This window comes from Moschus berezovskii, chromosome 1 (genome assembly GCF_049115385.1).
Source record: "Moschus berezovskii isolate FMDL1 chromosome 1, NW_MosBer_1.0, whole genome shotgun sequence".
NCBI lineage: Eukaryota > Metazoa > Chordata > Mammalia > Artiodactyla > Moschidae > Moschus > Moschus berezovskii.
Window position 1 is genome coordinate 93,649,810 of NC_142460.1, and position 71,713 is coordinate 93,721,522.

The 71,713-nt window shown below is 46.9% G+C and overlaps 1 protein-coding gene across 4 annotated transcripts; it reads right to left on the reverse strand.

Moving 5' to 3' along the window:
- Positions 1 to 600: 600 nt before the first annotated feature.
- BDH1 (3-hydroxybutyrate dehydrogenase 1) lies at positions 601 to 45,193 on the reverse strand. 4 transcript variants are annotated; one of them, XR_016037860.1, is made up of 8 exons: positions 44,979 to 45,187; positions 38,059 to 38,184; positions 31,210 to 31,282; positions 30,423 to 30,533; positions 17,335 to 17,476; positions 9,184 to 9,336; positions 6,475 to 7,814; positions 601 to 641 (listed from the first exon to the last, which is right to left on the reverse strand). XR_016037860.1 is itself a non-coding variant. In XM_055407384.2 (7 exons), exons 2-7 carry the CDS (start codon positions 38,139 to 38,141, stop codon positions 7,342 to 7,344), a joined length of 1,035 nt encoding a protein of 344 aa, XP_055263359.2. In that variant the 5' UTR covers positions 38,142 to 38,184; positions 45,125 to 45,193; the 3' UTR covers positions 4,874 to 7,341. The 4 variants fall into 4 exon arrangements, 3 of the variants coding, with proteins under 3 accessions (XP_055263359.2, XP_088694130.1, XP_088694139.1); XM_055407384.2 differs by lacking the exon at positions 601 to 641 and having other exon boundaries at positions 4,874 to 7,814; positions 45,125 to 45,193; XM_088838004.1 differs by lacking the exon at positions 601 to 641 and having other exon boundaries at positions 4,874 to 7,814.
- Between the last annotated feature and the right edge of the window lie 26,520 nt (positions 45,194 to 71,713).

Sequence of the window (71,713 nt, forward strand, 5' to 3'; positions counted from 1 at the left end):
ACTGGATTACTTGACATCATTGCATTTTCAGAAGGATGCAGAACAAGATTCAAAGTCAGGTCTGTCTGACTCCAGAGCTTCTGTTCTTTCTACCTAACCTTGCCCAGATTATTTCCAGCAAAGACTTTCTTTCTGCTCTTCAGTCTGGCTGCAGGCTCTCTGAGGTCCTTGCATCTGTAACAGGGCATCACCGAGGGGCTCTCTTCCCCAAAGGCTGTCCACTCGGGGACCCTAGATTTGCCCCTTCTTTCTCTGCTGCATGAAAACAAGAGCTTCCTGAGAGTATCTTTTTAGCCTACGTTCTGCTCCATTTTGTTATTGTACACTTAACCTCACACAAAGTTGACCCCCAAAACTAAAAACTCCAATTCATCACGTTCCTCGAGGCAGCATCCACCCCTCCTTGTCGGCCCTCAGCCTGAGCATCTAGTCTGCTTCTACCTTCAGCCTCCAGATCAGTGGTCATCGCACTGTTGTCTTGGCCACTTCCTGTTGTTGACATCTGGACAAGGCCCAGCAGTGTTCTTCCAGGTACATTCACTTTTTATTTTTCCTCTGAGAAAGTCAGGTGACTCCACAAGCAGAAAAAGACCCGAGCCCATTCCTGCCCCCTCACATCTGCTGTCACCTGGGTGCTGAGGCTGTAAAGGGAAGAAGGCAATTTAGGTTGTGTGTAGACTGAAAATGACCAATACGGTAATTCGTTGCTGACAGATTAGAGCATTTAGTTCCTCCCCCAGATCATGGTATCTGTCAATGAAGTTTCCTAGGAGAGCAGTGAGCTGCCTGCTACTGGATGCCCTGTGTCCAGAACAGCACCTGACACAAGATGCAAATAATAAAGGTGGCAGAGAGGGAGCAGATGCTATTAAGCACACAAGTCCCAGGGGCACCTCTGAAGGTAGGAACTCGAAGGGCAAGTGTCTTATCCTCAGCTTGCTCTATTCCCATCAGTTCAGTTCCATTGCTCAGTTGTGTCCGACCCCACAGACTGCAGCACACCAGGCCTCCTTGTCCATCACCAATTCCCGGAGTTTACCCAAACTCATGTCCATTGAGTCAGTGATGCCATCCAACAGTCTCATCCTGTGTCATCCCCTTCTCCTCCCACCTTCAATCCATTCCCATCAAAGGCCCTGAAATCACATCATGCCTTCCACCGGTTTCTTCCACTGCAGCAAGTCAATCCTGCCAGCCCTCAGGGAAGTTTATGGTGCCTTCATAATGTCACAGACCTTTCACCAATCCCTAGGGGCCTGCTGCTATTTACTTGTTTCCTTGAAGGTGCCCTTGAGTCTCCATATCATGTGTGTTTTCTCAAACAGCACCTGAATAGAGGAGCAAGCTGAGGATAAGACACTTGCCCTTCGAGTTCCCACCTTCAGAGGTGCCCCTGGGACTTGTGTGCTTAATAGCATCTGCTCCCTCTCTGCCACCTTTATTATTTGCATCTTGTGGCAGGTCCTGTTCTGGGCACAGGGCATCCAGTAGCAGGCAACTCACTGCTCTCCTAGGAAACGTCATTGACAGATGTTCTTTCCTTGTCTCTTAAGGCTTGTCCTGGACTACTTTGCACACTTTGGGTCAGACATTAGGAGCCAACATATTTAGTCAGAAAACAATATAAGTAGGAGAGAGAGGGGCCCTGGCAGAATAAACCACTCGGCAATTGAACAGAGCTGGCCCAGCAGAGCACAAGCAGGCCCAGCCAGGTGGTGGTCAGGACAGAAGCATGCCTGACCTGTCCTTGCATACAGTTCCTTCTGAAATCTGAGAGCAGAGTTTAATAGCACTGAGATCTGGAAACAGTGGGCATTTCCTCCTGAAACCCAGGTGACCACAGCTGAAGCTGAGAAGGGCAATCAGCCCACTGCTATTTCTGAAGGCACCCAGTGTGATTACTCAGTGAACTGTAATTAAGCTCATCTATAATTTGATAAGTGGGAGCAGCCTCGCATTTTATAGAGTAATTAAGTCTCACTGAGAGAACATCACAAGGAGTTTCTGGACTCCAGCGTCCCCAGAGGCCAGTCCACATTCACATCCTCTCTCCCCTCATGCGTGTCATCGGTGCTGAGTCCGGGATGGTCCCCAGCCACAGCCCTGGGAACACCTCCTGGCCCTGGTCTCTCCACCTCAGGCCCTCTCTCAGAGTCCAGGCCAGGGGCAGATCCAGACGCAATGGACACACTTGCAGTGACACGTAAGGCTCGGCCTCCCTTCCCCCATTGCTATCTTCAAAACTGGGCTGGGAGAGAGTTGAGTTTAATGCTGCCTACCCATCGCTCCTTCACAGGTTATATGACCAGCCTTTGCCTGAGTGGTCCAGCCCAGCTCCAGGGCCTTGATAGAGAAGCTGAGGCAGCCTGGGCAGAAAGGAAGTGGTCCAAGGGATGGAGGCGAGGCCAGGCCTGGATTTCTGCCTTGGCTCTCCCACTTCCTGGCTTTGTGATTTTATGCAAAACATTCCACCTCCCTGAGGCTCAGTTTTCTTATCTGTAAAGTGGAAACAATAGCCTTGCCTAACTCCTAAGCCATTTATGAGGATCAGAGAAGAGATGAGTTGTGAGGGGGCACGTGTGTGTAAGAAATTGTCAGCATCTCAACAGATGTATTAAAACCTGCCTCAGATTTCTTGCTGCTTGAGGGGACTGAGGTGACCATTCAGCCTGCTGTGTGTCATCAAGAATGAGCGATAGATAACCATGGCTGGAACCTTCTGCTCAGACAGTGAAGAGTACGGAAACCTTGTCAAGTGAGGGACCTTGGCTCTTGAACCTGACTTGGCCCTTTTCAAACCAGTGTTTTGTGTAGTTCTGGGTCGTGGCCAAGTGTTAAAGGACTTATGTCACAGATAGTAGATTTCAGCTCAGTCTTCAGGTGAATTTTCCCTAACCAATGAAATGCTGTCTTAGGAAGTAAGGAGAAATTTGTCACTGAAGGGCTTCAAAGCTGGCCAGCTGCCTGGAGGCTGGGAGTCATGCTGGATGATGGCCGAGTCCCTTTTCCTTCTCTGAGGTTACCAGGGTCCTGGCAGCCTTCCCACTCCTAAGCCCAGGCTGTGGGCCCAGCCTAGCAGGTGCTCACCCTAGACTTCCGAAGCCACAAACTTCAGAAACCACCTTCCTTAGTGCCTATACACATCAAGATGGGCCTCGATGCTCTGGGTTCGCTTGGCCTACAACCGAGCACCAGAGACCCACAGCCCTCCCTGACGCAGATCCTTATCTGAGGGTTCTCAAGCCTTGTGCTCATACAATCTCATGCCCTCTGAGGGCAGCTCCTGAATGTGTTTCTGTTCAAGGTTATGTGCTGGTGTTCTTGGAGCACACCCTCAGAAACGCCCAGGACGGGGCACTGTGAGCCAGGCCAGGCAGATTCCCTCGGAGGGTCACTGAGGGCTCCTCCAGCACAACCCCTTCCAGGGAGCAGTGCCCGGAGCCTGGGAGAGGGAAGAAGATGGGTGAGGGAAGGAGATGGCTCATGGGGCAGCACTTGTGGTTGTACCGTGCATATGCCTACAGATCTTTCTGTTACGCAATTGAGGTATTTTTTCCCCTCCTTATTTTAGATCTGAGTGCCATCTGCCCTGCTTTCTATGCATCACTAACTCTGGGCTGGAGGTTAGATTTGACTTGGCCGTCTGGTTCTATCCCTCCCTTGGTGAGAGACTTGGGGTAGTCTGTTTCCTCATGTGTAAAATGAGATAATAACCCACCCTGCCAACCTCCCAGTGCTGCTGCGAGAATCGGAGGAGGCGAGGGGCTGAGCTGGCTGTGCACGGGGCCCAGCACCACACGGATCGGTCTGCTTGTGCTCTGACAGCCCGGCTCTACCCAAGCTGAGGGAGCCTCTGCTTGCTTGCGTCCACACCTGCACCAGCAGAGCTCGGTACAAGTTTGCAGAGCCAGGCCCCACTTGAAATACAGGAAGTGAGCCAAGTGAGCAGGCCCCCTACCCTGGGCAGCAGGGGCACTCCGAGCAGCTCACAGCAGGCAGGGCCAGGCCGGTCTGTCACCTGCTTGCACAGCCCTTGGCCCTGGGTGAAATGTTAAGCGCTGCCTGTGCTCCATAACAAGGCGCTGTCAGGAGCACCTTGCAGAAAGCCCTCACCCAGCCTCCAGCCATTAAGGGAGGGTCAGTTGAAGGCATGGGCCCCTGTCCCCACAGACAGAGGTACTATTGCACCAAACCCTGGGTGCAGGCCAAGCCCAGCCAGCACCCTGCTCCCCAGGGCCAGGCTTTGTCTGCAGCTTCCCCTCCTCTTGCCTCAGGCCCTCACTAAGGCCTGGGACCCAGAGCTACTACTGGCTCAAGGTTACACCATGGGATCGGGGTGCAGGACTCACCCCCTCCCTCCCACCTCGCACCCCTTGAGGAAGATCCAATGAGACAAGAATGCCTGGTTCCTGGCCCAGGGACCTGTGTGGGTCCCTGCACTGCTGACTGGTCCCTGCTGCTTGGAGGATGGGGCTATACTCCGAGAGGACCAGGCCCAGAGCTTTGGGCCTGAACAAACAACTGGAGACACGTCCTCAAGCCTCACCAACTGAGCAAACCCTTCCAAGAAGAGGGTGCCAGAGACAATGCTCCTATCCAAGGCAGCATCAGCAGATGTCATTAGTCCTAAGCAGCCCCGGACAGCGGGAGCAGGTGGCAGCCCCATACCCCCACCCCCACAAGAAGGGGCAGCTCTGCTGACAGGCAGTGGGGATCTAGGTACCAGGTGCCCCTGACCTGCCCACCTAGTTCCCAGGCCCCTGGGGTCACAGGGTGAGGTGATGATGAACAGCACCGCTCAGGAGACTTCTGTGCTGGGCCGGGATCTGCTCAGACCCACTGTGATGCTGGGCGAGTCACCTCCCCTCTCTGGGTCTCTAATGTCATTTGTAAAAGGGGAACAGACCTCTATTCTGCCCACCTCAGTTGTCTCTTGTAAAGGACCTGCCCCCAAGGAGGCACTCAGCCACCAGAAGGTGACGTAATTGTGAGGTTTTAATTCAGTTCAGACGCTCAGTCATGTCTGACTCTGTATGACCCCATGGACTGCAGCACGCCAGGCTTCCCTGTCCATCACCAACTCCCGTAGCTTACTCAAACTCATGACCATCGAGTCAGTGATGCCACCCAATCATCTCATCCTCTGTCGTCCCCTTCTCCTGCCTTCAATCTTTCCTAGCATCAGGATTTCTCCCAATGAGTCAGTTCTTTGCATCAGGTTTTTATTAGCCTTGAGGTCATCTGGAGGGAAGTTGTTCTGGGTTTTCCAATCACTGGGATAAAAATTAAAAATCAGAGTGGCCTTCAGGGCAGCCTAGCAGTTCTGACTTACTCCTGGAGGTCCCAGACGCAGACATGGCTTCTCCAGTGTCCGGTTTACTGCTGATCCTGACCCACAGAATGTGACCATCTCCCTTTTCTGCCAGTTCCCAGGCATCCATGCACACGAACAACTGCTGCATACATTTTTCCTTAATAAAATTAGGCATGGACACAAAATCTCCCAAGATATAAAAAATGAGATTCTGAAAAGCAAGTTCTGTAATTCAAAAGGCTCTTCCTGTTGTGGAAAGACAATGGCCATCAAGTGTCCCTCCCAGGGTTTCTGGAGGGTTTCAGCCTCCCTGTCCACCTGTCACCCACACAGGCCCACAGGCCCTCTGGGCCTCACTCTGCACACAGTGAGCTGGGCAGGGCATCCCTGATTGACAACAGAGGGGACAAATCCCTAACAGGTAAGCTGAGTTCAAAGGCTGTGAGACCCCCTCTTCTTTGGCTTTGCCTGAGCCCTGTGGCAGGTTCCAGCTGCCCAGGTTCTGCCTTCTTCTGGAAGCAGTCTCCATGTTTAATCCAGGAAACTACTAGAAGAGCAGGAACACTGTTTCTAAAGGGGCTTTGTGTCTTTGTGCCTGGAGTGCTTCCAAGGTGGGATGCACCAGCCCTTTGCGACCTCAGGCTTCAGTGGAAGCTCCCAAATCGGGAGCTGAGGCCACTCCGGCTGTGAAGGAGGCAGGGCGCCCTCTAGTGGCAGGCCTGGCCCTTTCCGGGTGAGGCAGAAGGGCGGGTTTGATTTGCAGGGCTGGAACTCAGGGCCCTGTCTCAAGGTCTGCAGCTACCTAGAGAAGGGTGTTGCCTGGTTCTGGTCCAAACATGCAGGTTCTGGACAATTTCAGGGATACTATGAGTTTAGCCTTCAAAGCCAAACCCAAGAACTGATAACACAAACTCTACTTTAAGGCTTAATTAAAAATAAGGCCATAGCTGGAAGGTGAGCTGTCAATGAAGGCCACGCTGGAGTGCCATAGAACAGGTGTGTGTGCAAGCGCCACATGAAACAGACAGGGAACCTGGACCCACCCAGGGGAGAGGATGCCACAGTGCCCGTCCTATATACCACAGCTCCTGCCAAGGGTGCCCCATCAACATGCATCCTGCCCTGGGCAGAACCAAGCGGATCTAAACTAGAAACACTACCTCTGAGCCATTGAGCACCTCCACACGTTTGTCCTAAAACAGGTTGGAGAAATCTCAAATGTAAATCTCCAGAATGTTGCCACCCCCTTCACTCAGCTCTGAATCACCGGCTGCAGGCTGCACACAGCAACACCAAGGACGTGCAGAGAGGTGCACGGTGGGCACGCGGTGTTCACAGCTCAGGCAAGGAGGGCACAAAGCTCATCATGGGTTCTCCAATGACCGGCCCCAGCGCCCGGAACAGAAAACGTGAAGAGCTGCCCCGGAACAGAAAACGTGAAACATTTCTACAGCAGTGGCAGGAACACACACCTTGGACCTTTATATTTTATAGAAATGAATATAAGCAAAATTGACTTATAAGCAATAAAAGGGCAATTCACATATCCTCTTTGGGCCAAAAATGCTTCATGTACAAAAGGAAAAAAACAAACCTGTCCTTTTAACTTATGAGGCTGGTTTAAGGCTCAAATGAGATATATTTTTTCAACTCGTGTTTGATTTTAAAATATAAAGGATTTGTATTCTATTTTATAATAAATCTGTTGTTAACATAAAGATATCTACCTAAAATCTTTGTATAAAATCAACTCCAGAAAGACAGATGCACCATATTTGCCCTGAGGTTTGAGGGCCCTTCCCACCACTCTGCACCCCAACTGAGAAGGGCTGAGTCATTCACTGGGTATGCAAATTGGGCTGGGCTACCTGCTCTAGTTAATGCTCAGACTGGTGGTGGGTCCTCCTGGGATGGGGCTAATCCACCGGTGAGACATTGAGAGGTGAAGGCACAAGCCCCTCCCCACCCTCCCTCCATCCTCTTCCCCCACACCCAGGGCTCCCCAGCAGAGGCCAGTGCGAAACTTGTCAGTGAATATAGATCCTGTCGGAGATGGCTCCGGGGAAGTGGGTCATGATCTGCATCCGCAGCCACCAGTAGTAGTCCATGGGGTGGTAGCGAGTGTAGGGAGTGGTGGCAGTCAGGGCGTGGGTCACAGCCTTGATGACAGGGGAGGTGTCTGTGGAGCCGCTGGTGCAGTAGCTCTCCATCCTGGCGACCTTCTCATCGAAGTACTTCCTGCCGTAGTCCTGGCGCACCACCTCAGGCAGCTCCTCCCACATCTTGTTGGCGATGGCCTGGATGCGTTCAGTGCCGCCGTAGAGGCTGGTGGCGGCGATGAAGTTGCCGGGTTCCACCACGCTGACCTTCACTCCCAGCGGATGCATCTCGTAGCGCAGGCAGTCAGAGAAAGCCTCCACCCCGAACTTGGTGATGCAGTACGGGGAGCGGGCCACGTTGCCCATGCGGCCCATCATGCTGCTGATGTTGACAACGCGGCCTGTAGAGGAAGACAGCAAACACCTGCTCACGGGGCCCTGCCTGAAGGGGGCCTGGGGCCTGGCATGTTTCCGGAGGCCTGGTTACAACCCGGCCTCTTGGCCTGAGACCTCTTTTGCAGCCTGCGTGGCTGGGGCTCAGCCTTCTGAACCACCCAGGGTCAGGGGGGTTTCTCGTTTATAGTGGAGGCCAGCTCAGGTCCACACATCAGCATCAGCATCCCTGGTATTCCCTGGGTAGCCAGGTGGGCCCAAGCAGGATAGGGAAGGAGAAAAGAGAAGTAGGCTTGCAGAACAGGAGGGCACAACATAAAGGGCAACAGCTCTGTCTTGCCTGCCATGTTCTCCTACTGCCACTAACTCCAAACTGTTATTACCTGGCCTGGCTCTGTTGCCAAGCAGGCAGGGGCAGGGTTCCGAACATGCCTTCAGATCTAAGACAATAACCTGAGCGGAGTCTCAGGCACTAGGGGAGAGGGGACCTGGAGAAGCTCTCCCACAGGCCCAGCCTGGGGGCGTGAGGAGTTGACACAGCCTCTCCCTGCCCTGAAGCAGTAAGTAGGTGGAGAAGGAACCCATCCAGCCTTCCCAAGAAGGCCAGGCAAACCACAGACCCCCTTGCCCTCGGTGTGCCCCCAGTAAGTCAAGGTACGGCCCCACCAGGGCACTATGGGGAGACACCTTCCAGAAACTTCCAACTTGGAAGTCGCTGAAAGGTTGGCGTTTTCTTCAAAACCCCACAGCTGCTCTCTGGTCCCTCCTGTCACTACTGGGCCACTGGGACAAGGGTACGAATCTCCCCTTTCTTGCCATATTGATTGCTACTCCAGGGAGAAAATGTGAGCCCGGGACTTCTTAGGGGGGTTGCTTACATTTGGCTACCTAACGTGGTTTGGGCATTTTGTCTGTTTTGTCAATTTCTAATCCTGATTATTATTATTTTCAACTACTACCACAATTGTCTCATTTTTAAACTATGGCATAGTAGCCCATAGGATGGATATACAAACATTTACTTAAGCACACCTCTGTCAGTACATGATGTAAACACAAAGCTCTATGCACAAGGGTGGTTATTTGTCTAGATTAAGTTCTCAGACTAGGATTACTGCTATAATCTTTTAGCCTTTGGTGTAGAATGCTGACCTCTTACCTGCTCTACCGTCTGAAAACCACACATCCCTTTCCACCCCCTGCCCAGGGCACCCCCAGTGGCCTCCATCCACAGGCCCTGTGTCACCTCTGGGGTTTATGGGCTCAGCCAGTGATGGTGGTGAGTGGTGGGTCTGCTGAGACCTATTACCATTCTGAGCGAAGATGAACAGGTAGAGCAGGTCCAGGGGGCAGGAAGAAGGTCCCCTTCCACCTTACCTTTTGCCCTCCGGATGAGGGGGAGAAAGGCTTTCGTCACCCGAACGGTGCCCCAGAGGTTCACTTCTGCCACCTCCTTGTAGGTCTCCATGCTGGTGAACTCCACATCTCCAAACGTCGAGATGCCCGCATTGTTAACCAGGCCCCACACGCCTGCGCCGGAGGAGACAGAACTGGGTCACCACAGGGCTCAGCCTCAGGGGTCGCCAACAGCCTGCAGCCCATCCTCCTGTGCACTTTCATTCCTTTTCCCCATAACTCGGCAGCTTCTTGTCCGAGGCTCTCAAGACATGTGCTGGAGTCACCCAGGAATAACCAGAGATGGAGAGGTCTACAGCGCCGGCTGTGAACTCCCTTCAGTCTACAGTGTCCAGTTCTCATCTCGCTTCTGCCTGCAGCCGCTCTCTGATCCATCACGGCCCAGCCCAGCTGGCGCACCCAGCCCAGAGCCCCCTCGCCTCACTCACGTCTACCCTCCAGTCGCACCCTGCGCCCTGCACCTGTTCATTCACTCCTGCCTCTGGGCCTTTGCTCGTCTTCTCCCTCTTGCCAGAAACCAGGGGAACCCCAGGAGTCTTCCAGGCCAAGTCCCCTCTGAAGAACCAGAGGGGGACACAGCATCCAAGGTCTCACAGCGAGTCAGAGGTTCAGCCAAGCCTTGCTGTCGGGTCAGGCCCCAGTCCGACTCCACTCTGAGATGCTAACCACTCCTCCACCCTCTGTTCTCCCCTCTGAACCACGCACTATGGGCTGGATGTCAGGTGGTCAGCTATCAATATGTCATCAGTCATCAACATGAACACTGAACACACCTGGCCTTTGCAGGTAGCAAAGACCCCTCAGCCTGTGTGATCCCACGGGCCTTAGTACACGGTCAGAGCAAACTCTCCGAGTGTACTTGGGTTGTGTTTCCTGCAAGACCAACTTGAAGGACCAACTGAGTTCACTTAATCTGATAATTACTCTCATGGGTAGGGAGAGAGAAGACCTGAGGGGGAAGCCTCGCTTCTGTGGGACCAGTGAGGCCGGGGCCGAACTGAACTGGGATGAGACAGTGAGGGTCGAGATGGTGGGGAGACAGTGAGGGGGAGACAGTGAGGATGAGACGGGATGGGAGACAGTGAGGGGCGGGAGACGGTGAGGGGGAGATGGTGAGGGACGGGAGATGGTGAGGGGGAGACGGTGAGGGACAGGAGATGGTGAGGGGGAGACGGTGAGGGGCGGGAGACGGTGAGGGGCGGGAGACGGTGAGGGGCGGGAGACGGTGAGGGGCAGCCTTGTGCAGCAGGGCCCCCTCTGAGTTCTGTTTTTTCAGGTTCAAGGACTGGACACGCTGGAACCTCAGGACAGCTGGGCCCTGCCTCTTCTTTGTGGAAACCCTCAGGGTTTAGTCTCCCGTGGCCATGAAAGTGCTCCTTCCCAAGATGTAGCCGCGGGCAGAGCTGCCTCCTGGGGGCTGTCCCCTCCTGTGGGAACTTTGGCCTGCTTCACCCCAGTTAATCACGGAAGTGAGTTTGTGTAAATGACAGAGTAATTGGTCTGTAACTGCTTTCCTTCCGTGTTACCCAAATTAAAGCTTTGCAACTGACCTCGTGTGCTTTCTCCTTCAATTATGGAGAATTAAGAGTATTTATTAGAGAAAGGAAATTGCCGGTTAACAAAATGCTCATGACGCTCTCACCCCCACTCCCCACGGCAACCAAGCCAGAGCCACCCCCTCAGCTCTCATGAGTGACCTCACGGTGACGCAGCCACTCCCCTCCACCCCCGACCCCCCGCAGACCTTCCCCTGGGAGTCACTGCCCACTCCTCTTCCCAGGAGGAGCAGGAGGCCTCTCAGCAACTGTCAAGGCCGACACTGCACCCTCCACTGGATTCCACATCATGAGCCATCCACCCTTCTTTTTATGCAACTTTCACTCCTCTGCTGTCCTTGCTTGCCTCTCTTCAACAGTGTACACAGTAGATGCTCAATAAATGTTTGTCAGGTGAATGAATGAATGGAAATATCAGGACCATGTTTCATATCCCAAAGAACTGTCTCTTATGCTGCCCCCTCACACCACTGTCTGCTCTCCTTCCCTCCATGGCCAGGCCTCTGAGAACATGAGCTACACTCTCCAGGTCCCCACTTTCCTGCCAGGCTGCGTCCCAGCCCCACACTGCTCCAGGGTGTCCAGGGCATCCCCGTGCCAGGGATCTCTCTCCCACCCGCATTCCCTGCCGTCCTCTCTGGCCTCAACCTGCCCCCGGTGTGAGCACTACTGATACCCACACACCTCCTTCCTCTCCCCTGACCCCCTTCTCCCACCTGCCCTCCAGGATCCTGTCCTGGAGCAGCTGTCATACAGTGGCACGCGATGCTTAGGCAGCCTCATCTACTTTATGCTCATGAAAGTTTCCAGCTGCTTTGTGTTTGGTTCATATGGTCAGTATACATGACATAAAATACATATTGCCCTTTTATCCACCTAAAAATTAATTACATCTGACTCCGATATGAAAAAAGGTTTAACTGCACTTGACCTGTGGAAGCAAAATCCTCCTGGATTACAGCTCTGATGATGCGATAAGTAACAAGTCTGTGCACCCAGGAGATCCCTGGAGTCCTCAGTCAACATTCTGAATAGACTCATGACCTTCCTGCTGGTCTGGGTGACAGCTGCTTTCCTGTAACCGCCCCTTCGCCACCTCTGAGTAACTGTTCCCATGCATCCCATCGAGAGTCATGGCTCTCCCAGCCCCACCTCCTCCTCCTGATGGTCATTTTCATCTGAAGGTCCCACAGGTCCCCAGCTCACCCTAACCAACCACCAAGTGCTCAAGCCTGCTTTGCTAATAATTTCCCTTCGCTAAAGAGTTTCCCTATCATCTTTGATTCCTCCAGCCCCTTCATTTCCCCCCCATATAATGAGTCATGAGCACTTTAATATTACCGAGAAGGATCAAAAGGATGGCTGCTGGGCCCTGAACTAAGCACTTTGTATCCATTCATTCACCTGATCCTTACAACCGATCAATAGATACTGCATTGTCCCATGTCCAGATGAAGCAACGGAGGCTCAGAGATGTTAAGCAGCCTGTTCAACATCACCCAGCGAACCAGTGGACAGGATGGCGTAGGACCCAGGTCTGCGTGAGGACATAGCTCTCGTCCTTAATCCCGTGCTGCTGCTGGCTTCCTCTGCTGGGTCACTAGAATCGCTGCCTTCTTTCCGTTGTCCACAGCGTTAGTTTGGGTCCCTGTTGTTGGAGAAGCTCTCCCAGGTCTCCCTGCCAGTCTCTCTCCTCCTCCATCCTGATCTGACCCGCTCCACCAGGCTCTCCTTCTCAGTCAGCCACTTCCTGCTCCTCTGCTTCCCTTTGGAGTGGGATGTGCGAGCCTCCTTTCCCACACTTGTCATCCACTCCCCGCCAAGGACTCTGCCCCCTCTGAGCCTGGACAGCCTGCCATTCCTCTGATATCATGGCCCCTCCTGCCTCCACTGGGTCCTAGCTCTGCTCAGCCGCCCTGACCCTCAGCCTGAGAGCAGTTTCTGTTGAAGTGCTCCTGTTGTGTCGGATCGAGGTGTGAGCCTCACAGATGGGCACCCTGAGGCCCACATGGTTGAGGGTACAAACCCAAGCTCACACCACTAGTAAGAGGCTAAGCCCAGAACAACTGCAGCCCTCTCACTCCCCGACTGAGTACGCCCCAGATGTAGGGGCCTCCCTGTTCATGGCATAATGTCCCAGTGTTATAACCGATCCTCATGGGTCTCGCCATGAAGCACTGACTTCCATTTTGCCCAAATACAAACTTCCTCTGCCATCTCATACCCTTTCAGGTGCTCAGCACACTACCAAACATACAGTAAGCACTCAACAAATGTTTACTGAATGCAAGGCAAGGGGTGGTTTCAAGATCAGGCCATGCCCACAGCCTGCGGGTTGGTCCACTTGCTTGGCCTTTCCCTATGGTGGTGGAGGAGGGGCTGGTCAAAGGCTCTGGATGGCCGGTTCCCTCAGGTCCCTGTGGGGGAGCAAAGGGGCTGGTGGCAGAAGGCTCACCAGCTCTAACCTGACAATCCCCTTCATCTTACCACCACCGCTGGCTCTCCTGGCTTTGGCAGCAACTGTTCCACAGAGCCAGGGTGAAGGGCATCGAACTTGCCATCAAAATGTGATGACTCACCATCACACATGCCTTCCACGCTGGGGGAATTGGGGGTGGGGGTGGGAAGAAAGGACTGTCTCCTGGAAGGTTCCTGCCGAGGTGGATGGGTGTGTGAGTGGGTGCTAAGTCACTTCAGTTGTGTCCGACTCTTTGCAACCCATGGACTATAGCCTGCCAGGCTCCTCTGTCCATGGGATTCTCTAGGCAAGAATACTGGAGTGGGTTACCATTTCCTTTTCCAGGGGATCTGCTCAAACCAGGGATCGAACCCGTGTCTTTTATGTCTCCTACATTGGCAGGCGGGTTCTTTACCATTAGCGCCTTCTGGAAAGTCAAGGTGGATGGATAGAGTGAGTCAAAAGTGGCCACAGGCTTAGGGAAGGCATCTGGTCTGCAAGCTCAGGGAGGGCGCCCCCTGGTGGTCAAAGACAGTATTGCCTGAGGAGGCGGGGAATTTGCACTGTTTCCAGAAACAGTCAGAACTGTACATGGAACAACAGACTGGTTTCAAATAGGAAAAGGAGTACGTCAAGGCTGTATATTGTCACCTTGCTTATTTAACTTTTATGCAGAGTATATCATGAGGAACTCTGGGCTGGAAGAAGCACAGCTGGAATCAAGATTGCTGGGAGAAATATCAATAACCTCAGATATGCAGATGACACTACCCTTATGGCAGAAAGTGAAGAGGAACTAAAAAGCCTCTTGATGAAAGTGAAATAGGAGAGCGAAAAGGTTGGCTTGAAGCTCAACATTCAGAAAACAAAGATCATGGCATCTGGCCCCATCACTTCATGGGAAATAGATGGAAAAACAGTGGAAACAGTGTCAGACTTTATTTTTTTGGGCTCCAAAATCACTGCGGATGCTGATTGCAGCCATGAAATTAAAAGACACTTACTCCTTGGAAGGAAAGTTATGACCAACCTAGATAGCATATTAAAAAGCAAAGACATTACTTTGCCAACAAAGGTCCGTCTAGTCAAGGCTATGGTTTTTCCCATGGTCACGTATGGATGTGAGAGTTGGACTGTGAAGAAAGCTGATCGCCGAAGAATTGATGCCTTTGAACTGTGGTGTTGGAAAAGACTCTTGAGAGTCCCTTGGACTGCAAGGAGATCCAACCAGTCCATTCTAAAGGAGATCAATCCTGGGTGTTCATTGGAAGGACTGATGCTAAAGCTGAAACTCCAATACTTTGGCCACCTCATGCGACAAGTTGACTCACTGGAAAAGACTCTGATGCTGGGAAAGGTTGGGGGCAGGAGAAGAAGGGGACGACAGAGAATGAGATGGCTGGATGGCATCACTGACTCTGGACATGAATTTGAGTGAACTCCAGGAGTTGGTGATGGACAGGGAGGCCTGGCATGCTGTGATTCATGGGGTTGTGGAGAGTCGGACATGACTGAGCGACTGAACTGAACTGAACTGAACCCAGAAAAACGGGGCTTCCCTGGTGGCTCTGTGGTAAAGAATCTGCCTGTCAATGCAGAAGACGAGGGCTTAAGCCCTGGGTCAGAAAGATCCCCTGGTGAAAGAAATAGCAACCCACTCCAGCATTCCTGCTTGGGAAATCCCACGGACAGAGGAACCTGGTGGGCTAGAGTTCAGGAGTGTAGCCCAGGGGGTTGCAAAAGAGTCTGACACAACTCAGTAACTTAATAATAAACAACAGCCCAATAAAAGACCTCCATGAAGGGTTGGCGGTGGGGGGAGAGGGGGCCGAAGGAAGGAAAAAGGGGAAAGGAGATAAAGGGAAAAGGAGAGACCTGGGCAGCCACATGTCAGATTTACTTTCTTTTTCAGATCTAAAAAATCTTCAAATCTTTTTTTCCAAAAAATGCAGTACTGGTTAATTAAGGTGATGGTGAGTGGTTTAACAACCCTTGCAGGAATGTGTCATGTGGAAAAAAGGAACAGGGAAAGCTTTCTGCACCAGGGTTGGTGCTGGGATTTGAGCCCAATCCAAGGGCAGTTGGGAGCCCGGGGTCCTCCCCGACTTGCCCAGTTAGGCTAACTGGGCAGACTAGTACAGGGATAGAGTTGATTCCATCTTGGTGGCTGAGGACAGCAAGGACCAGGGTCCTGAGCAGCCCCCAACCCCAGTGTGGCCCTGTTCTGTGCTCAGTTCTACCCTGACCCTTCCTTTCCATGGCTGTTTCATCACCACAAACCCACAGGCTGTGATGAAGTCGGTTTATGGTGCTGACTGCTGCTGTTTTCCAGCCTAATCATTTATGAAGGCGACCCAGAGAAGGCGGGCAGGAGGAGAATTTACCACCAGGGAGGAGGCGAGGCAGGCTGTGCCTTCCAAGCTGGTAATCACCCCAATGGGACCCATCCTGCCTTTGCTTAATGGGGCAGGAGTCCTGGCTCTGCCTGTTCATTACTAAACAGATGTGCAGTGAGTTCTGGAACTCACGGGCCTCTCCTCAGAAAGCAGAGGGGCCTGGGACTGGCCTGCTGTGGGGGTGGGGTGGTCCTGGGCTGACAAGGTGATGTATCAGTGACAGCTTCTCTGAGAGCCGCACAGCATGGGAGCCCCTGGGGTCACTGCTGGGGGATGACAGCATCTCCACCTGACTGATAAATGCGCAGCAGAGCGGCCAGCACTGGCCCGGGTCACCCACCCACTTGCCTGCTCCCTACCAACGGCTCAGGAGAGCTGCCCCACCCCACTCTGCAGGATGGCAGAGAGCTGAATAAGGCACCCCTTTTCACCTGGGCTGACAGGAAGCTCGAAGGTAAATGTCCTGGAAGAAGCGATGGAACCAGAACGCAGCCATCCCCTGCAGGAGCCGCGTCCTCTCCTCTCTGCTATATGACAGCCTCTCCCACCAAGGTCCTCCATGGTCTGGACCGAGGGCACTTGAGTTATTACGATAGAGAATTCTCTGCAGCATGTGACCCAGTGGGTGATGGGCTCCCAACTTTCTGTTCCCTTAGCTTCTGGGGCACTGTACCAAACCTCTCTGAAAGTTGTCTTTCTTTTCTCTGGCCCCAAACTGCTTCTGTTCCCCAGGAGTCCCTCCTTGCATCTCCTCCACTCCCAGTCTCACTTCCAGCCATGCACACCTGATTTCCAGCCCACAGACTTCTGGGGAGGGGGGTGTGTGCATAGGCATTTCAGCATCTCCCATCCCTCGGCTGCTCCTCCAATGCGGGGCAGCAGGCTTCCAGGATACAAACCTCTCGTCTCTCCCTCACCCCAACACACAAAGTCCAGCCAGCTCTGTCTCCGCAATACTCCTCGAATCTGGTGCCTCCTCTTTTCCAACACCCAGTGTCCTAATTCAGGAGGCTCACACTCACGTTCTCCCTTTAAGCCCCCCTCCATGCTGCCACCATCGTCCCCAGACTACAAGTCCTCACAGCAAAGCCCCTTCAGTGGCTCCCCTCACCCTCAAGAGAGCAGCCACGCTCCTTCACGTGGGCCCCAAGCCCTGCACGACCTTCCTGCCTGACCTCATGTGCTGCCAACACAACCACCAGCCTGACTCTGATTGGCTGCCGCTCAGCACAGCCTGTGTGCTCCCCACCACTGTTCACGCTCTCCCTCCCGCTTGGAATGCCTGTCCTGCGCTCTGCCAATCTGCCCTGGCTGACCCTCCCCCAGCCCACCCCAAGACCAGGCTATGTCCCTCTGTCCCGTGCTGCACTCCGAGAGGGGATATAGAGATTATCTGGGTCAACTCCCCAGTGAACTGTGAGGTCTCTGGGGTCAGGGGCTGTGTCTTGGCCAGCTTTGTGTCCCCAGCATCAGCTCAGCACCCAGAGCTTGCACTCAGTGAGGACTGGCTGGGTTGGTCTGTATGGCCTCAGTGCAGTGTGAAATTTAACCTATTTCCTCCACTGTGCAGCAGGAAGAAGGGCCCAAACGAGAGAAAGCTGTCTTTTGGCAGGATGTTAGCATATGGAAGGGGGTGTTTGGGGAGGGTCCCCTCAGAACAGCCAGCCCAGGTGCCAACCCCACTGCCCCAAGGCGCCCTTACCTTTCTCAGGGTCCTCCAGGCTTGAGCGGATGACCTCCGCCGCTTTATCCACCTCTTCGCTTTTGCAGACGTTGAGCTGGACAGTTCTTAAGCGATCACTCTTCATGCTGTCCAGTTCTTTGACCCCATCATTCCCTTTGTCCTGGGGAGAAGAGAGGAGCTGCTGCACCCGCCTCCTTCCCACCCAGCCTGCAGGAGGAGGACTAGGGCCAAGGCCGGGAACTGCCCCCAATCCCAGCCAAAGCCTGGGGCTTGCGCGCAGCTTATTGACAGCCACAGGCGGTGGTCTTTGGGGACCCACCCGGACCTACTCCACCAGTAAATGGTTCTAGCCAACCCCTGAGCATGGTGGCACATCAAATACCAAACCAAGTGCCTCAGACACAAGCCCCCAAAGCCCCCCAGTAGGATGCTGTCTCCCAGCAGAGGTCACAAACCCAGTACGGACTGGGGCCAGGCATGTGGGGATCAGACAGTGGGGGGGTGGGGCTCAGGAACAGAGCACATGCCCTCTCACCCTGCCAGCTGTTGTCCGTGTGGGTATGCAATCCCAGGGCTGCCAGACACTTAGATTTTTAAGCTAGTAACTAGGATCTCCTAATGTTTCAAGTGTTAGAAAAATCACCCTTAAAGAAAAAAAAGCCACTGCATGCCAAAGCACACCCACAGCTGCATGTGACCAGCAGGTTGCCAGTCGGTCACCTCTGTTCTAAGCCAAGAGTCAGTCACACCAGCTTGACCAGAGACCAGAGCCAGACTGTAACTGCAGTTGGGGCATGAACCAGGGTCTGTGCATTCAGGTGCATCCCTTAAGAGGGGCCCAGTTTTTCCAGACACCGCTATTTCCAAGGGCATCGCCACCTGCACTGACCTGCTCGGGTTAATGGCATAAGGAAATGGCTTAAAAAAAAACACAAACACCTTCCTAAATGATAACGCACTAGGCAAATTCAAGTATTATTAAACAAGAGAAAAGTATCACTTACTCAGCACTCATATCTTGGGCCTCTATCATGTTCAAGCACTGTGCTAATAACACAGAGGTGAAAATAAATAACAGCCTCTGTTCTCAAAGAGTTACGTTGTAAGGCAGATGTGTGAGCAGACAAGACTGGGCAACTATGCTGCATGAAAGCTCGTGGGAGGCAGGAGGCTGCACAGAAAGTGGGGCGGGCAGGGAAGGTCCTCCAAAAGCAGTGCCAGCCAAGGCCATAAGCCAGAGGGGGACCCGGGCACCAGGCGCTTTCTGAAGAGGATAACTCTGGTCCCACCATAAGCCACTGAAGGCACAGCAGAGGTGGAGGAAGTGGTGGGATGTGAGGCTGGAGAGTCAGGCAAGGGCCTGCTTGGGGGTAGCGGTGGGCAGATGCGGGAGCAGAACACAGCAGACCTCATCTGGTGTTTGCTGGGCTGCACACTGTGCTGTCTGAGATGCCTTATCTCATCCGTCCTCCCATCCAGGGCAGGGTGCATCACCATACCGCCTGTATTCTGTGACACACACTGTTTCACCATAGGGATGAGCTACACTAGATGTAAAAATGAGACACTGTGAGTCATAACCTGACTGGCGTGACTTTTCTCAGTGGCCCAGACACCTCTTAGCAGAGGACAGGAGTCGCTGCCAGAAGATGAAGGGACGGAGAGATGCCTCACTGTTCCATGGACCACTGAGAAAAGACTCAGCCGAGGGCTGGCCTGGGCTACAGCTGGTACTGAAACAAACATCCCCGGCAAGGCCAGAGCAGGGAGCATGAGGACGGCTGTGGTGGGAAGTTCTCTACAAGATGGACTGAGTGCCATCAGCGGTTTGAACCAGGAGGCCCCTAACCCCAGGCCTGATGAACCCACATCATGCAATGTCAGAGGGACCTAGGAGAGAATGGGGGAGGCTCTCTATCATGTTGGACCACCAGTGCTGGAGAGGACTGCAGAGGATAATCTCTCTGGAGAGGACTTGGGAGAACAGGATGGCAGGGGGGCCCACTTGTCCTGTGCAGCCTGGAAAATAGAATCAGGGCAGGTAGTCAAATTCAGCTCAAAATGAGGAGTGACTCTCACAGTCACTGGAGATGGCATGGACTACCTTGGAGGTGTTCAGACAATGAGGGTGAATGTGGGGTCTGTATGGATGGGATGGGAGAACACAGTACAGAGAAAACTCAGGCATCAGGCAGGACATCAGGCTAACCCCCCTCTAATATCTTAAAGCCTTTGACTGTGTGGATCACAATAAACTGTGGAACATTCTGAAAGAGATGGGAATACCGGACCACCTGACCTGCCTCTTGAGAAACCTGTATGCAGGTCAGGAAGCAACAGTTAGAACTGGACATGGAACAACAGACTGGTTCCATATAGGAAAAGGAGTACGTCAAGGTTGTATATTGTCACCCTGCTTATTTAATTTATATGCAGAGTACATCATGAGGAACGCTGGGCTGGAAGAAGCACAAGCTGGAATCAAGATTGCTGGGAGAAATATCAATAACCTCAGATATGCAGATGACAACACCCTTATGGCAGAAAGTGAAGAGGAACACAAAGGCCTCTTGATAAAAGTGAAAGAGGAGAGTGAAAAGTCTGGCTTGAAGCTCAACATTCAGAAAACGAAGATCATGGCATCTGGTCCCATCACTTCATGGGAAATAGATGGGGAAACAGTGGAAACAGTGTCAGACTTTATTTTTGGGGGCTCCAAAATCACTGCAGATGCTGATTGCAGCCATGAAATTTAAAAGACGCTTACTCCTTGGAAGGAATGACCTAGTTATGACCAACCTAGATAGCATATTAAAAAGCAGAGACATTACTTTGCCAACCAAGGTCCGTCTAGTCAAGGCTATGGTTTTTCCCGTGGTCATGTATGGATGTGAGAGTTGGACTGTGAAGAAAGCTGATCACCGAAGAATTGATGCTTTTGAACTGTGGTGCTGGAGAAGACTCTTGAGAGTCCCTTGGACTGCAAGGAGATCCAACCAGTCCATTCTAAAGGAGATCAATCCTGGGTGTTCATTGGAAGGACTGATGTTGAAGCTGAAACTCCAATACTTTGGCCACCTCATGCGATGAGTTGACTCACTGGAAAAGACTCTGATGCTGGGAGGGATTGGGGGTGGGAGGAGATGGGGACGACAGAGAATGAGATGGCTGGATGGCATCACCGACTCGATGGAGATGAGTTTGAGTGAGCTCCGGGAGTTGGTGCTGTGGTTCATGGGGTCGCAAGGAGTTGGACACGACTGAGTGACTGAACTGAACTGAACTGAATATCTTTTCCACCCCTAAACTGTCCACTTCTCCAGGGAGCCTCCCCTGAGGCCCTGGAAGACTCAGAGGCATGGCTCCCTGAGCCTCTGCCCCGCCTGGCACCAGGAACACCAGATACATCAGAGTCACCTCTGCACAGAGCAGCCAGGGTGAGGCTTGGTTTGCCCAAGACTTGGCCCTGAGAACCCCTGGATGTGCCGGTCTTCCTAATCGACATGGTGCTCCAGCTCCAGGGGAGCACACAGGCCTAAGCACCTACTGCCACCCCCCGGGGTCCACCAGAGAAGAACTGCCCGGACGCCGTCTTCAAGTCCAGAGGCTGGAGGGGCTGCCCACGGACACTTCTCTTTCCCATGGATGGCAGACAGGCATCAGGAAAACACCTGTCTTGTTTTAATTCAGTCTTTGTATCGGGGTTCCTCAAAAGCCCCTCAGGATAGAGTCTGCGTGGCCCAAGTCTCCGAGGGCCACTGATGTCTGCTCCAATAGAACAATTCCAGCTGAGATGACCAGGCGCCGAGTGCTCTTCCTCCTCTGATCTCTGTTAACCCTGCCGCCATCATGAAACAAACAATTCTCGAACCCCACACCAGACCTCTCCCGTGCCTCTCGCCAGCATCAAGTTGACGCCCCTGCAGTCCCCAGGGGAGAGCCCCACCCCACTCTGGCTTAGGGTGGTCCCCAATTCAGATTAGGGTGCCCATAAGAACACAGTTTGGCTGCTTGACAGCTAAGAGCCTGCTCACAGAGAAAACCACAGCTTCCAGCTCGGCATTGAGGCCCCCAGGAGAGAAGCCCCACCCGCCCACCTTCTCCTGAAGCGCCCTCCCCACCCGCCATCCCACATCCTCATCGGCCTCTGAGCAGCCTCCACATCCTGCTTCCCGGACTGTCGGTGGGCCTCCAGCTGTTCAAAGAAGCCTTTTCCCAACCCCCTCCGCCCGCAGCCCGCAGCCCTTGGCAGTCTGTCCCCTTCTGGATCCTGCTGTCCCAGGGCCCAGGCTGCACTGTCCGGATCACCCACATCCTGGCTCCAGGGTTTCTGTGTGTGACCACGTCTGTCTTGCTGCTTAGGAACCAGCGTTTGGTCCTTCATTGTTGGTGCCTGTGTGACCAGTTTCTTGATAAACCCATTTCTTTCGTTATCCCTTTAAACTACATCTGTAAACTATTTTTCCACCCCGGATGAAAATTCAGGCAGACTTGTAACTTTCTACCAGACTTGTCTGGTAAATTTTGCATTCATTCCCAGATTAACAGAGAACTTTTTTGTTTTGGCAGAGAGTTTGGTTCAGTCTACTGATCCACTAACTCCAGTACAGCCTGGCTTGAATGCCCAAACCCTCAAACTTATATCCAGCTTAGAGCCTGCCTTGACCCAGGCCTGGCAGGGTAGGGGTGTGGGAGTGGGGTGCCAACTATCAGGGCTGGAAGCTGGGTTTCTCACTATTTTCAAGCTCGTCCTTGTCTCCTGTTCCTTAATCTCTGACCCTTCCAGACTTGGATGCAGGGGCTGACCAATGAAAGGGCAAGACCATAGTCCTCGGGGCGGGGAGAGGGGCGGGGGGCATGCCATCGTCGTCTGCTCCTGGTGCCCTGGAACAGCAGACGCACCAGAGCTGGCCCTCCCTTCTTGGGACACTTTTGTGATTTCCACAGAGATCCCGCCACTGGACCACTCCCTCCTCTACAGAGGTGTCTCCTCCCTCAGCCCAGGCTTCAGTGGGACACCACTTTGTCTGGGATCATACACAGCCTCTCAGGAGTCTCCCTGCATCTCATACCCTTAAGGTGTCTCCAGGCAACGCTCCCACTGCCCACATCCAGGCAGCAGTGTCCTGGTTGGGTGGAAGGACAACCCTCTCTCATTGGGGCTATCTTTGCTCTGCTTCCAGATGAGCCACTCTGACCTCCTCTGGGGGCTTTTAGACTTGCTGTGATAAATATTAACACACCATTTTGTGACCTCTAATCACCAAGGCACAAAAGGTAAGCTCTTCAAGTAAGCTCCCTGAAGCCCACCTCACTTTACTTGAGACCAGAGGGAAAATATACTCTAACTACTGTCTCTAAACTTCCAACCTCTTTATCTCAATTTATTACAGAATTGAGGCTGCTAATCCCAGCAGAAGGGTTTCATGGTTTCTCAGCATTTTACCGTTAGGCAGCCTAGCACCTCAAGGCAGAAGGTGAGGACACTTGGCGCGTTTAAGCATGAGCATCTGTCACATATATGAGAAACACGGAGGCAAGAGGAGCAAGACTGGGGCACTGTGACATTACAAAATGAGCCAAAGGAGAAGCCGGCAAAGGAGATGAAGAAAAACCTAGAGAGCAGGGTGTCCATGAAACCAAGAAACAAAGCGTTGTAAGCAAGAGTGGTTTGTTTAGTCAAAGCTGCTGATGGGCTGAGTATGATAATGGCCTGAGAAGTAAAAAATGGATGTGTCAAGAGAGAGGCTGCTGGCATTCCCTGATAAAAAACCTGTCAGAGGCATTCTGAGCCCTTCCTTCACCATTAGCGGGAGTAGCACCAGTATAGCTTTTATGGGGAGCAATCTGGCAGATCTGAATAAACTCTAAAATCTTTCCACCTAGCACTTTCACATCTAGAAACTTTTTCTAACAATCACTAATGAAAGCCTGCAAAGACAGGTACAAGACTATTCACTGTGGCTTTGTTTGTAATAACAAAAGCGAGAAATAAAGGGCACAAATGGACTGCAGTCACCATGGGGTTGCAGGGAGTCGGACACGACTGAGCACGCACACCCAGGTGCAGCCAGGTGGGGCAGGACACTGAGATGAAAAGACTCTAATTTTCTATGTCACACACTTCCATACTGTTTGACTCTATTATGAATATGTACTACTTTCAAAGCGCAAAAGAAATAAGCGTTGAAAGGACAAACTCTGATCTGGAAATATGTTCAAACCATGGCAATGAAAATTATTATCTGTACTTGCTATGTTATTGAAATTTTTACATTGCATAGATATTGTTTTTTAGATATTAAACCTAGTGAAAAAAATTCCTTCCCAGGGTTCCTACTGCCTTCAAAATGAAGAAAAATGTTTCATCCACTGAACAGAGACAGTGAGTTGTTCTTAATACCCATTCTTCCCTTCTTCTATAGCTGTAAAACCCCTGACTTAAAGCAGGGTACATACTGTTGCAGAATAACGACTACATTTCCCAGCCTCCCTAGCAGCCAGGCAGGCCACGTGACTAAGCTCTGGCCAATAGCGAGAGAGCACAGGTGCCTTAAGTGCAACTTCTGGGTCACGACTTTAAAGACCAGCAAGAGAAGCACTCACAGTAAAAGAAATACAAATTACAACTATAGTGAGATACATTTCTCATCTATCTGACTGGCAAAAATCAAAAGTGTAAAGCATACTCTTACTGGTGAAGTATGTAGAAACAGGTATTTTCATACATTACTGGTGGGAATGTAAAATCACACAACCCCTATGATAGGAAATTGGGGGATATCTTTTAAAATGATGACATATTTCATTAACCTTTTGAGTAAAGAGTCACCTCACTCCTAGGAATTTACCCTAAAGATAAACTTCCAACAATATGTGAAAAAAATACCTCTTCACAAAGTTCTCCATTATGGCATTATTTATAATTGTGAAATATTGGAAAACACCTATGCGCTAGTAAATATATAGGAAACTGTTGGAGTAAACTGTGGTCCGCCCACACAATGGAGTACTGCAATGCTGTTTAGAAAAGTGAAAAAGATCTCTGTGAACTCACATGGGGTGGTTTCCAAGACATATCAGTAAGTTTGTCAGGTGAAAAAGAGTGCATACAGTATGCAAACGTTTGTGAAGGTGGAAATGAAAGAACAGTAGAAAAAACAGGAGGTGGTGGAGTAACATCACTTTGAGTTTACCTTTTTATGTAATTTTAGCTTTAGATCCTTGTTAATGTTCGCATCTTCTAAAACTAAATAAATCAAGAATAGGGAGGAACAAAATACAAATAAATGAATCAAACTATTTTTCAAATAAATAATATAATAATGTATGTATATATGCTCAGTCTCTCAGTCATGTCTGACTCTTTGTGACCCTATGAACTGCAGTCCGGCAGGCTCCTTTGTGGGACTTTCCAGGCAAGAATACTGGAGTGGGTTGCCATTTCCTACTCCAATTTAATAATAATATTAATTAATCCAAGTAACTTTTTTCTTTTTATTTACTTATTTTAGTTAGAGGCTAATTGCTGCTGCTGCTGCTGCTGCTAAGTCACGTCAGTCATGTCCGACTCTGTGTGACCCCATAGACGGAAGCCCACCAGGCTCCCCTGTCCCCGGGATTCTCCAGGCAAGAACACTGGAGTGGGTTGCCATTTCCTTCTCCAATGTGTGAAAGTGAAAAGTGAAGTCGCTCAGTCGTGTCCGACCCCCAGCGACCCCACGGACCGCAGCCCACCAGGCTCCTCCATCCATGGGATTTTCCAGGCAAGAGTACTGGAGTGGCTTGCCATTGCCTTCTCCGAGAGGCTAATTACTTTACATTATTACTTTACATTATTATATTCGGTTTGCCATACATTGACATGAATCTGCCCCGGGCCAAGTAACTTTTAAACACAGTACTTTACATACCTTTGATCAACAGATTAAAAAACACTTAAAGAAATCTTAGATTACACTGTGGTGACCACAGCAGACTTCCCTTCAAGATAACCTGCTGTGGGAGCAGCTAAGAGAAGGTCTCGGGCTGCTGCACCTTCAGATCTACTTTGACAGGAATGCCATGGCCATGGCCACGTGTGCTTAGAATGCTCTCAGTCAATGACCAAGCATGACAGGAAGTTACTGGGCCATTCCTACCTGAGGCAGATCTCCTCTAACAAATAACCTTTGCCTGGGGACTCCCCATCATCAGCTGAGACTTTCAGACTGTTCTGCAGTCTGAACTCTGCCTCTTCCTTCCAATTTCTTTTCAAAGACCTGCTTTGCAGTCTAAAGGACTTCCCTGACTCTGTTCCATTCCCTTTAGCCATTACAGGCATTTCCTAAATCAATTTCTTAATACATCTAATCCTGTTTTGGCACCTGCTTCTCACAGGATACAAACAGACACAACAACTTAGTAGGTTTGCTGTCTGTAGTGTATGAATGTAGCAATTCTGAAGCATTCGTGTATGTATTGTTCAGTTCAGTTCAGTTCAGTGCTCAGTTGTGTCCGACTCTTTGCGACCCCATGAACTGTAGGATTAACGAAATTAGTTAATATATATCCACATAGTTGGGAGTCAGCATTCTAACTACAGGGAAAGAAGAAAGAAATATGGAATGAGGGAAGCAGGAAGAATGCTACTGTGATGAATTAGAATAAGTCAGGACAACCTTACAAATTGTGTGTGTGTGTATGTGTAATATTCATAGGAAATGTGTGTAGGAGACAGATACGGTATACGAATATACAAGTGTGTATGATCATATACACCTTCCAGCTTTGGCCCCTGAGGAGATCAAGGAGAAGCAATGCCCCATTAGCAACGAGCACATCTAATACCCAGATGTTGGTGTTCAAATTCCACTAAAAGGAACCAGGTAAAAAACATCTACATGGAGACATGTATGTGAATATTCACAGCAACATTATTTATAAAGGCCAAAAGTCCAAACACTTTTATCCAAATATTTATCAATTAGTAAAATTTTTAATTTAGCATATGCGGTGCCTGCATGTTTAGTTGTGTCTGACTCTTTGCGACCCTTTGAACTATAGCCCGCCAGGCTTCTCTGTCCATTGGATTTTCCAGGCAACAATACCAGAGTGAGTTGCCATTTCCTTCTGTAGAGGATCTTCCCAACCCAGGGACTAAACCTGCGTCTCCTGTGTCTCCTGCACTGCAGGCAGATTCTTTACCTGCTGAGCCATCAGGAAGCCCTTAATGTAGCATATTCACACACTAAAATACTAATCAGTAGTAAAAAAGGAATGACTACTGATACAGTCTACAATTGGATGAATCTCAAACACAGTATGCTAAGTACAATAAACCTGGCACAAAAGACTATTTATTGTATGATTCTATTTATTTGAATAGTCCAGAAGGGCAAATTTAAAGAGATAGAAATCAGTGGCTACCTAAGACTAGAGGGAGGAGTGGATAGGTGTGCAAATATTCAAGAGGGAAATTTTTGAAAGTTGGAAATGTTCTAAAAATGGATGGTGGTAATGGCTGCACGACCGTCTCCTAATTACTTCGTCAACTTCATGTCCCACTGCTTCCTTTCATGCCCCCTAAATTCTACTTTATGAGTCCCAGTGGAGCCTCATGCTTCCAAGCATTCAGTTCAGTTCAGTCGCTCAGTCATGTCCAACTCTCCACGACCCCATGAATCACAGCACGCCAGGCCTCCCTGTCCATCACCAACTCCCGGAGTTCACTCAAACTCATGTCCACAGAGTCGGTGATGCCATCCAGCCATCTCATTCTCTGTTGTCCCCTTCTCTTCCCGCCCCCAATCCTTCCCAGCATCAGAGTCTTTTCCAGTGAGTCAACTCGTCGCATGAGGTGGCCAAAGTATTGCAGTTTCAGTTTTAGCATCAGTCCTTCCAATGAACACCCAGGACTGATCTCCTTTAGAATGGACTGGTTGGATCTCCTTGCAGTCCAAGGGACTCTCCAGAGTCTTCTCCAGCACCACAGTTCAAAAGCATCAATTCTTCGGCAATCAGCTTTCTTCACAGTCCAACTCTCACATCCATACACGGGAAAAACCATAGCCTTGACTAGACGGACCTTGGTTGGCAAAGTAATGTCTCTGCTTTTTAATATATTATCAAGGTTGGTCATAACTTTCCTTCCAAGGAGCAAGCGTCTTTTAATTTCATGGCTGCAATCAGCATCCACAGTGATTTTGGAGCCCAAAAATATAAAGTCTGACACTGTTTCTACTGTTTTTCCATCTATTTCCCATGAAGTGATGGGGCCAGATGCCATGATCTTTGTTTTCTGAATGTTGAGCTTCATATGGTTAGGTTATTCCTTCTGTCTGACTGGTCATTCCTCTCAGTCTCCATTTATGACAGCATTATTCATTTTCCATGGCCCAGAACAAATGTCACCCCTTCTGTCATGCCAGAATTAATCCTTTCCTTGGCCTCCTCCGTCTCCTCCATGGGCAGGCAGGTTCTTAACCACTAGCGCCACCTGGGAAGCCCCCTTCCTTCTATGTATTCTCATTAAGCATTCTTTCCCGACACTGAGAACACTCTCCACTCTAATTCTCCCAGCTGTGTCTGTGCATTACTGTCCCATCACTGGACAATGATCCTTGTTCAGGTTTACTCTTCTTCAGCATCTAACAAAGTGTCAGGCACATCATTAGCATCTGACAAACGAATGAAAGAATGGAGCTATGAAGAATAAGGGACACTGAAGAGAATGGAAAAGATATCAGCAGCAGATGAGCCAGTTGTTGGCAAAGCAATTAAAACCAACCACAAACACTGGCCCAGGTTCTGGCCAGTACTGATACTAAATACACAGCTTGAAGTAAGATTCTGGGAAGATGGCAGAGTAGGAAGCACCAGAAATCTGACTCTTCACCTAGACACTGCACTTGCAGAATCTGTCTGATGTAACTTGTCTGTTAGAATCTAGAACCTGTTAAGGCTTGCAACTTCCAGGAGAATGTGTGGATGGTAAACTGCAGTCGATTTTGGCCAGTCTTACCACTTCTATTCAATATTACTGAACATTATTCTACATTACTGGAAGTTGTAGCAATTAGGCAAGAAAAAGATGTGAAAGATATCCAAACCGGAAAGGAAGAAATAAAACTATCTGCTTGCAGATGATATGATCTTACATGTAGAAAACCCTAAAGATTCCAAAAAAATATGACCCTGTTGGAACTCAAAAATGAATTCAACACAGTAGCAGGATAAAAGTCAACACAGAAAAATTAGGTGCATTTCTATACATAAACAATGAACAACCTAAAAAGGAAATTACAAAGACAACTCCATTGACAATAGCATCAAAAAAGAATAAAATACTTAGGAATTAAATTAACCAAGAAGGTGAAAGACTTGCACTATGAAAACTACAAAACATTTATTAATGAAATGAAAGATAAAAGAAATAAATGGAAACACATCCTGGGTTCATGACTTAATATTGTTAAAACATCTACTACTCAAAGCAATCTAAGATCTAATAGAATACTTGTCAAAATCTTAATGATTTTGTTTTTTATAGAAATAGAAAAACCCATCCTAAAATTCATAGGGAGTCCCAAGGGATTTCAAATAGCCAAAACAATCTCAAAAAAGCAAACAAAACTGGAGGACTCAGACTCACCGATTTTGAAACTTACTACAAAGCTACAAAATAGCCTAGTATTAGCATAAAGACAGACATATGGATCAATAGAATAAAACAGAGAGCCCATAAATAAACCCTAATACATATGGTCATGTGATTTTTGACAAGGGTGCCTTGACCACTCGAAGGGGAAAGGACAGTCTTTTCAACAAATGGTGCTGGGAAAACCAGATATCCACATGTAAAAGAATGAAATTGGACCCTTACCTAATACCATACACAAAAATTAATTCAAAATGTATCAAAAACCTACATGTATGTAAGACCCAAAACAATAAAACTCTTAGAAGAAAGCATAGGACAAAACTTCATGACACCGAATTTGGCAATGATTTCTTGGATATGATACCAAATGTGCAGGTAACAAAATTTAAAATAGGTAAATTGGACTTTATAAAAATTTTTAAATTTTGTATATCAAAAGACAGTATCCACAGAATAGAAAGGCAACCCACAGAGTAGGAGAAAATATTTACAAATCACATATCTGGTAAAGACTTAATATCCAGAACACATAGAGAACTCCTAACAACAACAACAAAAACATTCCATTAAAAAAGGACTTCAATAGACATTTCTCCAAGGAAGATATATGAATGGCCAATAAGCATATCAAAAGATGCTCAACATCAAAAGTTGTGAGGGAAATGCAAATCAAAACTATGATGAGGTATCACCTCACACCCTTTAGGATGAGTATTATCAGAAAAACAAACAAACAGAAAACAAGTATTGGTAAGGATGTAGAGAAATTAGAATGCTTGTGCAGTTGGTAGGAATGTAAAATAGTACAATCACTGTGGAAACAGTATGGTAGCTCCTCAGGCAACTTAGGATAAAATCATCATATGATCTAGGAATTCTACTTGTGGGTATATACCCCCAAAGAATTGAAAGCAGGATCTTGAGATATCTGTACACCCATGTTCATAGCACCATTATTTATAATAGCCAAAATGTGGAAGAAACCCAAGTGTCCATCAATAGATGGACAGGTAAGCAAAATATGATATATACATACCCATATATATGGTAGTTGAATATTACCCAGCCTTAAAAAGGAAATTCTATAATATGCTACAGCATGGATGTCTTTGAGGACATTATGCCAAGTGACATAAGCCAGTCACAAAAAGGCAAGTATTGTACGAGTCCATTTATATGAGGTACTTAGAGTAGTCAAATCTTAATAGTGATTACCAGGGGCTGGAGGGGAGGGTAAAATGGCAGTTGATGTTTATATTAGGTACAGACTTTCAGTTTCACAAGATGAAAAGTGTTATGAGGATGATGGAGGTGATGACTGCACAAAAATGTGAATATATTTAATACCACTGAACTATACCTTTAAAAATGGTTAAGATGGTAAATTTTATGCTATGTATATTTGACTGCAATTTTAAAACCCTACAAAAAATAACAATAATGATGAAAATGACTCATCTCTTACCTTCATCAAGCAGCCAGCAAACACAAGGAAGCCTTCTGAATGCAGATGCTTGGCCAAGGAGAACCCAAATCCCGAGTCACAGCCCGTGATCAGGACAGCTTTGCTGCCAACCTGTTTCAAAAGGTCAGACTCCACGTTAGGAATCCAGGATCCTGGGGGCTGAATGACCAGGCCTCCTCTGGGCAGCAACAATTAATTAGGGCTTGCTGAGTGGGCCAGGCCTGGTCTTCCCCACCTGTTTTTTCTGTTTGGAGAAGCACCATGGTGTAGTAGAAATGCCTGGACTCAGAATCAAGAGACAGGTTCTAGCCCAGACTCTGCCACCAACTAGTGTTGTTGCTTGAGAAAGTCACCTCCCTTCTGGACTTCAGTTTCCTCATCTACATTCACCATCATCACCATCACATAACCACTGACATCTTCCTCATCAAGTATTGAGTACTTATCATGCAAGGCACTGTGCATGCATTATTTTAAATCTCACAATATCTCCATACATTAGATGTGACTATTACATCATGCTTCAAGTGAGAAAACAGACATTTTAAAATACCCAACATCATTAGTGATAAAGCCGGAACTGAAACTGGGCCTGAGAGATTTTAGAATCTAAACTCTTAACCCCTAACTTCATTTGATGGGGTTGCGGGTTGTTCAGCAAGTGAGAGATGGCTCTGAGTGCCCTGGAAGCACGAAGCTTTGCTCTGAGGGTGGCTTAGAGCTTGGGAGCCCAGAAGGAGGCCTCTGACCACCTGGCTGGTTCCCAGGTAGCCAGGCTGCCACTTACCGGATTCACTGAAGCAGCATAAGTCCGATGGCCAACAGGGACAAAGTGGGCAGAGTAAAACAGCAGCGAGCCTCTGAAAGAGGAAAGAAAGCCATGACCAGAGGCTGCGGTCACACCAGACCTTGTTCTGAAAGTGAAAGTCGCTCAGTTGTGTCCGACTCTTTGTGACCCCATGGACTATATAGTCCATGGAATTCTCCAGGCCAGAATACTGGAATGGGTATCTTCTCAACCCAGGGATCAAACCCAGGTCTCCCACATTGCAGGTGGATTCTTTACCAAGTGAGCCACAGGGGAAGCTAAAGAATACTGGAGTGGGTCTTCTCCAGGGGATCTTCCCGACCCAGGAATCGAACCAGGGTTTCCTGCACTGCAGGCGGATTCTTCACCAACTGAGCTATGAGAGAAGCCTTTGTTCTAGAGCAGAAGCAACTCAGCAGACCCTCAGGCATCAGTGCCGCTGCTGCTGCTAAGTCACTTCAGTCGTGTCCGACTCTGTGTGACCCCATAGACGGAAGCCCACCAGGCTCCCCCGTCCCTGGGATTCTCCAGGCAAGAACACTGGAGCGGGTTGCCATTGCCTTCTCCAATGTGTGAAAGTGAAAGTGAAGTCGCTCAGTCGTGTCTGACCCTTAGCGACCCCATGGACTGCAGCCCACCAGGCTCCTCCATCAATGGGATTTTCTAGGCAAGAGTACTGGAGTGGCTTGCCATTGCCTTCTCCGCAGGCATCAGTGAGCCCTCCACTATTCCCACCCCAAACTCCTGAGGACTACCTGCTGGTACCACTGAGAATGAGGGCCTGTTTCCTCCAGGGTTATTAGTCTGGGAGAAAGTGGGCTAGCAGTCATAGTGGCCATTTTTGCCACTGTGTAGGGAGAGCCTTCCAGCGACAGACCTTTGTTAATAAAGCCTTGTATAAATTCAGTGTCTTAATCCTTAGGTTTTATGTGACTTCCTGATAGTTTTTTATTTTGAAATAATTTTAGATTCACATAAAGTTAAGAAATAATACAGAGAGATGTCTTGTACCCTTTACCCAATTACCCCTACTGGTAGCATTTTGCACAACTCTAGTACAGTATCATAGCCAGGACATTGACACATGCAGTGAAAATACAGAACAGCTCCATCACAAGGATCCCTTGCATTATTCTTTTATAGCCACATATTCCAACATCCTCTAACTACTAATCTGTTCATCTGTTCTCCACCTCTATAATTCTGTCATTTCAAGAATGGAATCATACAGCATTAACATTCTGGGGTTGGTTATTTTCACCCAACATAATTCTCTAGAGATTCATCGGATTGTCATATGTTTCAATAATTTGTTCTTTTTTATTGTTAAATTGTATTCCATGGACCAAGGTCATCTGGGTTGCTTCCAGTTTTTAGGACTATTACAAATAAAGTTTCTAGGAACATTGCTGTATAGGCTTTAGTGTGAATTTGTTTTTCTCTTGGGTAAATGCCAAGGAGAGCAATTGCTGGGTCATATGGTAGTTGCATGTTTGATTTTTTAAAAGACTTTCAAACTGTTTTCCAGAATGGCTAGAGCATTCCACATTCCCAGCAGTAATGTATGAGTGATCCAGTTTCTCTATATCCTCAACCAGCATTTAGCAGCATCACTATTTTTCATTTTAACCATGCTGGTAACTGTGTAAAGATATCCATTGTGGTCTTAATTTGTATTTTTCTAAGGGCTAATGATGATGTTGAACATCTTTTCATGTGCTTATTTGCCATCAGTATATCCCTTTCAATAAAATGTCTCTTTATGTTTTTTGTGCATATTCTATTGGACTGTTCTTTTACTACTAAGTTTTGAGAGTTCATGATATGTTCTAGATGCTAGTCCTTTGTTACACATGTAATATGCAAATATTTTCTTAGCTCATAACTTGTCTTTTCATCCTCTTAACAGGATCTTATATAGAGAAATGGTGTTTCATTTTGATGACTCTGATTATTTAATTTTTCCTTTTTTTTATTATTTTTTTTTATTGGAGGCTAATTATTTTACAGTATTATATTGGTTGGTTTTGCCATACATTGACATGAATCCGCCCCGGGTGTACATAAGTTCCCCCTCCTGAACCCCCTCCCACCGCCCTCCTCCCCTTATCCTCCTTCTGGGTCATCCCCGCACACCAGCCCTGAGCATCCTGTAACATGCATCGACCATGAACTGGTGATTCATTTCACATATGACAACATACATGTTTCAATGCCATTCTCCCAAATCATCCCACCCTCACCCTCTCCCACAGAGCCCCAAAGACTGTTCTATACATCTGTGTCTCTTTTGCTGTCTCGTATACAGGGTTATCATTTTCATCTTTCTAAATTCCATATATATGCGTTAGTATTAATTTTTCCTTTTAAGGACCAAAAGTTTGGTTTCAAGTTTCAGAACTCTTTGCCTATGCCCCAAACCAAAGCATTTTCTGCTACTTTTTTCTAGAAGCTTTATAGTTTTGTTTTACAGTTTAAATCCATGATCCACTGTGAGTTAACTTTTGTATAAAATGTGAAACATCATGTATGGATGTGAGAGTTGGACTGTGAAGAAAGCTGATTGCCGAAGAATTGATGCTTTTGAACTGTGGTGCTGGAGAAGACTCTTGAGAGTCCCTTGGACTGCAAGGAGATCCAACCAGGCCATTCTAAAGGAAATCAATCCTGGGTGCTCATTGGAAGGACTGATGCTAAAGCTGAAACTCCAATACTTTGGCCACCTCATGTGAAGAGTTGACTCACTGGAAAAGACTCTGATGCTGGGAGGGATTGGGGGCGGGAGGAGACGGGGACGACAGAGAGTGAGATGGCTGGATGGCATCACCGACTCGATGGAGATGAGTTTGAGTGAACTCCGGGAGTTGGTGATGGACAGGGAGGCCTGGCGTGCTGTGATTCATGGGGTCGCAAAGAGTCGGACACGACTGAGTGGCTGAACTGAACTGAACTGAAGTCAAAGTTGGTAAGCCTCTGCCTGGGAATATTCATGCTCCAGTATCATTTTTTGAAAATGTTATCCTTCCTCCATTGAACTGATTGTGCAAATTCTTTGAACTGATCTTTGTCAAATTCTAGTTGAGCAAATCCATGTGGGTCTATTTCTGGATTCTCTGTTTCATTGAACTATGCACTCCCACTTTATTTTTCTTTTTCAAAATGGTTTTTACTACTCTATTTCCTTTGCCTTTTCGTACAAGTTTTAGAACAATCTTAACTTTATCTATAAAAATCTGACTGAAATTTTTCTAGAAATTATGCCAAACTTGTATATCAGTTTGGGGAAAAATCAATGTCTTTACTCTTTTGAGCCTTTCAGTTTCGAAACGTAGTGTGGGTCTCCATTTATTTAGATCTTTGATTTCTTTCATCAGCACTATATAGTTTTCAATGTACAAATCGTGTATAATCTGTTATATTTATATCTAAGTAACTGATTCTTTTGAGCAACTATGAATGGTATTGTTTTAGATTTCTATATCCACAAGCTCATTGCTAGGATATAGAAGACGACTGATTTGTGTGTGTTATCACGTATTCTGTGCCCTGCTCAACTCACTTGTTAGTTCTAGGAGTGCTTCGTGGATTCCTCGGGATTTTCTATGTAGTCAGTCATATAATCTGCAAATTAGAGACAGTTTTATTTCTTCTTTTACAATCTGTATGACTTTTATTTACTTTTCTTGCTTTACTGTACTTCCTTACTGCACTATGGTGAATTGGTTACCTTGCTGCCCATCTTAGGGGGAAAGTACTCAGTCTTTCACCAGAAAATATTAATACAATGCTAGCTGCAACGGTTTTTATAAATGCTCTTTATCAAGTTCAGGAAGTTTCCTTCTATGCCAATTTTTCTGAGGGTTCTTAATCACAAATGAGTATTAAATTTTGTTTTTTCTGCATTGATAGATTCATATGATTGTTCTTCTTTGACTTTCAATTTGGTGGATTACATTAATTGATTTTCAGTGTGAACCATCTTTGCATCCCTGAAACAAATCCACTTTTTCATGGTTTATAATTCTTCTAATATACTGTTTAATTCTATTGGCTAATATTTTAAGAATTTTGCATCTATATTCACGAGGGATATTGGTCTGTAGTTCTCTGTTTTGTATGGTCTTTGTCTGGTTTTGGAATCAGGGTAATACTAGCTTCATAAAATAAATCGGAAAGAGTTACCACTGGATATGGACGGGAGTTCTGGCTCCCCACTGGGTCTCCACCAACACCTTCCTGACTATGAGGAGATACAGTGGCTCACTGCTGCTCCCCATTGTATGCGGTGGGTGTACAGGTTATTGCTGAGAGGTGGAGGAAGTCCCGATTCTCTTTCTCCACTACATGTCCCCTGACACTCCCCCACCCCCACCTCAGGCAGGGGGGCCTTATTACAGGGGTGGGGGGGTGGGGGGGGTTAGGGAGGGAGAATGTAAGTCCTGGCCCCTACTTGGCTTTCTCTGACACAGCCTCTGGCGAGGACACTGGTCACAAGTGAGTAGAATGGTAAGGTCACTACACCCAAAACTAATTAAATGACCTTATCTAAATAATCACTATTTTTCCATAATCCCAGGATTTGCTGTTTGGACAAGGTGTCCCTGGAAGAACTGTGCTTGTCCCCTGCCATCCCTTTGCACTATTTGATATTTTAGAAAGTTACAAAAAGTCACAGCAAGAAAAAAAATTATTTCAAACTGACTTGTTGCCAGATTTTCTCTAACCCACTTCCCCATATTCAAATATATCCACTCAAAGTTGGGGGTTGCATTACACAAGGTTTATCATATATATCATATATATGGGTGCATTATAGCAGGTGCTACTGCTCATATCCAGCTGTTGATGGCAAATTTCTACTTCGCCAGAGAGCACACGTTGGCATGGAAAATCACCATCTATTTTCTAGTTGCTGGGACCCTGAATTTAACCTGCCATTTGATTTCACTCCTCTCAAATATAAAAGAAAGAAAAAGGCATTATTTTTCCCTTGCTCTGGCTGCAAAAGAAGAAAATGAGTTAGCAGAGCACATGAAATCCTCTTGGAAAGGGCAAGTTCCAGAAGCTCTCAAAGAAGAGTTGCTTGTTTAATTTGTATTGAGTTGGCAAAAAAGTTTGTTCGAGTTTGTTGTAAGCTGTTACAGAAAAACCCAGATTTACCACTGACAGCTGGGTATGAGCGGTAGCACCTGCTATAATGCATCTATATATGTGATATATATGATACACCTGGCGTAACACAACCCCAACCTTGGTTGGGTATATTTGAATATGGGGAAGTGGGCTATAGAAAATCTGGCAACAAGTCAGTTTGCAATCTTTTTTTTTGGCCAACTCAATGCTTTCTCTAAATCACAACAATTCAGTGAAGTCTTGCAACATTTTAGTTAACTGGTTTCACGAGTGAGATTTTAAAAGGACTGGTATCTAGGTGAATCCTAACATAAGGACAGCACACAACCCACACTGAGAGGCATTTTCTTCCAGGGTATCAAGCTCATGAAAGACAGAGACTGAGGAAATGACCCCAAGAGTGAGTGGGTAACAGGTAGGAAGGCCAGAGGCCTCCAAGCGGCAGAAGGAAATAAACTGCAAGTGGCAGACCTTTTTTCCCTTCTCTGTTGTTGAAACCGGTTTTGCCTAAGACTAACCTTTTTTTTCTTTTCTCAAACCTTGGGCTGATAATGGCTCAACAAACCAATATTCATGTCAACTGTTTCAAGGCTGGGGATGACACACCTTGTTCGATCCTATCTCACAACTGCATATTGTGGGAGGGGCCTGGTGAAACTCCCTCGGCCTTGAAGTGTCCCTCTTACCTGATAATAGTTTTCTAACAGACATAAAACACCTTGCTAAAAACTAGCAAGGAGGCACTCTTTCTGTTCCCTTCTGATGTCTGTCAGAAGCTTTCCCTATCTCTGTTATACTTTAATAAAACTTTGCTACACAAAAAGCTCCAAGTAGTCAAGCCTCATCTCTGACCCTGGATCAAAATCCTCTCCTCTGGAGGTCACGAATCCCAGCGTAACACACGTCTAGAAGCAGCAACCTTTCAATAGGAGAAGAGTAAGGGGACATAACCAGAGAAGGCAGTGGCACCCCACTCCAGTACTCTTGCCTGGAAAATCCCATGGGTGGAGAAGCCTGGTGGGCTGCAGTCCATGGGGTCGCTAAGAGTCGGACCCGACTGAGTGACTTCACTTTCACTTTTCACTTTCACACATTGGAGAAGGCAATGGCGACCCACTCCAGTGTTCTTGCCTGGAGAATCCCAAGGACGGGGGAGCCTGGTGGGCTACCATCTATGGGGTCGCAGAGAGTCGGACACAACTGAAGTGACTTAGCAGCAGCAGCAGCAGCAAGGGGACATAACAACCAAATGCAATGGGGACCCTGGTTTGTACCTAGACTAGCAAAAGCTGCATTTGTGAGCTATATGATGAAATTTGAATCAAGTCTGTAGTTAATAGTATGATATCAGTGGTAATTTCCTGGTTTTTATGAATGTACTATGGTTTTGTAAGACATTAACATTTGGGGAAGTGAGGCGAAGGGGATACGGAATATTTTTGTACTATTTTTGCAACTTTGTACAAATTTAGAGTTATTTCAAAAAAAAAAAAATCTGATGAAAGATATTCTCCTATGCCTTGTGTGCCCTGTGGGAAGGTCTCTGTCTTCCAAGGACACCATTGTGTGTCCTTTGCTGGTAGACGGGGGGTACTAAGAGACACCTTTGAGAGTCAGACCTTATTATGTGTGAAGAGCTCTGCTTTACCCAGAAAGTGTAATTGTCAAGGCCACCTCCACCCTTCATTTTCTTACCTTGTCCCATTTTCTCTATCAGAGAAATTCAGGGTTTTCCTTGGGAGCTGCGATAGGGGTCTGGAGAGGCGGGCTGCCAGCATTGTGGCCACAAAATCGGAACGGTCAGGCTCCTCCTGGTGGGTTCTGAAACACAAAAAGCATCCTCATTGCCTGTTGCCTTCAGGGCTTTGGGCAGGAGTGGCCATTTTCCTTCCAGGTGGTAAAAGTCAAACTGGGCTCTGTTCCACCCAGGTCCGGTTATGGCACCAGACAGTCCCTGCCTGCCACCCTCCTCTCAAGCTACAGCCTCATCTGATAGAAAGAGTCAGATGGCTGAAACATCTAGAAACCTGGGTTCTGGCTCTGGCTGTGTACAAACTCATGGGGCAACCCTGGATGAATCGTCACCTATTTGCAGCATGAGTAGATCGGGCCAGATCAGCGACCCTCAAAACAGACTGTGCAGCAACCCGTGGGGCACTTGGGGACCTGAGCCCTCAGCGAGTCCAACTCCATGATGAGTCCCATTCTCTAGTCTGTGTTCCCCATATCCAGCAAAACATCCGTCTCAATTTGTCGACGTGACCCCACAGGCAGTTTCTCCAGCCTGGGGCCACATAGCATTTAATTCGGCTCTCCACCTCTCTCCCACCTCAGCACACACAGGGTCCAGCTCTGGGACTAAATTCATCCAGAACTCATCACAGCATGGAGACTAGAGCTACAAAATGAGACCTGCTCTAATTAATCTAAATTAACACACACACAGAGTCTCTCCCACAACCCTACCACTCCCTTTTCAGGTTAAGTCAATCTTGTTGCAACAAGACCATGTGTCACTAGTGTCACCTTCAGTCTACTCAGCCCGGTGACTAGCTGTGCATTATGAATTGTTGATCAGCGTGTGCACTAGTTGCCCTCCTGTTCTGGTTAATTCCCCTCTAGTGACCCCTCCTGGCCTAAGGGAAGGAAAGGGAGGTGCGGCGGGAGTTGAGCCAGGCAGTCACATTCAGGGGAGCTGTTGCCCTTTTCCTGGTGAACTGTCCTAGTCTCTTGGCACACCTGCCTGTGTTGGGTTAGACTGCCCTTATCAGTAACAAGGCTCTGCCTGAGATGCAGCTCCACCCCTGCCATCTTGCTGCCACCCTAATCTGATAACCAGCCACCTGGTTCTAGGTCTGAAATAAGTTCATTGACTGGCTGACCCCCACAGTGTTCATTGTAGGAGGCAGGTGGAGGTGTTCCATCTGTTTAATCCTTGGGAGAGCAATACATAGGGCTTTTTGTCTTGTGTGATCCTTCCAGACTGTGCAGTAGGCTCTTGCTTCCACTCCTGCCCTTATTTGCCACACAGCAGTCTCAGCATTGCAGCCAGAAAGATCTTTCTAACACCAGTCAGGTTGTGTGACTCCCTGGCCTAGAAACCTCCCTCCTTCCCACGCCTTCTGGAGTCTGCCTCTGCCTCCCTTCCTATTCGATACTGCCCTCCTGTGCACTGGCTGTGCCGCCGTCACGCTGACCTGAACCCACGCCAAGCTCTTTCTCGCCTCGAGGCCCTGGACTTTGCCTTTCCTCACACTGGATGACTAGGTCCTTCTCACCCTTCTGACGTCGGAGAGGCTGCCCCAACCCCCCATGCAGCACACAGGGATTGCTCTCCATAAGATCACTGTTCAATCCAACATTCTCTTGTTTCGTTACTTGATCTCTCCCTTCCAGCTCATAAGCTCAGTGAGGCCAGGCACCTGGTTCATCTTGGTCACCACTGAATGCCCCATGCCTGGAAGAAACCCGACACGAAGGAGGCACTCACTGAGTCTCTGCTGAGTGGGGGTTAGCTGTGGGCGTGAAGCCCACCCCCCATACACCCACAGACTAGCCCTTCATGGAAGGCACAGGCCCATGCTGGGCTCAGACTCTTTAAGGGGGTGCCCCTACCCCCCTCCCAAGTACTGAGCAGCTGGCTGAGCACACACATCTCCACCTCCTCCCGCCAGGACTGGAGTCTGAGGTCACCGCCACTGGGTAATTTTAAATCCAGTTGTTTATAATTCAAGCCCTTTCCATCCCTTCTGCTCAATGCCTGTGGCAGAGAATGCCTCAATGTCATCTCCAAATAAAGGGCTGCTTTTCAACTTTATTTTCCTTTAAGTCAGCCACATCTAAAAGTGCTGGCATCAAAATAGCTTAAAGTGCATAAAAACTCAGCTCCTTTAATAATGCACTATTCACACTGTAGTCTTATATACAAAATGCTAGAATTTTAGATCTTTTTTCTTCTGTACTTTCACATTTCTTAAATATGTTGCTATTTTCACTTCAAATACAATGCAACAGGCAGTGAAAGTGCTGCACACTCTTCAGGGTGGTTTGTCATCTTAGGGCCTTGTGCTGGGCTTTAGCCTCTGTAAATACTAGCTTCTCAAACTTGAGATGTCACTCATTTGCCTTTTGATTTGGAAACAGAAGTGGTTATAGGAGGCAGGTGCTTTAAGGGGACAGGCAGAGCCCCTGTGGGGGGTGGAGACCATCTCTTTAGCTTTGAACACATTAGCTGCTCCAGGGTGACCAAATTTATAAAATAAAATACAGTTGTAAAATCAAAATGCTCAAGTATTCTGGAATCTGGGGGAAATTTTTCTGAGAATACTTAGGTCTACTCTCAAGGGTAACCTCCTTTCCACTGTCAATGAAAAACCCAAGTGTAACCCATGGAAAGCATACTGTCTCAAAAAAACAAAGAACACCTGCGTGCATCCTTGTCTTGATGCTGGGCTCATTTGCTACATTCTGACAGGAAGATCTTGCAGAAGACACAGCTGGTTGCCCTCCTGTGCTCAGAGTCAAGGTGTCCCCTGCAAGTGCCAAACATTCCCCGTACTGACATCCTCAGAAAAGGCAGGGCGTCAGCAACAAACAGGAATCCAGGAAGCAATACTTAGGAAGAAAAGAGAACCCAGAGTTCTGGAACTCAGGGAGTTCCCAGACATGAGGTCTGGATGGGCCCTGGTACTAACAAGTGGGAGGGGGAGGTCCCGTTTCACTGGGGAGGGCAAGTTGGGTTTAAGCAAAGAACCATCCTATGCAAGGACTCCACACTGAGGCGCTCAAAGTCAGTAAGCGGTGTGAGACTCCAAGGTCTGACGACCAGCAGCCAGTTTCTAACATACTCTATTTGGCTATTTTGTTTGGCCAGCCTAATGTTTTAAAAGGCAATGTAACAAGGCAGCTATGTTATGTTTGAACTCAATACAAAAAGTTTGTACTTACTATTTTAAGCCTACCCATATCACCTCTGTTAACTGCCTGGCCACTGTGGGAATCAGAGTTTGAGATCTCACCAGACAGGTGTCTATTATCCTTTGGCTATTTTCCTTCTGATCACTTTTAGTATAATCTTGCCCGAAGATTTCAGCTCAGCTCATCTACGCATGTTAACTATATAGTTAATGGGGGTTTCCTTGATGTCAAGCAAAAAGGAAACATGACAAGTTTTAAAGCCCTTATTTTAAAAAGATGCCTGTCATTCCTTAGAGAGATAACTATTCAGAAACAACAGTGTTCCTGAAGGAACACTAAATGATACTACAGATAATGTTCTCCCTATCATTTTATCATAAATGCAGAAGTGACTTTTATATAGCTGCCTTTAACAGGGACCTTCAATAAAAGCCAAGGATTTAACTTTAAAGCTCAGTTCAGCAAAGGCAAATCTAACACAGACACCTGGATTAGTCCAACAGATTCTAGTCACCCGATTAGACTTAGGTGATGGCCAATTCTTCCCAGAGAATACATCATACTCTCTGCAGTGGCCAAATTTTGGGTGTCCATCTTGCTCACCTGATCCCTTTCCTTCCAGACTTGCCTATTGTATACAGCGTTTGGCCTCTGATGCTTTAGTTGTGCAGTGAGGACCACCCCCCATCCCTACTCTCTGGCCATGGAAGACTATATCAGGGAGAGACACCCGACCCCAGATGAACCCATTATTCTGTTTCCTGGCACTGTGAAAGCTTACAAATCAGCCTCGTGGGGCACAGACATGTGACTCGACTGCTGGAGCTGGAGAAGGCAGATAGGCAGCTATGTGACATTGAGCCTGAAGCCAGAAAGTGAGAGATGGAGAAAGCCAATCTGCAAAGACAGAAAAGTCAGGCACACATGTAGAAAGAAACAGAGATGGAAGTGAAGAGAGAAAAAAAACTAACAGAGCCTCCTGGAGGCAGATCTGCTCCTGAGACCGGGCTACCCTCGTCTTCAGCTCTGAAAGGCAGTGATGTCCTTACTCTCTGTGTTGATTTAAGCATGCTTAAAATCAGTTGCAGCCAAAACAATATTGGTGAAAACACACTGAAAGCAGGTTCTTTCTGCAAACATTATCATCAATTCTTAAGCTTGCCTGATATTCTGAGAATGCCACACTGCAGACCTCGTGATCATAACAGGAATATGAGCCTCTCCCTCTTCACATCTGTCAAGGAAACACCTGTCCTTCCCCAAAAGAAAGTGCTACCAGAGCTGTCAAAATGGCCATAATTACAACCACCAGATTAAGCAGCCATTCCATCCCTAGGAGAACAGGGCTTGCCTACCAAATTCAAGTCAGACCAGTACACAGTAGGCACATAATATTTGAATGCTTTAAGAGAGTTTGCAGCAGAGGAATACCATATTGGGCTTATATTTTAATATGATAACTCTCACTGGGTTAAGAATAGACTGAGGATGGACAAGGGCAGAAGCAAGGAGACCATTTAGAAGCTATGGCAATAATCCAGGACCATAATGTGCAGCCATGCAGTTCGTGTACTGCACAATTCCAGCAAAATGTGAAGAGGTACTCCCTGGAGATATATATATAAAGGGAAGCCATGGAGGACACCATGCTGGTGGAAACCACAGAGCCAATTAGATGAGGTCAAAGTCTGGTTGTGTTTTGAAGGGAAAGCCCACTGTGATTTACTGACAAATTAGGATATGAAAGAAGGAAGAATCAAAGATATTTACAAGATTATTTTCATGCAGATGTGAAAAAAAAAGGCAATAGTACAACTGATAGTTTAAGGAGCATCCTATTCAGAAGTGCTTACCCCATTTCAAATCAGAATGTACAAGCCCGACAACCTGGTCCTCACCAGGTCCCTCCAAATTCCATCTCCAACTATGCTTTTCTCATCTACTCACATCATTTGCTACATCATCTCTCAAGAAGCCTGTACTTTCCAATTTTCCTGCCTTGCTCATGCTATACCTAATCTGAGGTCCCCTTCATCCATCAAGCCCTGATTCAAATAACTTCCTTCAAGAAACCTTTCCTGATCCCCTAGGTCAAAAATTAATCTCATCCATATTTGCAGTTCACTGTTTCCTTATGGGTCTCTGAAACTGCACTTAACCTAGGCTGGGTAGCATTAAAGTTATCTCTGTTTATAACCATTCACAGCCCCCATCTGACCACCAGTCTCAACGTGCACTGTGACTGCCCCACAAATATGACCTACGTGTTGTTTCATTGATCTCAGGTTCCTCCAAAATGACTACTCTGGTGTCTGACAGGAAGCAGCCACTCTTTAAATGTGTGTTGAGAGAATACTGGAGCTACACACATTTCAAAGGTCAGCTTCCTCGCCCGCCACGCGTATATGCTCTGTATAGGGCGGGGAGCCAATGCTCTGGTAGAAAGGAAGATATTTGATGCGTCATAAAGGATCCTGGCAGCCGAAGCCCCCCGTAACTAAATGTTTGCCTTTGCAGCCTCTCGCAGGGTTAGAAGGTGACTCTACATCAGCTGACTTGGGGCACACTCTGGCAGAGGGGTTGGAAAAAAACACGCAGAGATCAACGGCGCTTAACGTGGCGCTCGGCAGAATACCCTCCCCCAGCCGGGCGCGGCTCCGAGGCGCGCAGACCGCCCTGAGCCCTGTCTCAGACGAGCCCCAGCGCGCCGGGAGAGCGTGGGACGCCAGAGACGCGCAGGCGCCAAGTCGCCGCGCGCGCTCCGGCCGCGCGTCCGTGGCAGCTCGGCCAATCGTAGGGCTGCCGCACCTTCCCGCCTACCAGAGGCGAGCAGCCGAGGGGGCTCGGCCCAAGCCGCGCTCCCACTGGCTGAGACGGCACCGCCCAGACCCAGCTGCGCCGTGCGGGCGCCTGCAGGCGGCTGAGGCTCGCGGCCTCGCCCCGCCCGCGCCCACCCCCACCCCAGCATCTCCCGCCGGCTCCCGCGGCGCCTCCACCTTGCTCGGTCCTCCTCCTCCCTCGGTCCTGCGGCCTGTGCGGCGCTCCAGCAACAGCCGGCTCAGCTCGTGCTCGAGGAAGCTGGACCGGCGGCCCGACTGCTGTCCAGCATCCTTCCCGAGGGCGCCGCGGGAAGGGAGGAAGCACTCCCACCACCAGCAAGTCCCCGAGAACAGAGCCTGGTGGAGGTCATGGAAGGAGGACGAGGGATGCGGCGCAGGCCGGGAGAGATGCGGGGGCGCGGGCTAGAAAGTGGTTCTACTGGCTTCGGTCCTGGCGCGGTCTCCGACTACCATGTGACCTTGGACCGGTTTCTGTGGCTGCGCTCGCCTTCTGTTAAATGCGGCGGCAAAGAAGAAGTGCTGAGGGTTTCACTTGGGAGACTCAGCGCCACATGTTCAACCTGGGTCTCCTTCTTCCGAGCACATTATTACGAATAATAACCTTCAGGCCGGGAGGGCGGAGGATGAGGATTACCTGGGGTTGAGGCAGGTCTGGACGGGATCGATACATCTTTTTACACCTTTACCCCGGCCGCGTTCGCATTGCCCAGCCTACAGGATGTGGTGCCCCTTCTCCACCCGCATCCCCGCGACCCGGCTTAAGGGCAGCGCAAATCCAAACCAAGCCGAACGTCATGCCGGTTTAGGGGCGCCCGCTCATCACCCCTGAGCTGGAGAGGTGCGGACCCCTCCTCTTACCCCAAAACAAACTGGCGCGGGGGCTCCAGTTACAGGGGGCTCCGCCGGTGCGTTCGCGATAACCCGGCGCTTCACAGGCTCCCGCGCTCGCGTCCCGTACCACCGAGTGGGGGCGCTACCGCCGTTTCCTTCTCGAAGCCCCTTACCCGCTCTCACTCCTGCGGCCTCCACCCTCAGCTGCCGGGGTGCGCCTGCAGACAGTGGCTCAGCCGTAGGGCTGCGCGGGGCGGAGCCCGACGGCGGGCGTTGCCCGGGCGGGGAGCGCGCCGCGCCGCCTTCTTTGTCCTGGGGCTCCAGTCACATCCCCCATCCCGACGAGGGTAACTCTATTCTTTAGGCGCCCAGCCCGGGATTAACCCCTTGCTGACCGTCCTTTAGCCCTAAACCACGCTCAGATCTCCTACATCGCCATCCTGGTTCTAGAGCGAGAGGGGAGAGACCACCCCGGGGGTAAGGGTAGGGAGGTGCAGGTGCCGCCCCAGGAAGTGAGGAATCCTGGTGAGATTGAGGCGCTTTCCAGGACCTATGCCTGTTTACTGTCTCTGGAGCTCACTGGGGTAGGTGGGTTGATTGGTTGGTTTTAAAGTTTGTCTTTTGATCAGATGAAGTTAATTTAAAATTTTGTTATTCCAATGGGTTAAAAAAAAAAAAAGATTTAAGAATAGCACAGCTTCCCAGAGTTTCAGCAAAGGAACACTGGAGGCTGATCTCCACAAGTCAAGCTTCCCTGCCAAGTTTCCTGAATGAGAAACCAACTGAGGAGAAGGAAGCTGTCTTGGCAAATTAGTGGCAGACCTATGTTTAGGTCAAATTACGGAGAACTGATTGGAAAGGGACCAGGCAGATGAAAACAGGAAGGAAGTGAGGGCCCTGTGGGGCTTTAAAGAAACCTCTCAGCTACATGTTATGTGAGCCTCTTGAGGGCTGAGTCTGTGTCTTCTTGCTTTATCTCCAGCTCCTGGCAGGTAGAGCTTTGAGGACCCAGAGAAACGTGAAGGTAGGGTACTCTTGTTTTTCTGTATCCATTTCATAGACAGACTCAAGCTTGCTTCGGTGGTGTTTTTTAGAATAGTCACTGGTACAGCATGCCACTGCCATAACATAGATCGCTATGTTGCGTCACCAGGTTACTTTGAGGGTTATGCATTGCTTCAAAAGCAGTTGACTAAAGAGTTACTATTTCCACCCAGGAAAAACTTCCTTCCTTCCTACCTTTGGACTGAGAATTTGTGGAAATAAAGTTCTATTTATGGAAGGCAGGACAACTGACGTAGTCTGTGTCTATCTGACTCCATTTGTGGCTGACCTCACACCTTCCCAGCCCATCTTTTTATTCCAGCTTTGCTGTGGCAGCCTGCTACATACAGATGTAACCTGAGAGGACCTCACTTCAGCTGTACTTGATATCTCAGGGCTTCTCTGTCACTACAGTCTGGACCCCTGCAAGAAGCCACAGCCCATTCTGACATAAACCTGGAATTACAAAGGAATTAACACGTCCTTGGACAACCTCTGACCAAAGTGAACAGAAGCTAGTGGAGAAATGTTCCACTCTTCCGTGGGCAGTCATGAGGTACATTTTGTACAGCACCTAAGATGACAGAACTCTGGCTGCCTGTGGTAGTGTCCAACTTAATCAGCTCAGTAATCCACCCTTGGATTGCCTTTTTCTTTCCTGCCTTGACTGTTTGACTCTTACCAGTCCTCCAGTCCTGTTCCTTGGGATTCACTCCCCAAATAAACTACCTGATGCAAATTCTTGTTCAGAATCTGTTTTGGTGGGGGCGGGGGAGTGGGGGTGGATCCAGCTGTTAGTGCAAAAGAGGCATCTCAGCAGGGAACTAAATTTAGTATACTGTGATAAACTGTAATGGAAAAAATATGAAAAAGAATGTAACCACTTCCCTGGTGGTCCAGTGGTGGTTAAGAATCCACCTTGCAATGCAGGGGACCTTGGTTCAATCCTTGCTCAGGGAGGTAAGATCCCACATGCCACCAAGCAACTAAGCCCATGTGCCACAGCTACTGAGCCCACGCGCCACAACTAGAGAGTCCACGCACAGCAAAAAAGATCCCGCATGATGCAACAAAGATCCTATGTGCTGCAACTGAGATCCAGTGCAGCCAAAGAAATAAATATTTTTAAAAAGAATGTATGTATGTACAGCTGAATCACTTTACTGTACAGTAGAAACTAACACAGCATTGTAAATCAACTATCAGTTCAGTTCAGTTCAGTCGCTCAGTCGTGTCCGACTCTCCACGACCCCATGAATCACAGCACGCCAGGCCTCCCTGTCCATCACCAACTCCCGGAGTACACTCAAACTCATGTCCACAGAGTCAGTGATGCCATCCAGCCATCTCATTCTCGGTCGTCCCTTTCTCCCCCCGCCCCCAACCCTTCCCAGCATCAGAGTCTTTTCCAGTGAGTCAACTCGTCGCATGAGGTGGCCAAAGTATTGCAGTTTCAGCTTTAGCATCAGTCCCTCCAATGAACATCCAGGATTGATCTCCTTTAGAATGGACTGGTTGGATCTCCTTGCAGTCCAAGGGATTCTCAAGAGTCTTCTCCAGCACCACAGTTCAAAAGCATCGATTCTTCGGCGATCAGCTTTCTTCACAGTCCAACTCTCACATCCATACATGACCACGGGAAAAACCATTGCCTTGACTAGACTATACTTGAATAAAATTTTATAAAAGACCCCCCCAGCCAAAAAAAGAGGCATTTCAGCCCAACTTTCAGGGCATTCTCAGCAGACCTTCCCCAAGTCTGCTGTTGAAGAATCCATTTGTTCTGTTTGAGCTTTTGTTCTTTTTATTTCCCAGTTGCCCTGCCCCCTGGGTGAGTGAGTGAAGTAGCTCAGTTCAGTTCAGTTCAGTCGCTCAGTCATGTCCGACTCTTTGTGACCCCATGAATCAGCACGCCAGGCCTCCCTGTCCATCACCAACTCCCGGAGTTCACTCAAACTCATCTCCATCGAGTCGATGATGCCATCCAGCCATCTCATTCTCTGTCGACCCCTTCTCCTGCCCGCAATCCCTCCCAGCAGTTGTGTCCAACTCTTTGCGACCCCATGGACTGTAGGCCTTGGAAGGAAAGTTATGACCAACCTAGATAGTATATTAAAAAGCAGAGACATTACTTTGCCAACAAAGGTCTGTCTAGTCAAAGGCTATGGTTTTTCCAGTGGTCACGTATGGATGTGAGAGTTGGACTGTGAAGAAAGCTGATCGCCGAAGAATTGATGCTTTTGAACTGTGGTGCTGGAGAAGACTCTTGAGAGTCCCTTGGACTGCAAGGAGATCCAACCAGGCCATTCTAAAGGAGATCGATCCTGGGTGTTCATTGGAAGGACTGATGCTAAAGCTGAAGCTCCAAAACTTTGGCCACCTCATGCGAAGAGTTGACTCACTGGAAAAGACTCTGATGCTGGGAAGGATTGGGTGTGGGAGAAGAAGGGGACAACAGAGAATGAGATGGCTGGATGGCATCACTGACTCGATGGACATGAGTTTGAGTGAACTCCAGGAGTTGGTGATGGACACGGAGGCCTGGTGTGCTGTGATGGGGTCGCAAAGAGTCGGTCACGACTGAGCGACTGAACTGAACTGAACTGGACTGTAGCCCACCAGGCTTCTCTGTCCATGGGACTTTCCAGGCAAAAATACTGGAATGGCTTGCCATTTCCTTCCCCAGGAGAGCTTCCCGACCCAGGGATCGAACCCAGGTCTCCCGCATTATAGGCAGACACTTTACCATCTGATCAGTAATAAGCTCTTGGAGGCAGGCAGAAAGTATCAGACTCCCAAAAGACAGACCAGCTGAAGGGCGGGGTCTAGGTTAGGGTTGAACAAAGCCATTCTCGGCCCCACCTTACACCTTTTCCCTCCTTCCAAGGGAGGTCCCGATTGCTGACCTGCAAACTGGAGAAACTTTCAACTCTGCGGTTGAACATGGAAGCAGAGACAGGGTGGGTCCCAGGTCATTCCCAACACAGCATGTTGCCAAGATTATGTCTACTTTTTGGCCCCACGCCCTCTGTGAAAACAGTTTCTCTGCTCAGATATAAGGTCTCAGGCCAGGGTCCTTGGCATGTAGCACACTTCATCTCATTTCAATATCAAGAGACTGCTGTTGCAAATTACCAAACTAGGTTTGCGAGGAAACAGCCCTTAGTCCCAGCCCTCAAGAAGGGAAATGAGACATGTACGTAAGCTAAATGAATCCTTAGAGGCCTTGTAAGTCTTCTAAAAGAGGGGCTTGTAAGTGTAGTTGAGTGTTCTGGTGAGGCTTCAGGACAGGGTCTATAGAAGGGTAGCATCCTGAAGGACTCTCAGGATGAAGCCCCCTCAAAAGATCCCCTCCTAATGGATTCCTCGTTAGCAAACTCGGGAAAGGTCTGCTGAGAATGACCCTGAAAGGTGGGCTGATTTGCTTCTTTTGGATTAATCATTGGCTTAGTCTTGGTTCCCTTCCCAGAGAGCCCTAGTGTTTGCTCCTGTCCCTCTGTCTGGTCCCAGTTGCTTCCATGTTCACAATTAGGAGTTTCTTAAATCCCAGCTCAGGCTAGTCATTCATCTTCCCAAGTCCCAGGCCTCCCCTGGTAGACCTGGCCCTGCCCCATCTCTGGATGCCCCTGCTCTTCTCTTCCTTCAGTGTTGCTGTTGCTGCTGCTAAGTTGCGTCAGTCGTGTTCGACTCTGTGCGACCCCATAGACGGCAGCCTAACAGGCTCCTCTGTCCTTGGGATTCTCCAGGCAAGAACACTGGAGTGGGTTGCCATTTCCTTCTCCAATGCATGAAAGTGAAAAGTGAAAGTGAAGTCGCTCAGTCATGTCCAATTCTTAGCAACCCCATGGACTGCAGCCTACCAGGCTCCTCCATCCATGGGATTCTGCAGGCAAGAGTACTGGAGTGGGGTGCCATCGCCTTCTCCGTCCTTCAGTGTTAAGTGTCCAAAACAAACAAATGTTTGTGTGTGTGTAGTTGCTTATTCATGTCTGACTCTTTGCAACCTTATGGACTGTAGCCCACCGGGCTCCTCAGTCTGTGAGATTTTCCAGGCAAGAATACTGGAGTGGGTAGCCATTCCCTCTACCAGGGGATCTTCCTGACCCAGGGATGGAACCCAGGTCTCTGGCATTGCACAGGGATTCTTTACCGTCTGAGCCACAAGGAGCCCCCAACACCAGATGGTGCAGGTTAAACCCTGCCCTTAGCCAGCCACCTGGGAGCCCTCCAGGAAACCATGAGGGCAGTGCTCTGTGCTGAGTTCTCCTGGGTAATAGAGAATCAGCACAACACCGTTTGCTCTCCCAGACCCTGAAGGCCTCCCATTTGTTTGATGCAACTGAATTTTCATTTTTTAAAAAAGTTCTTTTTGGCTAGAAATCATGTCCTTAATCTGCAGAATTTTAGAAGTGCCAAGTAGCTTTTTCTATAATTGACAGTGAAGGAAAGAAAAAAACCCAATATACTATTCTAAACAAAGCTGTGGTGCTCAAAATCTAGTGTGAAAGGGAGCCCTGATCCTAACATGACTATAACACTGAATTCTACCCATGGATGAGAACTGGAGACCCAACCTTCTCCCTGCAATGAATGAACAAGTAAGTAAAACAAGGACTTAGACCTTATGGGGAAAAAAAGTGTGTATCAGGCGTCCACATCGCCACTCCCTTTCTGTCTCTTGACATTAAATAAATAAATAAAATTTAATTAATGTATTTAATTAAAACGATTGTTTAAGCCACAGGTTTGTGAGATATTTTTTTCTTTTTGTGTGTGTATTGCAGAGGGAGGAACACTTTGGAAATTTAGCCAAAGTTATTTTGAGGTAATTGGGATCTTTGAAGAGGGAAAAGTATGAGGAAATTAAAAAAAACTGTGTTTCTCCCTCTGCCTGTCCACCCCAAGCTACAGCACTGCTTGAAACTCCTTTCTTCATGCAGCTTAGTTCAACTGAGCCCTTAGATCCCAGGCATCCTGCTTTGTGCTGGGAACACAGTAAAAACACAGTGATGGAGTCCTTGTCTTCAGTAACACAACTTAGCAGCTGATGACTGATCGCTGGATACCAAACACTGTACCAAGTACTTTGTGCATTATTTCACTTAATCTCTGCAACAGTCCTAAAAGTGACCCAAGATTATCCCCATTTTCCATCCAAGAAAGTTGAGGCCCAAAGAGGTCAAATAATTGCCCACAGCAATTGCCCACAGCTAGAAAGTGTCAGAGACAAAGCCCACACAAGTCTGTCCTACTCAAAAGACTCAGCACACCACCAACTCTTCTAAGGTTCTTGCTTTGAAAAAGGATAAAAATCCCAATTTATAAAGCTATTTGGAGTACAGAAGTTTTTGTAACCAGTTAGGCATTATTTTGTGAGTAATCTTAACAGAAACTGGAATTGCTTTGTTCCACTGAGATTTCTTTCAGTGAGTACAATACAGATGCCAAGATCTGATTCCCTCAACTAGGAAAAGAAATTATAGGTCCTAACCGATCATACTTTGGCCACCTCATGCAACAAGTTGACTCACTGGAAAAGAGTCTGATGCTAGGAGGGATTGGGGGTAGGAGGAGACGGGGACGACAGAGAATGAGATGGCTGGATGGCATCACCGACTCGATGGACATGAGTTTGAATGAACTCCGGGAGTTGGTGATGGACAGGGAGACCTGGCGTGCTGTGGTTCATGGGGTTGGAAAGAGTCGGACACAATTGAGCGACTGAACTGAACTGATCATATAAACTTCAAAAGATAAAACTATGGGATAAAATTCTCAACCCTTAAATCTGATTTAATTTCTGAACTTCAAATTCTATTTTTTAAAGAATAGTTAATATGTTAAATTATTTTTAAAACCACAATATAAAACCATATGCTTATTTTATTAATATCTTTTCATTCCCCCCCCCCCCCCAATGAATGTGTATTATTTATATTTTCTGCTTATTGCTTCTGGGCCAGAGCCTACCATTTCAAAAGGGAAATTAAATTACCAAGTTGAGGCCTTCCATTTTGGGGTTGCCAGCACCTCTTTCCAAAGGCCTATTTGTTCCTCTCCAACCTCTCCTCCCCTCACACCAGGCTCCTCCCAAGACTTGCAGGTTTTCCTTCTGCTGCTAGTTTTCACACACAGCATTTACTCACCTTGGTGGACTGGAGCAAGTCTCACTCAACCATATCCGCAAGCAGGATCCTCTCCAGGCAAGTTACAAGCCAAATACACCTGAAATTCTCTTAATTCTCAGTTGATAGGATCTGATAAACACTCCCTGGAAACCTCTTCCAGGTATATTATTCCAATGCTTGTCTTTAACTGGGAAGGGGAATTCTCACATTCATATGATAAGTAAAGCCAATTAATGCTAAAATACAATATTCAGATTTGAGATGTGTTTTGTGTTTGTCATTGAATAAGCCAACGTTCATCTTTGTAACTGTTTGCTTTAAGCTTAAAATGTCTGTAAGTTTGGCCCTCTGACAAGTGGAGGGTCATGGATGGATGCTGCTGCCTAGGGATGAATAAGAAAAAAGATGCCAAAGGGCAGCTCCAGCTGACTGCATCGTGAGCTCTCCCCACCAGGGGTGTGTGGGCATGAATGAGCACAGGAACTGGTCTGAACAGAATGAGAAATATCCAGAAAGTGCCCCGGGTGTGGCCCAGAATCAGGACCTGAGAAAGACTGTAAGATGGCTTTGGACAGGGTCAGCTGCAGGAAGGTGAGACCAAAACTTATCTCTCAGACATCACAATCAGGTGAAGAAGAGGACGTCTGCAATACAGATGACCCCGTCATGGCGTCTCAGTATTGCCATACCTTATAACTAAAGTCAATGGAAAATTACAGCTGTTGAATTCAGGCAGCACTACTAAAGGTCTAGACTCTTCATAAATGAAAGTTTGGGTCACCCCACAATGCAGGAGACCTGGGTTCCATCCCTGAGTTGGGAAGATCCCATGGAGAAGGATATGGCTTCCCACTCCAGTACTCTTGCCTGGAGAGTTCCATGGATTGAGGAGCCTGGCAGGTTACAGTCCATGGGGTCACAAAGAGTCAGACACAACTGAATGACTAATACTTTCACTTTTTCACTTCACCAGGTAAAGACCTGGTGAGGGCAAAGGGAATATGGAATGGGCAGTGGAAAAGGTAATTAAAAATACCAGCTACAACCATGTGACCAGCTATAACTGTTATGAGTATTTCTTCATTTTGTTATGGATCTGTACATGTTATCTTTCTTTTCTCTCTTATCCCTTTATCATGTAACACAGGGATCCCTAACCTTTGGGATCTAATGCCTGATGATCTGAGGTGAAGCTGATATAACAATAATAGAAATAAAGCGCACAATAAATGTAATGCACTTGAATCATCCTGAAACCATCCCCCCAACCCCCATCCGTGGAAAAATTGTCTTCCACGAAACCTTTCAGTCCCTGGTGCCCAAAAGGTTGTGGACCACTGGTGCAACATAAGATGTTTGACTTTGACTTTAGTTTTGACTCTGTGTTGTATATCATACTATTGTTAGCCTCACATCATAGTATTAAGTTATGGGACATCGGTAAGAGTGACTATCACCCAAGGACTTTTCATCCTGTTTTGGGGAAACAGTGCATTTTTAGTTGTATACAGCATAGTTGTATCATGAAGGTTGAATTATGACCTTGGTATTATTTTTATTTGGAGAATTAGTATGGTCTAAGGAGACATGTATGGGTGCCAGGTTGACAAAGAGTGAACTGCGATGGTTAATTTTATGTGTCAATCTGGCTAGACCACAGAGCCCATATATTTGGTCAAACATTATCCCGAATGTCTCTGTGAAATTGTTTTTGAACGAGGTTAGCATTTAAATTGGCGGACTTTGAGTAAAGCAAATTACCCTCTGCAATGTGGGTGGGCCCCATCCAACCAAATGAAGGCCTTAGTAGAAAAAGACAGACATCTTCAGAAGGAAAAGGAACTCTGGACAGACCACCTCTGGGCTTGAACTGCAACTCTTCCCCAGGTCTGTACCTTGCCAGATTAACCTAGATTTTGGACTTGCCGAATCCCTACAAATGTGTGAGCCAGCTTCTCAAAGTCAATCCCTTTTGGTTTCCCTCTCTCTTGCCATCCACACACAGCCTGTTGGTTTGTTTCTCTGGAAAACCCTCACTAATACACCCACTCAGAGTGGTCTGCTTCCCAGATTGGACCCTGATACTGCATTGAAATAGATCCTTCTACACTGGGATTGGTCTCTCTTTCTGTCTGGAGGGCAGGACTCAACAGAACCAGGAAGGGCCCTTACTCAGGCCCTGAAGCAGAGGTAGGAGGGGTGGTCCCCAGCCAGGGAGGAACATGACAAAGCTTGCTTTTTTCACCCTCTCCATCCCTGGGGGTCTCTGCGGTCACTGCCCTCCAGGGTCTCATAGCCCAGGGAGGAGGACAGACACATCTGTAGCTTACTCCTCTTCAGGGTGGCTTGGGTCAGATGATGTAACAGGCAAAACCAAGAGGCTCTGGGAGGATGGAAAAGTGAGCTGTTCCCTAAGATTTGGGCCAAAAAACAGGCTCCATGGCGGAAGTGACTGCCTTGGATTTCAGATTATAAAATAGATGGGGTATTTTTTCCTTCAAATTATATTTTGAAAAAAATTTAAACACATAAAAAAAGATGAAGGAGGAGTATAGTGAACACTCATATAGTCACAGTCTAGATACACCAACTGCTAGCAATTTGTCATATTTTCTTCTAACTGTATGTACGCATACACAAACATACTTCACTGAGTCACTTTAAAATATGTTGTAGACAATATAACACATCATTCCCAAACATTTCACCATGTATCTCAAAAGAACAAGGCAATTCTCTCACACAGTCATGACACTACTGACACATTCAAGAAATTAAACATTGATAACAATATGATTTCATTAATCTATACTCCAAATTCCTTCAATTAGTCCAATAATGCCGTTATATTTTTGTAGTTTTTCCACCTTAATCAGGATTCTAATAAGGGATCATAACTTACATTTAGTTATCTGTCTCTTCAGTTCCTTGTTTATCTAGAACAGTATCCTGCCTTTTCATTTTTGGAGGGGAGGATTTTTCATGACATTGACATACTCGCAAGGCTGGATTTGTTTGATCATTTCCTCATGATTGGTTCCAGGCCAAACATTCTCGGTAGGCATAAAGGTGATTCTACTTACTATATAGGTAGAATTTGGACAAACTGAGATAAGGAAGGATACACTAGACAGAAAATAGTAAAGATTTTCTTGTAGGTGTGAGAAGTCCCAGCATGTCAGGGAATAGCTGTGACCCCAGGGGGCTGCACTGTGGCGTGAGGCATGGGGGCAGAGGGCAGGGAAGGATAAGTGTTAGGAGGATGGTCAGGGAAGTTTGGTCTGTGTTCACTGGCCTCTGTTCAGAGAGCACTGTGGAATCACAGCCTCTGGAGGCATATAAACTTTTCATAAAAGCAAGAATAGAAACAGATTGGAAATAAATCAGCTGATCTGACAGGAGGTACCAGTCTGTGACCCAGAGGTTGGGGATGCCTGCTTAAGGTTACACAACTAACCCAGGAGCATGTCATTTTTCAGGAGACCCTGGCCAGTTGGGGTATCTCTGGGTGATCCTAGTACAATGTTTCCCCATAGCTGGAGACTCCTTGAGGCAGACCAGGGGTTTCTGTTCTTGCCTCTTCATCCCTCCCATTTCACCAGGTTCTGCAGCCAGCCTCCAGTGCAGGAGGAATTCAGTTTACCAGCCACAGCATGCTAGCTCCTCCCTCCCATCACTGGGAAAGGTCTGGGGTGGTAGAGGATAGAAGATAGAAGTTGGGGTCCTACTAGGCCAATTAGAGAAGAGTTGAGGAAAGCATAGGACATGAGAGGATGTGCAAAGGGGTATAGGGTAAGCTGGAAACAAAAGACCAGCAGACTTAGCCCAGTCTTCCAGTTCTGACCGAGCTAGAAGGAAAGGGAAAACTGGCAATATGAAAAGAAAGGAGCTGTGATGGGGTCCATTTGTGTACTGGCATTCAGGGCACACCAGGTCATCCTTGGAGGTTTTCCCTTGAATGGCCTCTTAGTTTTGTGCATGATGTGAGGCTGCAGTGCCCACGGCAGAGAAGGGTGAAAGCCATGCTTACAGGGAAAGTATGTTCCAGAAAGAAGAGGCTGCCTCATGGCATGAGTCCCATGCCACACACACCCCACTCTGCCCCCCGCACCACACATAATTAATAACAGAGCTCCATCCATGGTGGAGGGGTCACAGCTGGAAGGGGGGTTGAAGCGTCACATCCCAAAGAGATGTCTAAGACAGAAACTACATCCAGACACCTCAAACATGAAGCTGAAGGCAAGAAAAAGAAAGTTTAAACAAGAGGAGTCAAAACTACCATGATTCCAGGCATATAATTATTAATCTAGAATATTTAGGGTATTATTAGAATAAAAACGGGTTCAGTAAGTTGGTTGACTACAAGACAAATATAGGGAGAAAATGAAAATCTCTCCCATTTAGAAAATGTAATGTTAAAAAAAAATTCCTAAAACTCACAATACAATAAAAACTATGAAGAACTCGTAGATAACAGGGAAATGCAGTCTTATTTAAAAAAAAAGCAAACTGTAAGTCTTTATTGAGTACCATGAAACATAGACTGAAAATTAAGAGAACATACCATGTTTCCAGTTTGAAAGGCAATATTAAAATGATAGATCTTTCCCCTATATTTAACTAGAATTCAATTCAGTTTTTCTAGAATTTGGTTCAGGGTCAGGTGGAGGTATGGGAGGGATAACCTGACCAACTGATTCTGAATTAAGCAGGAAAATTTTTAAAAATGCCTCATAGATCAAAACATACTACAAAGCTAAGCTAGTTAGTATATGATGTTGATGCATGAGTTGAAAAAGCAGATTAATGGAACAACTAAGCAGTATAGAAACAGAACCACAAATTAATGGAAATTTAAGACAATAAGAACGGCATTGCCAATCAAAAAAGATTAATTATTTAATGGTATAGGGACAATTATTTACGTATATACCACACACACAAAAATTAAAATAGATTAAATATCTAAAATGAAAACTGAAACTATAAAAATGCTAGAAGGAAATATGAGACTATCTCTATTATCTTGAGTTTGGAAAAGGATTTGTTAACCCCAACACATTGCTCTGGAGACATAAAGGAAAAGACTAAAAGATGAGACTACTTAAAAATTTAAACTTTCATACAAGGAGAGCCAGCATTCAAATCATTGGCTGAGAGAAAGCATTTGTAACATACATAACATAGAAATAAGGGCTAAAAACCCACAACATATAAAGTGCTCCTACATATGAGAAAGAAAAAGATAAGTAATCTACTTGAAAAAAATACACATAGGATAAATAAAGCACAATAAAAAAAATCAAATGCCTAATAAACATAAGAAGATATGCTCAGTTATAATAAATCAACTTTAAAAATGTAAGTCAAAATAAGGTATATTTTAAATCCATGACATTGATGAAAATTAAAAGGTTGAAGAGACACAAGGAGGCAACACCCTCATACACTGCTGGCAGGTGTGAAATTTTTTGAAAATAATTTGGCAACATGCATGATCCCCCTTGACTCAGCAATTCCATTCTAGGACTCTATTCTACAAAAATACTAACGTATGTATGTGGGTATTTGACCCAACATTATTTTTAACAGATTAAAAAATGGGTAATAATCTAAAACTGGAATTTTAAAAATATATTTAATTTTAATTAATTAAAGTAATAATTTATTTAAAAGTATTAAAATCAGTAATTTATTAATAAAAGAAATAATTTTAAATTAATTTTATTATTTTAATCAATTGATTTTTATGAATTATTTTAAAAATTAAATAATTTTATTTAATTTTGGTCCACCTATTCCCAAAATATTGTCTAGCCAGAATGACTGCTTTTCTGGGATCACACTTCCTCATGTCCTGGGCTTCTCTATCCCCTGAAACATGACCCTTGCTTGTTTGTTTTTAAACCTACTGTGCATTCAATATTGGCCTAGAATGTCTGTTCCATAAAGGTACACCTTTGCTGTATTTCTATTTTCTAAATCAGGGGCTGGTACTTCCCAGAGGATCCAAGTCTGCTATCCTGGCCACAGTTGATTGATTTATGGTGCTCATCTGATCCTTGGCAAACCAATCAGAACCCTTCTCTGAAATTTCTGAACTAGAAGTAAGAAAGAGAGCTAGTCTAAAGATGTAAAATCTTAACCTCAGCGGGTAGCTGGGGAGTCCTCCCAGAAACGTCATTTCTGCCCTGTGAAGCTGACGAATACAGCTGACTGGGCCACAGAAAGTATGAACAGTGTGTGTGTGCGTGCGTGTGTGTGCGTGTGTGCGCGCGCGTGTGTGCGTGTGTGCATGCGCGTGTGTGCGTGTGTGTGTGCGTGCGCGCGTGTGCGTCTGTGCGTGCGTGTGTGTGTGTGCGCGTGTATGTGTGTGTGTGTGCGTGTGTGTGTTAGTTGCTCAGTCGTGTCCGAGTCTTTGTGACCCAATAGACTGTAGCCCACCAGGCTCCTCTGTCCATGGAATTCTCCAGGCAAGAATACCAGAGTGGGTTGCCATTCCCTTCTCCAGGGGATCTTCCTGACCCAGGGATCGAACCTATCTCCTGCATTGCAGGCAGATTCTTCACTGTCTGAGCCACCAGGGAAGCCCATGAACAGAGTAACAAAGCTGAAACACAGAGAAGACCTGCAAATAGAGAAGGTGAGAGAGACTCATCCTGGCTCTGGCGTTCCTCTTTCTCACGAGTTTCCGGAGACGTCCTGTTATTATTCTTATGTTCTATTCTCCTTGTTTAAACTAATTTCAGCTGGCATTCAGTCCCTTACAACCAAACAAGCACTAAGTACTATGCTTTCCCACCGTGGAACACTGTGCAGCCTTTAAAAAGACTGACACCAAGTATATATGTAATGCCAAGAAAAGATATCCAGGATATATTGCAGTGTGAAAAAAATAAGGGTACAGAACAATGTGTATACCACAAGTCCACCAAAAGATTTGTTTTAATTTTAAGAGAACTATTTGTTTGTATAATATACAACATTACAAATCTTTACTTAGGCATGGAAAAAGATGTGGAATATTAGATACCAAGCTCCCAATCGTTCTTATTTCTAAGGGATTAGAATGGAAGAGAGATTGAGGAGCTTTTACTTTTTGCTTTATTTCCAAATTGTTTGAATTTTTCACTCTAAGAATATATTGCTCTTTTATGCTTTAAATAAACTTTTTATTTTGAATAGTTTTAGATGAATAGGAAATTTGCTAGATAGTGCAGAGTGCCCATATACTCTTCGCCCAACTTCTCTAATGTTGATATTTTATAAATCATATTTGTCAAAACTAAGAAACTAAAATTACCACATTGCTATTAACTAAACTCTGGGATTTAGTTGGGTTTCACTAGTTTTTTTTTTTTTTTCCCCGCTATTGTTCTTTTTGTGTCTCAGGATCTGATCTAAGACACCACATTGCATGTGGGTGTCATGTATCCTAGTTTCCTCTTATCTATGATAACTTGTCAGTCTTGCTTTGATTTTCAGGATCTTGAGAGTTTTAAAGAGTTCTGTGGAATGCTCCTCAATTTTTGTTTGTTAGAAGTCTTTCTCATGATTATTGTTGTTGTTTAGTCACTTAGTTGTGTCTGACTCTTTGCAACCCCATAGACTGTAGCCTGTCAATCTCCTCTGTCCGTGGTATTTCCCAGGGAAGAACACTGAAGTGGGTTGCCATCTCCTTCTCTAGGGGATCTTCCCAACCCAGGGATTGAACCTGAGTCTCCTGCTTGGCAGGTGGATTCTTTACTACTGAGCCACCAGGGAAGCCCCTTTCTCATGATTTGACTGTGGTTTCAGGTTTCAGAGGGAAGATACCACAGAGGTAAATTGCTTTCCTCATCACATCACTAAGGGTCAATATTATCAACATAACTTTTCACTGATGATGTTAACCTTGATTACTTGGTTAAGGAAGTGACTGCCAGGTTTCTACATTGTAAAGCTCCTATTTTTCCGTTTCCATATTATTCTTTGGAGGCAAGTCACTAAGTCCAGCCCACACTCAAGGGGATGTAATTAAGCTCCAAAGTCCAGGTATATTACTTTTTTAATTAAAAAGACTTTGAGAGTAGGGGTGCTGCCCTATACTTTTATTTTTTTTTACAATTGCTTCAATATTTATTTATACATTCTACAAATATATATTGAGCCCTTACTATGGGAAGTACTAGCCCCTGATCTAGACACAGGAGATACAGCAAAAGTGTACCTTTATGGAACACACATTCTAGAACAATACTGAATGCACAGTAAGTTTAAAAACAAACAAAAAGCTAAAGGATCCAAGGAGCTACAATACAGAACCAAAAGTGTGAGTGGGGCATGAGGCGTGGGCAGGGCACAGTCCCAAAAGCAGGAGAGTGAGCAGGATTACTCAATGCTAGAGACATGGCCAATGCCCATGCTTCAAATTAAAAGCCCTATCACGGACTTCCCTCGTGGTCCAGTGGTTAAGAACCTGCCTACCAAGGGCAAGACACACGGGTTCAATCCCTGGTCCAGGAAGATCCCACATGCTGAGAGGCAACTAAGCCTGTGCGCCACAACTACTGAGCCCATGCACTCTAGAGCCCACACTCTGCAAGAAGAGAAGCCTCCACAGTGAGAAGGCCACACACCAAGGCTAGAGAGAGCCTGTGCACAGCAACAAAGACTCAGCACAGCCTAAATAAAGAAACTTTAAAAAAAAAAAGTCCTATCACATGGTTGAACAGGTAAGCTGAACTTAATCTGAAGGGTCTGAGCCAACTGAACAGCATATGAGAGAATATTATAAGCAATTCCAGGCACATAATAGGCACTACCTAAGTATTTGTTAAATAAATAGATGATTTATTAAATAAATAGTTATTTGTTAAATAAACAGTTATTCAACTACATTGAATAGGCACATTCCCGCTTGTTCGCTTCAGCACTAAGAAAATCCACTAAGACCTTCCAAGGTAATCCAGGGAAGAAGTTCAACACTGGGGAGTGTGTCTGCCCCTCACTGCCCCAAGTCCTGCCTCCCCTTAGGTATGCCCGAGGCTGCTCCCCTTTAGCTTCACACTGAGGAATGGGCACAGAACTTTCCCCTAATTCTGGCAGGGCCAGGAGGGCAGAGTTGTTCTGAAACCAGGCTGAAATGTTTGCCCAGTCTTGCCTTGAGGTTGAGAGCAAACTGAAGGGAATGTAGGTAGGTAACAGGCAGCCTGTTTCCCGAGGTGACAGCAATGGAGTCACTCAAGGGATGCTACGAGCCCAGTTAATGTGGGGGAGTCCCCGGAGACCACCGCTCAGCTCTGTGCCCGTCTTTACTTCATCTTCTGAGGTCTCCTCAGAGAAGGCAATGGCAACCCACTCCGGTACTCTTGCCTGGAAAATCCTGTGGACCGAGAAGCCTGGTAGGCTCCAGTCCACAGGGTCGCAAAGAGTCGTACACGACTGAGCGACTTCACTTTCACTTTCTGAGATCTCCTATCATTTTTGCTGTCTGAGGTTCAATGGGACAAAAAAAAGTGTTCACCGACTCCCCTTGTCCTGAAGGCAGGCAGTCAAAGAGGAGCCCCCCAAAAGGGGGAGTCTGCTCCTCTTGTTCTCTTCCTGATGTTTTCACTGCACTCTGAGGAACAGGATTGTCAAGGACGGCCTGTGTCAAAATGACGAAGCTGTGCAGAACTCTGATTTATAATGAGTTAGCGATGTGGCAGGTCTGAACACTTTTCAGAGTCAAAACACCAGCATCTGGTCTCTGCCACTATTTTGCCCTGTGACCTTACAATCTCTCCTTCCTGGACGTCCATCTCTGTATAACAGGATGACAAAGTGGCCTTGGGAAAATCTGACGATGGCTTAGTGCTCCTGTGTTCCATCATTTTTATCCAGGGTGATGCCCTCCTGACTCCTCCATGAACTTCACTGCCCTTTCAAGTGCTGAAGACCTATGATTCAAGGCTCACAAGCAGGAGTTAAGGGAGAGAACCAGGGAAGAGGCCAGTACCCTTCCCAACGGTAGTTCCAGCATGTATGAGAAACCATGATGAACAAAACTGCCTAGAGGTGGAGCTCTCTGCTTAATGGAGAATTAAGCTGTATGTTGACTTGATGGTTTAATTACATATTATCACCCAGCCATGTATCACGAGATATTTTAGGTAAATAATACTCCCTCAAATATCAATAAACCTCTGCCGGCGAAGAGTGACTCACCATGGGTACACTCATAATTGCCTTGCTTCTCTTCTAGGAGAAATCAATCTGAGTGTGACAACTTAGTCTGGGCCAGAAACAGTAAGAAATTCAATTTAATGGGCTTAAATTAATTAAAAGAAGACTTTAGAAGATGCCTCTAAAATCACAGATTGCACAAATTTGAATTCTGCACAGTTGTAGATATTTAACCTCTTTAATAAAATTACCATGTAGAATGCATGATATTCATTTATCTCCCAAATGCTCAATGACATTTAAAGCAACCTCAGTCCTTAGAAGGCTTTTCAAACCTTGCCTTCCTGATAGTTGCTCTCTCTCTCAAACCCTTTGGATACTCCAAGTGAAGTTTTACAGATCTTTGAGACCCAGGCCAAATGACTGCCTTAGAAAGGCAGTGACCTTCTCAAAGATCCAGGTCAGCTGATGATGGGTCCTTGGTGGCAGAAACAGCTAGCAGGAGATTTAGCCCTTGGCATCTCCAGCAAGACGTACCTGTACTTCCTGCCATCACCAAGCCCCTGCTCCACACGGCCTGTACCGCTCACTTCAGAGCCTTGAGCAGTCTTGCACAGTTCATGGCATTTATCCAGAGCCATTCACCTTGACCATGATCAAGTCCACTCTGACCTGTCTTGGACTTCCCCTCTGGGTCTTATTTTCCTGTCTTTAGGATGAGCTTACCTATCCTTTATATCTAATGCTGACATCCTTTCTTTATCTTTGATTCTATTCAACCCCACTCCTTTTAGGGGTTTAGTGATCCCCGGGAGCTAGCAAGTGTCCTGAGGCATTACTGTGAAAGAGGGACTTCTTATCAGGGGAGAAGTCTCTGAAGCAGAGGGACTCAGAGTGGAGCATCCTTCCATGGAGAGATGCCTTAAAGGTAATGGAGCAGAAATGGGCCCTCAAACTTCCTCCTGCCTTTAGGTATCTGCCCCTTACAGAATACTCATATCCTATTGGCCCAAACACATCAGACTGTCAGGCCCTGGGTGAATGCAGAGTCACCTGACTTTCCATTCCTTATACTTCTGTCTGCCTCTTTAAAGATGCTTCCCTACTGTCTTGCTTGCTTTTTCCTCCCAGGGGGAAATCTGCTGTCATCCTCGTCTCTGTTCCTCTATTCATCCTCCCATTGGCCACTTCTAAGATTTTCTCTTTATCATTGATTTTGAACAATTTGATTATGATGTTCTTTGATGTAGTTTTCTTCATGTTTCTTAGGCTTTGGGTTGATTGAACTTATTGAATCCATGAGTTTATAGTTTTTATCAAATTTGGGGAATTTCTGGCCATTATTTCTTCAAATATTTTATTCTGTTCTGCCTTCCTTCTCCTCTCTCTGAAGCTGATCTTTAGTCAGGAGGCAGTATATGTGTCCAAATTTGCTGGGGGGTGGGGGAAACATATGCAGTTTTTTATCTTAGGTCCAGAAACCCAGGGCATTCCTGTTGGGGCTGCAGTGGCCAAGAGAACCCAGTGGAGGAGCCCTGCAGAGGCACTGTTTCCCATGCTGACTACCCAGCCCTCTGGCCGCTGATTCATGAGTATCATCACAGCCCCAATGCCTGCCCCTCCTACCCCAAGTCAGTAGTGACTCCCTGTTGGCCTACGTGTGGGCGCCTTTCTTCCTCACCCTGATTGAGGTGGTAGGGGCTCTGGTAATATATTTCCAGGAGAAAAAGCAGGTGGACTGGCTTCATGATCACCGCCACCCCTGTGCAGCTACAACCCTATTGAGATACACGAGGCTGAACAGGAGCTCTTCTCTGACATGGGAGACTCAAAGGTGGTACATGCCTAGGAGAGTGGCTACCAGCTCAAGCGAATGCCTCGCTGGTGTGAAGACATGATCTGACCACCTTACCCCAATCTTCAGAACCCTCTGGCCTGGAGCGCGCAAGGCCGAGTGAGCTGAGGCTTCCTTCTGCTGCTTGTATGCATCCAGCGCCCCCTGCTGGATACTGGGTGTCCCCTTCCCCTCCCACGCGTTCCCAGCAGGATCCCAAGCAGCCAGCCTTACTCTCCTACCCGCCACACCACTTCTCTCCCCTCTAGGCCTTCAGTCCTGTGGGCTCTAAGCTCACCACCAGCTCCCAGGCGCTAATGGGAAATTTTCCTTCTGAGTTGGAAGGGTTGCTGAGTGACAGAGCTCTGCTCTTTCTATGGGCATCCCTTTTTTTTTTTTTTAAAAGCCCGCCCTGCCTTGGCTTTGGGGTTATTTCCAGGGTAATAGGGTGATGTGTAGTATTCAGTACATATATTTTGTAAATAAAGTGTTTTGTGGCAAAAAGAAACAAGCTTACAGTAAGACGGGTTTTAGAAAAACATAAATAGCATGTAAACAACAACCATTAAAAAGAAAGAGGAGAAAAGAAAAATGATAGGTACATATGAAAGCAGAAAATGTCTAAACATTCTAGACATTGGCAAAAAAAATGAAAATAAAAGATAAATGACAAAAAGACAAACATATGCAAAACAGGTGACAAAGGGCTAATTATTTTCATACACAAGAGAACATTTACAAATAAAGTAAGAGAGAGAAAGAAAAAGGAAGAGGAAAGGAGCAAAGATATAAAAATGGCTAAGAATCATGTGACTGTGTTCAGCATTACTAATTTTAAAGTTATGCCTATCACAGTTACATATTCCATTTCTTTTCACCCCCTCCAATAGACTAAGCAGAATCACTCAGTCATGTCCGACTCTTTGCAACCTCCTGGGCTGTAGCCTACCAGGCTCCTCTCTCCATGGGATTTTCCAGGCAAGACTACTGGAGTGGGCTGCCATTTCCTTCTCCAGGGGTTCTTCCCAACCCAGGAATCGACCCCAGGTCTCCTGCATTGCAGACAGGCACTTTACCATCTGAGCCACACATTTAACATGTACAGAGTTATAGCAACAATACAAGTGAATACCCACATATCATATTATTCAATACATAAAGGTTATAAATCAAGCAAACCATTAAATAAAATATATATTTTTTTCTTAACAAATATATTTCAGTCACAACCTGACAGTCCAGGTTTCAAGTTTAGACTTCTTACACGCCTCAGACTTCTGCATCAGAGATAACTCCCAGGCCCTACTTCAAAGCCTGTCTCTTTTTTTCCCACCCCAGCTCCATCCTCCACTGTGAGATACCTTGGGCCTGTGTGTGTGTGTGCACACCCAGCCCACACATCCATGCTCCGTCTATAATTCATATAATCTCTAGGGATGAGTATACCAGCCATATACATTCTGGAAGATGGATCTTGGAAGAAGCCTGTGCTTACCCCAGAGGTAGGCTTAGGGCTCTTTGGGAAATAAATCTTAGAGTCTGAGATACCCAGAGCATATGAAGAAGTGGAGGGGTGCAGGCTTTAGTTCGACACATCCCCTTGACCCCATACAGCCCATTCCCTTTATGAAGGGCGCAGTCAGAGAGAGCCAAAATGGAGCTATCCTCAGCTTACAGTCCATGGCAGGGATCCCTCTGGCCCTATTTCCAGGAGGTACTAGAGGTGGGGAAATAGCTTTATATACTGATTGGTTCAAATTAATTTGGGGGAGAGATCAATGTGACAATATCCTCCAAAATCCAACCCAGCAGTTCCACTTTTAGTCATGAATCATCTCGAGTTATTTTCAGAAGTGCCTAATGGTGTTTGCATAATTATGTTCACTAAAACGATGTAAAATCAAAAGGCTACAAATATAAATATCTAACAGTGAATGGGTAACTAAATTACAGTACACTCATGCATTGAAATATATTCTGCAACCATTAAATAGGTTGGGCTGGTATGAAAAGTCTTCAATACGTATATTTTAAGTGAGAAAAGCAAATTGTTATTTATGTTGTATGACCAACTGTATGTGTGTGATGCTTACATTTGCTACAAATTTTTCCAGAGGAATTATAAGAAACTATTATAGGTGATTGCCTCCAATTAGAAGAGCAGGGATAGATGTGTGTTAGTCACTAAGTTGTGTCCGACTCTTCATGACCCCATGGACTAGCTCACAAGACTCCTCTGTCCACGGGATTTCCCAGGCAAGAACACTGGACTGGGTTGCCATTTCCTTCTTCAGGGGATCTTCCTGACCTAGGGTTGGGTTTGAATCAAACCTGGGTCTCCTGCTTTGCAGGCAGATTCCTTACCATCTGAGCCTGGAAGCCCCTGGGATTGATGGCGGAGATTTTTACTTCATACTTCTTTTTGTCTGAATTTGTTGTCAGTGCATTTAGTACTTTCATAATTAAAACAATTACAAAAAGATATTCTGTAAACATTTCTCAGATGAATCCAATAACAACCGAGAATCCATTAGGTGTGCAGGGAGTGCGTGAGCACTGGGGCAACACAGCCAAGAGTCTCCCCTCCAGTTCGATGGAATTTTGTCCAGCCATTTGCTGCCCATTCTTTCTCCTTCATTTTCAAGGTGGCAGAACCCTTAGAGAAACCCTAGAGAAAACATGTCACACGGTGCTTCCTTGGTGGATTTCCCTAGAAGGCTGCCGTCTGGGCAGCAGTGAGTCAGCAGCTCCTCTCACCGCTGGTTCATGCACAAGCCCCTGCAGGTTTTGGGACAAGCTCTGGCCCCAGCCTTATCTAGTCTCACCATGTGGCCCGTGGATCAGAGGGACTCTCTGTTACCTGGAAAACAACTCAAAGGCAGCCCTTCCCAGCAGTATCGACCCCCCAATTCTGAGAGAGACCCAAAAAGATGACCTCTACCTGGGCATGACATCCTCCATGGCGAGGTCTTGATTACTGATCTGGGAGCGCCCGGACCTCTGAGGTACAGATTGCCTCTGTGGTACAGGCACCTAGGTGATGCTGTACAGTCATTTGCTGAACTGACCCGTCTCCTATCCGTCCAGCCTGTCCCCTCTCCCGCCACATCACACGTCCTCTGAGGAGAGTTGACTGTTCCTGAGCTTCTTTCCTTTGCATTTGGAGCACTCACCTCCTAAAAGTGGGCTATCCTCTTGAGGAAGCTGCCCTGTGCATCTGGGAAAACTCACCAAGGGAGGAATTTTTTTTAATTTAATTAATTTATGTATTGTAATATTTTTGGCTGTGTTGGGTCTTCGTTCCTGCTCGGGCTTTTCTCTAGCGTGGTGAGCGGGAGCTACTCTCTAGTTGCGATGTGCCAGCTTCTTACTGTGGTGGCTTCTTTTGTTGTGGGGCGTGGGCTCTGGGGTGCTTAGGTGTTAGTAGTTGCAGTTCCCGGGTTCTACAGGCTTAGTTGCTCTGTGGCATGTGGAATCTTCCTGGATCTGGGATTGAACCTGTGTCTCCTGCATTGGCAGGTGAATTCTTTCCCACAGAGCCACCAGACTGAGGTGGCTCCCAGAAAGCCTCCAGTTCCTCCCAGGAAGGGAGGAACTCTTGATGACTTGCTCACTTTAATACTGAGAGTTTATTCTAGAAAATTCAGGAAGTAAAAATTACTAGTCGAATAAGATAAAAATTTCATTTCCCTCCACCTTTCTCCTCCAGCAGAAACCCCTGTGCAACACACTTCCCTTGTAGAACTTCTGGCCTTGTGTTATATATCAATTCCAGGTGTCCACTTTCCTCAACCTGTTTATTCCCTCACTGCCATCAGCCAGGATGTCAGGCACGTCCAGTCCAGCACTCAGCATTGGCTATCACTGTCTCCAGGCTTCTAGGAGTCACCCTAGAGTTTGCCTCATCGCCTGGGGTCCTTGCCAGGATGTTAAATCTGCCATCTGGAGACCAAGTCAGCTCTTGCTCAGCTACTTGGGGCACTTATATACCAGCCTCTTGGATCAAGCACTGTTCCCTAAGCAACCAGTTGTGTTTGCTTCAGAAGCTGAGGCCTGTTTAGTAAGGAGCTACCTTGTGCTGCTTGGTCTCCCCACTTCCCTTTCCCCCTCACTCTTACTTCCTTGGAACTCAGTCCCTTTCCCCAGTAGAAATTTAGCATGCAAGCTTGGCCTCAGGCTCTGTTTTCTGGGGAAACTAGGCTGAGGCCAGAATCTTCATGAATTTACCTGTTCTGAGAAGAGAAGATTTCTTCCTGGCCCTTGGACTGGCAAGTGTCCAGAGCAGGTCTGTCTAGCCTCGGGGTGAAAGCAGAAAACCCAACTTTTGTAGGCATAAATAAAACATTAGGAAGGGTAACATAAAGGTTGAATAGACATTTAGCCGCTTCACAATTTAGTCCCTCCCTGTAATGACGGAGCATTTCTTCATTGAAAGCAGCTGAGGATGGTACTGAGCCCCAGGAAGCAGAGGGGAGTAAAGGCGAAGGGGAGAGAGTACCATATGCTTTCTTGGTTCTCAACCTGTACTGTGTTTCTCCTTTTCTCATGGTCCGTGATGCTCCGGATCCTGACAAAAGTGTGGTGAGTCAGTGTATTGAGGAGGATGAGGGGTTAGGGTAGTAAAATCCTGTTTCAGAATTTTAAAAAGCCTTTAGTATAAGAGCTACATTGTAAGAAAGGAGGGGAGTGTTTATTAGGCAAAAACTGGTGACCACCACACCTAGGTACCTTCCATTCTGTTCCATTCTGTTCAGTTGCTCAGTCGTGTCCGACTCTCTGCGACCCCATGAATCACAGCACGCCAGGCCTCCCTGTCCATCACCAACTCCCAGAGTTCACTCAAACTCATGTCCATTGAGGCGGTGATGCCATTCAGCCATCTCATTCTCTGTCGTCCCCTTCTCCTCCCGCCCCCAATCCCTCCCAGCATCAGAGTCTTTTCCAGTGAGTCAACTTGTCACATGAGGTGGTAAGATTCCAAAATCACAGGTTTTATTTTGCATACAAGTTCAAGAATTCTTCCAAGAATGGCTTTATAGTAAGTGGGGGAGGGAACTTGTAAAGGAGAAAAGAACCCACCATGCCTGGCAGGGGAGAGGGTGGAAGATCTTTTGGTCGTAAGTTGGCAAACTTCAACATGGTGGTTAGGAAGAGTCTCTGGTGGTATACCTTTGAAAGTATCACTATATTTGTCCAGTAAAACATTGAGTCTATCCTGTTTTTTTTTTTTTTTTTTTTAGTTTCTTTTTTTTTTTCCTTTAAAAACTTAATAGCATTTATACATTGAAGGTATTTGATTTTCTTGTAACCAGCACTTCAAATGCAACAAGCATTTGAAGCAACAAGCATTTGACCCAACAAGTAAAACTTTCTACAGTTCATAACTTTTATAAATAAAATAAATTAAATGTACAGTGAATAAGTTCTCTGAAATATTTAAATATTTCTGCAGGTTTAGTAACATCGTAAAATACATTTCAACTAAAATTCACAAATCTAAAAACCTGTTAGGCATTTTTAGGAGTTTTAAGTTGGAAATGAAGGCCAATGTTACATCGTAATATGCCAATTACAAATAGTACTTCAAATAGCAAATACTACAGTTTGTCCCAAACTTTAAAAACTATTCATGAACTCAACACTGAACTATTGATGGCTATGAGAATTGTTTCCTAGCCTTTTTGAAAATTTCAACCCATTTACGTTTAAGGTAATTATTGATAAGTACAATCCCGTAGCCATTTTCTTTATTGCTTTGGGATCAAGTTTATACACTCTTTCTGTGTTTCCTGTCTATAGAAGATCCTTTAGTTTTTGTTGGAGAGCTGGTTTGGTGATGCTGAATTCCCTCAGCTTTTGCTTGTCTGTAAAGCTTTTGATTTCTCCTTCATATTTGAATGAGATCCTTGCTGGGTATAGTAATCTGGGCTGTAGGGTATTTTCTTTCATCACTTTAAGTATGTCTTGCCACTCCCTTCTGGCCTGAAGAGTTTCTTTGAAAGATCAGCTGTTATCCTTATGGGAATCCCCTTATGTGTTATTTGCTGCTTTTCCCTTGCTGCTTTTAATATTTGTTCTTTGTGTTTGATCTTTGTTAATTTGATTAATATGTGTCTTGGAGTATTTCGCCTTGGGTTTATTCTGTTGGGGACTCTCTGGGTTTCTTGGACTTGGGTGATTATTTCTTTCCCTATTTTAGGGAAGTTTTCAACTATTATCTCCTCAAGTATTCTCTCATGGTCTTTCTTTTTGTCTTCTTCTTCTGGGACTCCTATGATTCGAATGTTGGAGCATTTAACATTGTCCCAGAGGTCTCTAATATTGTCCTCATTTCTTTTAATTCGTTTTTCTTTTTTCCTCTCTGTTTCATTTATTTCTACAATTCTATCTTCTAGTTCGCTTATCCTGACTTCTGCCTCTGTTATTCTACTGTTTGTTCCCTCCAGAGTGTTTCTGATCTCATCTATTGCATTATTCATTGTATATTGACTCTTTTTTATTTCTTCTAAGTCCTTATTAAATCTTTCTTCCATCTTCTCAATCCTTTTCTCCAGGTTATTTATCTGTAACTCCATTTTGCTTTCAAGATTTTGAATCATTTTCACCATCAAAATTTGAAATTCTTTATCAGGTAAATTCCCTATATCTTCTTCTTTTGTTTGTGTTGGTAGGCAATTATCTTGTTCCTTTACTTGCTGGGTATTTCTCTGCCTCTTCATCTTGCTTATATTGCTTTGCTTGGGGTGGCCTTTCCCTCTTCTTGCAGTTTGTGGAGTTCTCTTTATTATGTAGTTTCTTCGCTGTGTGTGGGGTTGGACGGGTGACTTGTCCGGGTTCCCTGGTTAGGGAAGCATGTGTCGGTGTTCTGGTGGGTGGAGCTGGATTTCTTCTCTCTCCTTTAGAAGACAATGGGCTGCTTTTCTGGGAGCCTGATGTCCTCTGCCAGTATTCAGAAGTTGTTTTGTGGACTTTACTCCGCATTCAAATGTTCCTTTGATGAATTTGTGGGGGAGAGAGTGGTCTCACCGTCTTATCCCTCTGCCATCTTGTTCCTTCCTCCCCAGAACACTGGATTCTTATATTCCACTTGGTCGTGGAGTATCTCTTCCCAGCTGCTCCAGCAAGGTGCAGCCGCTGTACCTTACCTTGGACGAGGGGTATCTCCTCAAGGCCGCCCCTCCTGCTTTGAATGTGGAGCAGCTCCTCTCGGCCCTCCGGTGCCCAAGCAGCCACCACCTCCTGGACGTGGTACAGCTCCTCTCGGCCACCACCCTAACCCTGGGCGCGGGATAGCTTCTCTCAGCCACGATTCTGCACGTGGTCGGTTGCGCCGGAGCCGGGCGTCTCCCGCGTCTGCGCCGCCAGAGCCGGGTGTCTCTCCTTAAACTAGTTTCTGATCCACGTAGAAGGAGCCATCGCAAGGAAAGGCCACTCAGTTCTCACGGTGTCGGACTGTTGTGTTGATAGAGGCTTTGATCTTTTCTGGCAGTTTGGTTCCCTAAGTCTGGGGTGTTTTCATGCTGTGCTGCTTTCCTCGGGTGCATTGAGTGGGCCCCAGTGCTCATGTGTGCACAGAAATGCCTGAATTAACTCCCACACCGCCAGCT

Excerpts from the sequence above, each read along its gene's own strand:
- BDH1 (XM_055407384.2), bottom strand. The coding sequence starts at position 38,141 with ATGCTGGCAGCCCGCCTCTCCAGACCCCTATCGCAGCTCCCAAGGAAA. Across the intron at positions 9,337-17,334 it reads CCTGGAGGACCCTGAGAAAG|GCGTGTGGGGCCTGGTTAAC; the intron begins GTAAGGGCGCCT and ends CCTCCGGCGCAG. Across the intron at positions 7,815-9,183 it reads CCTCATCCGGAGGGCAAAAG|GCCGCGTTGTCAACATCAGC; the intron begins GTAAGGTGGAAG and ends CTTCCTCTACAG.